General features: G+C 43.2%; 1 long non-coding RNA gene across 1 annotated transcript; it reads right to left on the reverse strand.

Annotated features, from left to right (window-relative positions):
• Positions 1-8111: 8111 nt before the first annotated feature.
• On the reverse strand, positions 8112-38369 carry LOC149870666 (uncharacterized). The gene is made up of 4 exons (XR_016440809.1): positions 38196-38369; positions 22405-22543; positions 20384-20653; positions 8112-19362 (listed from the first exon to the last, which is right to left on the reverse strand). It is a non-coding gene; the product is annotated as an uncharacterized LOC149870666 (long non-coding RNA).
• Positions 38370-72089: the final 33720 nt, after the last annotated feature.

Below are 72089 nucleotides of genomic sequence, written 5' to 3' on the forward strand. Positions count from 1 at the left end.
AGACATGAAGGGGAAGAGAAAGATGAGATGAGATTTGATTTGTCATGGCTTATGATACATTGGTAGAAGATGACTCCATAATGCGTGATTTAGAGGTACTATTGTTGGGCTGATATACAGGAAAAATGAACTGCTAAAGGTTTACAACTGCTGAATGATCTTGTAAACACCACTGTCACTAGCATGTCAAGGTGGAGAGGGCTATGAAATGTACAGTCTTCCCTATAGACAGAAATAGTCAACTGGATACCACACAGGATTCCATAAGAGTTGATTTCCACCTGAAACTCGGGTCAGGATCTATTGCACAAACATCCCTGAAGATTTCTTAAATGAACAAGAGTACCTCTCTAAACAGGAATATGGAGTATTAGCATATGAAGGATAATGTAGTTGTACATTTATAGTAACTATGGCTAAACTATGGCATCCTTTTTGTTGTGAATCAGTTGTGCTGAAGTACGTTCTGCTGAGAGATGCTGAGATTTGTTTCCCCCTCAAATTCTTTGATAACCTTTGGAAAAGTTAAAATGTTGACTTGATATTATCATGAATGTTAAGAGTTAACAGTTCTTTCAGAATGTAAGTGGGAAGGGGAGGTTGCAAAAGAAAACTTGCCAACTGAAAAAAAAAAATGACTCCATTTTTGCCCATTCTGGGTAAACAATTTTGGTGTTAAATCAGATATTCTACAGAGTCAGGAAGAGCTTTATCTGGTATTTTTATCAAAATACTTTTACAACTGGATACAGTCACACTATAAATTTTTTACAGTGTATTTATGCAAAGGTGTAGTGCAAGATGCAATGAAATCCTGAGACCAGAGATGAAGTCAAATGGAGTTATCTGAAAATTTGAATAATCTTGAACTATCAGATTACCCCTTGCACTGAGATTTGGTCAAAACAGGAAAAGTGAGTTTTGTCAGGGGGTAAGACTTGAGTTCATGAATTGAGAGTTGGCAGAGTATATTGATGCACAAGCAATGCCCCCTCCAAAGAACAGAAGGGACTTAGCATTGTAGCTTGGTTACTTGGAGCTTAATTGGCCATATAGATGGTATCCAGACCATTTTCAACACTGGAAGCAAAAAAGGAGAGATGGATTCTGGAAAATAAATAGGTAACATATTATTAATTGAACTGGGTACTTTTATTCTATTGCAATGGCATTATTCTATATTACGGTAACATCTATAGATCCCAAAAGATATTCAAAGCTTCATTGTCCTGTATCTTTTACCAGCATGTAAAAAAGACATGGACAATGCCTCAAGGAACTTCCAATAATCACACATTTTAATTGCATTACTTTTTAAATTTACCACTGAATCATAACTATGCTATAGTTTGCAAAATACCAGAAACTCTGGCTGCCCAAAATTCATGTTTAAGGCACTTATGTTTTTGGAAACTACATTAGTGGTTCAGAAAGGTTTACTGTAGATATAAATAATGCTGCAAGGATTATGGACTCCAAAGAAATGATGCATAGAATAATTCTGTGGGAGAACAATAATAGAACTAATTCCTTATATTTAAAAGGTAAGATTCTCGTTCTTATAAAATTCTGGTAGCCTGTGGATATGAGTATTGCTTTGATTGATAGTCCTATAAAATTATATTTAAGAATTAAAAGCCACTTATTTTATTATAACATTGCCTGTTAGTGCTGTTGTTATAATTTTTGTGTGTGGAGGTATTCAGGCAAGGTTAATCAGAATAATTAAAAATCATGAATGAGAATAATGGGGACTTTCTGTAAAATATGTAGATACAGCATGTATGAGTGATAGGGTGGGTTGGAAAGTAAGTACCCAATCAAATATGGGGGTACCTACCTGAATTACTAATAAGGAAGTTCCATGGTTATCCACTGATAAGACTTAGGAACCAGATCAGACCAAGTAGATCAGACTATCAATTACTGATCTAGTCTTGTATCCTCAGAAAAGGAATGCTCAGTACCAAATAGTTTAGAAAGACCTACTGAAAACTCTGTAATAAGCAGCTGAGAAATATCTTGTTTCTAAAGAAAGTTTCTTCCTAAACCCTATCCCCTAGGACCCTTCTACATGTTACACTTAAAACAAGATGCGATTAACTGGTTAATTATAAATTGAAACCTAGGCACACCTTAAAGCAAATAAGGTGTTATAAAACAACGAATAAGCCACAGAGTTATTCCACAAAAATGTGTAATAACTTTGGTTCCTATCATGCCATTAATTGAATGTGTGGCCAGATGTGCCCCATGGCTGGGAGTCCATCAGCTCTGAGCTCCCAGCCACAGGAGTGCATGGTGTACCCACAGAGCTGCTAACCCTGATCAGTTGACAGGATTCTCCAGCCACTGCAGCTTGCTATTTGCCAGTGCAGGATGAGTTCCCCTTGCAGTAAGGTATAATAGGATTTAATTCTTTTTCCTACAGTCACACCTCCTTGATATGCAAATGTTGGCATGGCAGGAACTGTGATTGTGTGGATTACACATCAGATCCCTTTGTGCCTTTACCTGCATGTCTGGCAGGGGCCTAGTGTTTTGAATCATGAAGGTCTGCCTTCCCTAATTAACTCATCATATTTTTGTATATGTTTTAAATGCACACATTTATGCAAACACACACACACACACACACACACACACACACACACACACACACACACACACACACACACACACACACACACACACACACACACTTAGATAATGTTCTGTTTCCCTACAAGATGTAACTCGAAATCTCAGCCCATGAAGACAGGATGGCTAAGTGGCTTTAAATTACACTTGCTGTGTCCTCTCTGCTCCCAGGAAAATAACCATTGGATGTCTACCTTAGTTCTTGCAATGCAATTCTTCCCAGTCAGAACTCTTCATTGCTCGTGTCCTTTTATCTAATCTTGAAGTGCTGTAACAAAAATTAGAATCTTATTCCTAGTCCCTTTTGGAATCTCATCCAGTTATTTGATATTGCAATGGTCTTGTAGCTAATCTGGTGATCTTGTAATGTGTTTTACAGGTTAATTATAAAATAAAAGATTATTTTATTATTTCTGTATCCCTTGATCTTCAGTTTTAGTGGATATCCCATGGCCCTTGTATCATTAGGGAAGTTAAAGACTACCAATGTATGTTTTTCATGGCATTCATATTTTATATGACAGTCATGTGCCATTTGTTTCACTTCCTCCTCCTATGAAGCACTGTCACCCCAATCCAAAGCCACTTAGGCCAGAGTAAAAGAACCCATTACCTTTGAATGTTGGATTATATTCCTTGGGCTGAGTCATTTCTAGAAGCAGTGTTCTCTGCAATAGTTAATCTATTACTAATAGTAACTCAGAAAATAGTAGATGTAATCAAATGAAAGATATTTAAGTGCTCATGCATTTTATACATTATCATTTCTATGACTTGCATTTCCACCTTTCACCAGAATTATCTGCCACATATTTGACAGCCAACTATAAATTCTTCTCCCTTCTTGGTTTTTTTTTTCTTTTCCTCATTAACTAGCTAGGCTTCCTCAACCTTATGTCATTTTTGCAGAGCAGTGTAAGCTTTAAGAAATCCATGTTTGCTTTCAGCTCTGTGACTTTGGTTTAAAATTTACCAAGTACTTTATATTTGCTGGAAAAGTACTTAGTGAGTAAATATGGACCTCAAAAATAAATAAAGCAGTGTGATCTTTAAACTATTCATTCTAAATATGAGCTCTCCACTGGCAAGGCACCTAATAAGTCTCTATAGATCTGAAACACCTCTCTCTAGAAGGATGGATGGTATTGGTCACCTCTAAATTAGTCTGGCTGTGAAGAATTTTAATGGAAAAAAAAATTCAAGTGCTCTAAAACAGTAACTTCAAAAAGATGATGTTTGGGGCAAAGAAAAACGTGGATCCAATTTACAGTCAGTGAAAACTGACCAAATATTTCCAATACAGATTGTGCTTTTTTCAAACTAAAATAGGTGCATTTAACTTCTTGTGACACTCATTTGTATTTTTCATAAGCTTCAACCTCCTTGTGGTATTCCCTGGGCTGAAGCAAATTTATGTTTAAATGAAAATATGAATTCCTATCTGTACATTCATTATGGATGCACATTAGATAGAGCATTGGGAATGAGGTGGTACATGAAAAGGGAATTTTAATTCAATCACAGTTCTTTCCCTCGTCCTTTGGGAAGATAGGCGGCAGAGAAACAGCATGCAGTCCTGAAAAAAAGCTGTATATTACTTCTACATCTCACACCCAGCTTAAACAATTTCGCACAGTTTTTGCTTTTCTTTTCTCACTTCCTTATGATGGAGGAGTCTGAGTCACAAAGTTACTTCCTGGCATGGCCCCCCAGTGCCCAGATACAAGAGTCAGAACAGTATGAAACAAAAAGAGAGTATTGACACAACTGTACAAAACCGTGACATATTCTGGCCCAAAGGAAACATGGTCTCCTGGAGTAATAGGGTCTGTAATACGGTGAAAAATAGATTACTTAATATGTGGAAGCAGAAAATAACTTGGATTGCTTAAAAGTAGCTCCTGTGGCTGCATAACAACTGATAATAGTCAGCTATGAGATGTTCTGTTTTAATGGAAAACTTTAAGAATATAGCATGAGGAATATAAACAAGGAAGAATCAAGAGATCCTCAAACTGTTACCCCAATAATTTCCTTATTACCACTAGAAAGCCCAGGAGAGAATTCTCAAATGAGAAAAGTCTCCATCAAGTAGGTTTGGGTTCTCTCTATGGAAAGAAAATGAATAGGGATAGGACTCAAATGCAACAGTTACTATCCTTGCCATTTGTGTTGAACTCTCAGCCATCTGCATGGAGGTTCTGTGCTTCCTCAAGGGATCTGGATCATTGTGACTTTCTTGACCATCTCCTAACTTACTGAGAAGTTTTAAGTATGGGTGGGTGGGTGAGTGGTGTTGATGTTGACTAGGCCAGTCGACTGTGAACCTCTTTGACCATAATATCCACACCCCCATAACACTTCCTTATTTACTCAGGGCATTCATACACATACTTTTTTTTTTCCACAATACACTGGAGATCCGCGTCTTCAGAGAGGACTTGATGAATCCAGTCTGCTTGATACATGAACTAAGCTGAATTGCACTGCGCTGTGGGCAGTTGTATAATGTGTGTCAGTGCACAAAAAAAGGTGGCAGTGCACTTCTGAACTAAAGCACCTCTGAGGTTTAGTTCAAAAGCGCTCTGCCTCTGTTTTCTCAGTACTGACGTGCATTTTGCGTATACAGCTGCAAGCATCACAGTATCTGACACTGAGGTGCTTGCACATGTAAACATGCCCTTAATCTTTCCCATTCTTCAGTAAAGGCCCTGGACCATGTGAAGAATTCCTAAGTGAAGCTGCACAGGCAGAGCTACTCAACAGCTGTTTTGCCTCTGTCTTCACAAATTTTTTTTTTTTTAAAAGCTGAAGCCAGACAGCTAATAAGGATTATCTAGATAAGGAAAGGGGTAAGCTAAGGGAGAAGGTAACAAAAGTGACAGTCAGAAAGCTCTTGTTGGGTCTGAATGAGTTGTTGGGTCTGAATGAATCCATCAGGGCTGGATGAACTTTGTTCTAGGGTACTGAAGGAAGTGGCAGAGGAGATCTGGGAGCCTTTGACAATGGTCTTCATGAAGTCATCAGAGATGGGCCAGGTACCAGAGACTGGAAAAGGTCAACATAGTGCCCCTTTTTAACAAAGGCATAAGGGAGAACATGGGTAGCTATAGAACAATTAGCCTCAGTAACTAGGAAATTACTGGAGCACATCCCAAGGAAGGCCAATTGCAAGCAACTGGAGGAGAGAGGGCTGATCACAAACAGCCAGCATGAATTTATGAAAAATGAATTGTCAAATAAATTTGATCTCCTTTTTTGGCAAAGTAACTGTTTGGATGGATAAAGGGAATGCTGTGCATATAGTATACCTGGCATTCAGCAAGGCTGTTGACAAGGTCTCACACGACCTGCTCAGAAAAAATTGGAAAAATGTGGGCTAGATCAATGGCACACTTGGGGAAAAAAAACATTTTATGAATTTGATTAAATTAGATTTAACAAAGACTCCAGGTTTAGGGATAAGTGCATCTTAACTAAAATGAAGAACAAGCTGTCCCCAAGAATGGCTAAGACCTATATTGGTTCTCAGGGAAAGAAGGCCCACAGATTGAGAAAGATGGTATGCTACAGCCAAAGATACATGCACACTATAGCTGAAGCTCATGGTTGTAAGGCAAACAGCTATGAACCTGAAGAATGACATGGTATACCATATTTTGTTGCAAATAATGTTGCATTTCCCCCCAAAATAGCTGGGGAAAATTGAGTTGTACATTACATGCAAAGACATGGGCTACCCATGAGCATGCAAATTTGGTAGTGGGGCGGGCTGGAGCAGTGGCAGCATTAACCGCTGAACCTCTGGGAACCACACCAATGCTGCTACCACTTTCTCTTTCCCCTCCTCTGTTGCCAAATGTTCAGATCTGAGCTGGGAAGATATGGAGGGGCCCAACCAGCAGGGGGCCTCCGTTTCCACTTCCTTTGCCAGAGTTCCTGGCAGTACAAAAAATGGTGTAAGGAACTCATGCTGGCTTCAGCTGGAGGAAAGGAATGCCCCTGCTGGTTGTACCCCCTCTGCTTCCCTGCTTGGGCCTTGTTGAGGACCAGGCCGCTGCCCCCATGGCAGGACTTTTCCTTCCCCTCAACTGCAGTCAGCAGCAGCAGTGTAAGTTCCTTGCTGTCACTTTGTGCTGCACTGGAAACTTTGGGATAGGGCATGGGAAAGGAGCCCCACTGCAGTGTGGACCCAGCCCTGTCCCCACCAAAACTCAATATGGGAAGCTAGTGGGGGGAAAAGTTGCCCAGCAGAGGGATTCCTTTTCTACCCCCTTCTACAGAGCTCCTGTGCCATGAAAAGTGGCTTGGGGCACTCCTGCTGCTACTGCCACTGTTGGCTGCAGCTGGGGAAGGGACTAGTTGCTGGCTAGGGTCTGGGGAGTGGGACAGGTCTGTCTGGCAAGGGGGGGTTCCCTTCCTCCATTCTTCCATTAGCCTCTAACTTATAGCACTTAAAATAAAATGCAATGGTTAGAGAGCTTTCTGCCAGGGGCTTCTTGAACATCTATACTTAGCCAATGAAACTAATGTTTGCATTGGAGTAATTTGTAAATAATGTAAAATGATTTTTAAAATGATATATTACACAGTGGCTAATTGCCATGCACTGTTATTGTGAGCAGCAGCCAAGAACATATTCTTAAATACCTAGATACACTGAACTCGTGTTTGATAGTTTAATAAGCTTTATAGATGTTGGCTCTGCAGTGGAGTAACCCCTATAGAAAAATCCATATTGAACACTTAAGAGAGAAAACATATAGGAGAAATGGTGAGACTGGAACACTTCTAAGTTTGTATTAAGAATATCCTTGACTTCAAAAGAACCTGGTAATTATAAGCAAAGTAAATTCACTTTTTACTTTTACTTTATTTTATGTGAAGCAAATTCAATTATAAGGACTATGTTTTAAAACAGATGCCTCTCAAATTTTAAAAAGTAATAGTTTGGCCATTTCAATATTAAAATTTTTTATTTGGTACTATAGCAGAAGCTAAATGGTTTGGAGGCCTAACCCAGGTATGAATACTTTGGGGATTCTTTGTCAATAAGTTATAGTAATGAAAAGAATTATGAGATTTATATTTAGTTAGTGAATAAATATCAAAGGATTTGAAGCTTCCGTTGTTTTTTCTGCTTATTTTAGGTGTCTAGCTGAACCTTTAAAGACTTCAGGGCTGGCAAAGGCAACTCTGCTTTACTATCATGACCATTCTCTTCCAAGCAAGGGAGATTTTTGTGGAGCTTTCTTTTGTAATCAGGAATTTTAAGGAGTTATATGCACATTCTGACCAATTATAAGAATGTTTATATTTTGTTGTAACCTGAGTATACCCAAGGGTGTGCCCTATTCTCAATCAGATGCAATGGTTAAGCAGAAGGTGGTGGTGTGAGAGGAATGCCAGAATTTCGAGTAGATCCCTCTTCCCTCTATAGAGTTAGTCCAAGCCCAAAGTTCTTAACTATGTACACTTTATTGAATTATAGTATACATAAACATAAAATTAATATCATATACATGTATTTACACAGTGAACATTAACCAATAAACAAGGTCAAACCCTAAATAACACTATTTACAAGATCACAATACAACATCTCATTACAAAATATAAAGCACAAACATAAATAATTTTAATAACATCTATTCCTTAATATAGTCCCTGAGCCATGGCAAGAGATAATCCTCCTTCCTATAGGGTTCCTTGTGTGTGTGTGTGGGGTGGTGTCCAGGAAGCACCAGGGGCCCCTCCCCTTCAGGCCTTGACTAGGTGTGGGGGGGTGCTCACCCTTCTCTGGGTTTCTCTGCCCCAAACAACTTTTCCCCTGTGAGACCCAATGACTCACGCTCCCACGCAGTGCCATGGAGTGAAAGGGGGAGGGAGGGGGCACATCTTACACATCTTTATACAAAATATGGCATGTGAAACTTTGGCACATGAAACTGGTTTTATCTGGTTTTAAAAATAATCATGCATTAATAATTTTTAGCTTGCATATGATATTAGATCAGTGCAACCATCTAGTCACACCAGATGACAAAGCTAACATGTTTAATGACTTCTTTGCCTCCGTCTTCCTAAGTAGGGACCAGAACAGTTACCTCCCTGCTGGGCCCCCCTTGGGCCCCGGGGGAGGCACACCTGGGCCAAGGGTTAGTGAGGAACTAGTTAGGGAACTTCTGGAGGGACTGGACGTATTCAAGTCAGCTGGTCCAGATGATCTCCACCCTAGAGTTCTAAAAGAATTGGCTGAGGTCATTGCAGGACTCCTGGCATGGCTTTACGAGCACTCGTGGTGCTTTGGTGTGGTGCCAGAGGACTGGAAGAGGGCCAACATGGTTCCCATCTTCAAAAAGGGGAACAAGGAGGACCTGGGAAACTATAGGCCAGTTAGTCTTAACTCAATCCTAGGCAAGTTGTTTGAGAAAATTATTCTGGCACACATCCATGAGGGGCCAGCAGGGGACTGCATGCTTAGGGGCAACCAACATGGGTTCATCAGTGGCAGGTCCTGTCAGACCAACCTGGTGGCCTTTTACAATCAGATCACCAGATCATTAGATGCAAGGCTAGCAGTGGATATAGTCTTCCTGGACTTCCGGAAGGCTTTTCACACTGTCTCTCACCCCGTTCTCATTAAGAAACTGGGGGGCTGTGGTGTAGACACCCGCACAGTCAAATGGGTCACCAACTGGCTGGAGGGCCACACCAAGAGGGTGGTAGTGGATGGGTCCTTCTCAGCTTGGAAGGACGTGGGCAGTGGGGTTCTGCAGGGCTCGGTCCTCGGGCCTGCACTGTTCAACATCTTCATCAGTGACTTGGATGAGGGGGTAAAAAGCACCTTGTTCAAATTTGCTGATGACACTAAGATGTGGGGGGGCGTGGGCACATTAGAAGGAAGCAACAGGCTACAGTTGGACCTAGACAGGTTACAAGGGTAGGCAGATGAGAATAGGATGGGATTGAACACAGACAAGTGCAAAGTGATGTACCTGGGGAGGAACAGCTGGCACCACACCTACAGGTTGGGGAACTCCCCTCTTGTCAGCACAGAGGCAGAAAAGGATTCTTGGAGTCATCATTGACTCCAAGATGAACATGGGCTGGCAGTGTGGGGATGCAGTTAGGAAGGCCAACCGCACCTTGTCACGCATCCACAGATGCATCTCGAGCAGGTCCAAGGAGGTGATCCTCTCCCTCTATGCAGCACTGGACAGGCTGCGGTTGGAGTACTGCATCCAGTTCTGGGCACCACACTTCAAGAGGGATATGGACAGCATGGAGAGGGTCCAGAGGAGGGCCACTCGCATGATCAGAGGACAGCAGGGCAGGCCCTATGAGGAGAGGCTATGGGACCAAAAGAGTAGGCTGAGGGGGGATCTAGTGGCCTGTTATAAACTAGTCAGGGGGGATCAGTAGGCACTGGGGAAGTCCCTGTTCCCCTAAGCACTTCAGGAGTAAGCAGGAATAATGCTCACAAGCTGGCAGAGGGTAGATTTAGGCTAGATATCAGGAGGCGCTACTTCATGGTCAGGGCAGCTAGGATCTGGAACTAACTTCCAAGAGAAGTGGTGCAGGCTCCTACCCTGGGGGTGTTTAAGAGGAGGTTAGATGAACACCTTGCTGGGGTCGTTTGACCCCCAGTAGTCTTTCCTGCCATGGCAGGGGGTTGGACTACATGATCTACTTAGGTCCCTTCCGACCCTAGAAACTATGAAACTATGAAACAATGTGGTGGGTTCTCTGCTTTTGCCTGGCAAGTCCGGCTTGGAGAAGGACACTTAGGATTGGTGGAACATTTCCACCTATCAGGTAACAGCAAGGAGGGGCTTGCCCCAAGCCTGCTTAGAAGTAGGGGGATTCAAGGAGCCCCTGGACCTGATTGAAGATTGCACTTTGCAGGTCTGGCAGACTTCAGGGGCAGGGCCTCCAGGTAAATAAAAGCCTACCATGCTCAGCACACTGAGCCTGCAAAGGACTCAAGAAGAACAGAGCCAAGAAAAGCTGGGGAGCTCTCTTCCAGTGGGCAATAGACCCTGAAGCCGACACTGGAGGAGTAGTCTTGGGAATAGTGCAAAACCAGTCAAGCTGTTGACAGTGCACGGGGATGGTGTGGGGAGACCCAGCCCTGGGAGTACTGCGAGACTGCTTGGGCCCATCATGGTGTACAGGGCAGTGCATGGAGCCCAGGCTTTGGGAGCCGAAAGCAGTGGCTCAAGCCTGCAACCCCAGCAGGGCCAGCAGGCCACATGGTGTGCAGGGTAGCACATGGAACAAAGGCCTTGGGGCTGCAGTGAGGCAGCTCAGGCCCCATCTCCCAGCAAGTAGCCAGGTCCCACGGTGTGCAGAGCAGCATGTGGGCCTAAGCCTTGGGAGCCAGGGAGCAGCGAGGGCTACTTGGGATAGCCACCTGGCATAAGGACAGCTGGCTGGAACCTGAAGGGCCTGGCCTGTGGTGAAAGAGCCCTCAGTGCCAAGCCACGGCACAGGGAAATAAATAGTAGTACTGCAGCATGAGGCCCAGCACCCAGAAGCCAGCAGCAGTGGTGCAACAGCTAAAAGGAGCTGAGCCCTTGGTGCCCAGAGCAGGGCACAGGGTGGGGAGGAGCCCAGTAGCACGGGAGAGTCCTGGAGAAGCGAGTCACAGCTGGGCTCAGCCTCTTCTCCCTGCATCCATGCTTTGCTTCTGCTGAGTTACTTAAAAATATGAGTTGTGTAGCAAAATATACTCTTACTTGGCAAGCTTTGGATACCATGTTGTTGTGAAAGAAGAAGAAATCTGTGTCTTTATATTCTGACATTAAGTGTTCTGCAGGTGGAAGAATATTGCTTTCCTATCATTTTATCGAACTGTTCTTTTATCAGGTGTGATTTCATAGATTTCATAGACATTAGGGCTGGAAGGGACCTCGGGAGATCGAGTCCAGCCCCCTGCCCAAAGGGCAGGAAGTCAGCTGGGGTCATAGGATCCCAGCAAGATAAGCATCCAATTTACTCTTAAAGGTATTCAGTGTAGGTGCTTGAACCACCTCTGCTGGCAGACTGTTCTAGACCTTGGGGGCTTGGACAGTAAAGAAATTCTTCCTTATGTCCAGCCTGAAATGGTCTTGCAGGAGTTTGTGACTGTTCGACCTCGTCATCCCTTGGGGCGCTCCGGTGAACAAATGTTCCCCCAGATCCTGGTGGTCACCCTTGATAAATTTATAGGTGGCCATCAGATCACCCCTGAGCCTACGCTTTTCAAGGCTAAAGAGTCCCATGGCTCTCAGTCTGTCATCGTAAGATCTGTTTTCCTGACCTATAATCATGTGCGTGGCTCTCCTCTGGACTCTCTCAAGCTTCTCCACATCCTTTTTGAATTGTGGAGCCCAAAACTGGACGCAGTACTCCAGCTGCAGCCTCACCAAGGCCGAGTACAAGGGGAGAATGACATCCCGGGATTTGCTCGAGAAGCATCTATGGATGCAAGCCAGCGTTTTGGTCGCTTTACTAGCCGCAGCATTGCATTGCAGGCTCATGTTCATCTTGTGGTCAATGATGACCCCCAAGTCTCTTTCTTCTGTAGTGCTAACCAACATAGCATTGCCGAGCCTATAAGGGTGCTGCAGGTTTTTCCTCCCAAGGTGGAGAACCTTGCATTTTTCGGTGTTAAACACCATGAGGTTCTCGTCTGCCCATTTGCTGAGCTTGTCTAGGTCAGCCTGGATCACCCGCCTGTCCTCTGGCGTGGATGTTTTGCCCCAAAGTTTGGTGTCATCGGCGAACTTGGCCAGTCCACTCCTGACTGCAATTTCCACATCGTTAATGAAGATGTTGAACAGAATGGGTCTCAGGACAGAGCCTTGAGGGACCCCACTGGTCACAGGGCACCACAATGAGTGACTGCCATCAATCACAACCCTCTAGGTCCGACCACGGAGCCAATTTCCCAGCCAGCGGATCGTGGTGGAGCCAAGGCCACAACTGGGCAGTTTGGCCAAGAGGTGATCATGGGATACCAGATCAAAAGCTTTTTTGAAGTCAAGATATATGACATCAACCTCTTCTCCCTTGTCCAGGTGATAGGTCACCCGATCATAGAAGGAAATGAGGTTGGTCAAACAAGACCTACCCGCAACAAACCCGTGCTGGCTATCCCTTAGAATGTTAGCCTGGGCCAGTCCCTCAAGGATGGCCTCCTTAATAAACTTTTCTAGGATCTTCCCCAGGATAGAAGTCAGTCTAAAGGGCCTGTAGTTAGCCGGATCCACTGTCCTCCCTTTTTTGAAGATCAGCACCACATTGGCCTTCTTCCAGTCTTCAGGCACTACACCAGATCACCAGGAGTTTTCAAAGATCCGTGCCAGGGGCTGGGCTATGACGCTCGCCAGCTCCTTGAGTACCCTGGGGTGCAGATTGTCAGGGCCGGCTGACTTGAAGGTATCCAGCTTCTCAAGGTGTTCCTTCACGAGGTCAGGATTTATTGTGTGTGCTCAACTGAGCTTCTCCTACATTTGCCTATTAATGGTAAAAATAATAAATCCAATCAACTCGTTTATCAATAGAAGATGATGTACAGCCAACTGAAGCTGGAATCTTTAGGTGCTATTTCCATAAAATCAGTGCATTATTTTTGGAAGTCAGTCTATCTTGGAGCTGTCAGTTAGAACTGGAGTGATAGGGACTCAGCACTTGTTGGAATGATAAGGATTAATTGCAGCATATCATTCACTTAAAGTTTCTGTTGGCATCATGATGAAGGAGGGTTTTGAAGTAATTTAATGTGGTAAATTTTTGTTTTTTTTTCAGGGAGCTCCTCTAGTATGTATGCAACAGAGACAAAAGTACAAAGACATGTGCTTGAAAACCTAAGTGGAAGATAAAGACAAGACTTATCCTCTCTCCTCAATGAAAAAGATTATAGCCACGTTTGGAACACTATGAAGAGTTTTGAAAGTGAAGACTGGAAGCTGATGCTTGAGCAGGAGGTGAGATATGGGCTGGGAAAATGATCTTTTCAGAGGCATCCTTAGTCTATGGGTATCAGCAAAGCATGATAACTTTTGTCAGAGAAAAGGATGTTGCAAAAATGAGTAATTAACATGAATTCCTGGGTTTTAGATGCATAGATGGAAAGTATCTCAGAGATGGTAAGGTATCTTATGAATAAACTGCATCTTCTGCTGGATGTGAAGATCTAGAGAGAGGTCTAAGTTGAAAATGATGCCTACATTATTGACTTGAATGGGCATATCTACCCGTGAATATTCTTGTACCTTGGCACAGTGTTTACATGTGTGCCTGGGACTGTAGCATGCTGAGTCAGCATGTTGGTCAGCAGCAACAAGGGTTGGGTTCAAATTTCATAGTACCCATTAAGTTTTCACTGTGGCTTGAGTCCCCAACCAGAAATCTAGGATTGCTGAATTTGGCTGGGGTGTCCCACATATATAATACCCCCTCGTCACAAGCAGTGTAGACAAATTTATTACCAGAAAACAAAGGAAAACACCAAATCTAATTTAAAACACTACCAAGTACAAGGCATAGTCTATAGGTTGCACCCTCTTGGGGAGGCTTCACCCATGCCCAGGAAGTCTTACACTTGAGGCTCACGTAAAAGGTAGTTCCAAGGCCTGCAGCCTTATACCTGCCCTTCAGCAATGGGTTGGAGAAGGGGGCCCACATCAGAGAGTCCTGTGAGATCCTCCTTGGGTTTGTTGCACTGCAAGGAGTTGCTAGAGAGTGTAGGTCCTTCTGCATTGCAAAGGGCCCCTCGTTGCTCTCGGTGATGCTCTGGAGCACCAATCTCCACTTCCAAATGTGGGCATTGAGGGATTAGCTGAGGCTTTCCTCAGTATATCACACCCTAAAATTTCTAATCCCAATCCAAGCAGAAAACAGCAAATGGCAAAAGAGCCTGAACTGCAGCTAGTGTCCAATCATACTGTTTGGCTGGGACAAAGAGCTACAAAAATAACAACATGTGCCAGGCCCCAAAATATGCCAGGCCCCAAGCCAGGCCCAAATGTCCAGCAAACTATAGCACGGCTCAATTACATCGTTATGCTGAGGCACAACAGCTGTAAAACAATAAAAGGGGGACTCAGGCCTTTTCTGCACCAGGGCTTGAGTATACAACAAAAGAACACCAGGACTATTTGGCTGTGGTCATCTAGACATTTAGTCTCAGCTAAAGAGTTATGCTGAGACATAGCAGCCATAACACAACAAAAAACGTGGACCAGGCCTATGCTGGCCAATAACTGCCAGGACTCCATTCCTGTTCACTTTGCTTTGAGGATTAAATGCCATGGCATTATTCCACTCAAGACCTTAAGCTGGGCTTAAATCTGCCAGGCCTTTAATTCTGGCCGAAAACTGCCAGTAAGATATACAGCTGGGGTTCAGCCACACAGCTAGGCTGAAACCAAAAGAAATTACAACAGCACCAAAACATGCCAAGCTCTGAGCCTTGGCCCAAAGCACATGAGGCTTTTAATCCTGAGCCAGCTCTGCCAACAAAACAGAGATGTGGTTCAGCTACACAGGTTGGCTGAAACCAAAAGAAGTTGCAACAGCAACTAAAATTGCCAGGCTCTCAGCCCTGGCCCAGAGTGCACCAGCCAAACTGCCATGGTCCAACTCTGGCTAGTCTGCTCCAAGGATTAATACCCACCATGGTATCCCACTCAAAACCAGGAAAACAAAAGAAGAAAAAAGGAGAGAACAAGGGTCTCAAGCCCTGATATCTGTACCTGAGGGTTTCCCTTCACATGGCTTCAGTTCACTTCTCCAGTGAAGAAAGGGGGAGACCCCCCCCATCATCCCCAAGGAGAGCAGTTTCTCTGGCTCCCAGTTAAGCTTTTCAGGTCTCACCAGTCCCAGGAGAAAAAAAGAGACCTGAATACTAGTTGAGAAGTTTCTATATACCTGTCATTACATCACACAAGCTTTCCCAAACCAGGCTTGCCATTCTTACAGTTTTTCCTCTTAACCAATTCATTAAAAAAAAAAAATTAAAAAAGTAGAAGAACACTGCTCAGTTAACCAGTTAGGTTTGGGGTCAGATCCTCTGCCTAGGTGACTAGAAGCCAAGTCTTCTTGTTTATAGTAAACACAGGAGGGCTTCTAAAACAAAAGACCTGAACTAAAGGGCTTTTTTTGCCTTTATCTGCTTGGTGCAGAACTTGGCTCCTCAGATTACTCAAACAAGAGAGGAGACAAGACACTTAAATAAAGAAAGCATGAGTACTTACAGACCAGTAGAAAAACTTATATAATCAGAGGTGTTGTGTAGATGGGTGCACAGGGTGGCACATGCCCCCTCTACAATTGGCCCTCGCTGGCTGGGGAATGGGGAGCACCAGCTAATGCTCCCCCGGAGAAGCACCACTGGCATTTCTGGCTTGCCGCCAGCACTTTCGCCAGTCATGATGACTGGCTGTTGAGGGACACCCCCCCCCCATCGGCAATCGGCAGCTGATACCTCTGCCTCACCCCCCCAAGTCAGGAGGCACCAGTCATCCATGAATATAAACATATTTAACTAAAATCATATACAACAACATACTTTATAATACAAAATGGCTTGTACATTTGGTGTGGCTTACTCATGTATTAGACGAGTAAATAACTCCACTATAGGATAGTACTTGTATCTGGCAGTACTAACCTATGGCAGAGTTAATAAGTTTACTCTGGCCTAATAGCCCTACATGTATAAACTGGTGATGCTTTACTGAGTAGCTAATTAGTTAATTGCAGTAAGTGTCTTGTGTAGATGCACCCAGTAACAGGCAGAATGATAGTCTTGATTATAAATATCCAAGAAAGTAAGTAGTGATGATGGCATGGAATGGAAGATTAAGAGCTATAATTTAGCCAAGTTAAGCTCCCAGTGATGGCTAGTCATGCCTGTGGAGATGTCAAGATACAAGATGAGAGAAGGAAACAGGTCTGGGTAGATGTAGCTATAAATCATCCCTGTAGAAATGGTATTTAAATTTGTTTTTGCTGATAAGATTACCCAGAGACAAAATCTGAGAGAAAAGTTGAGAACAAAGAACAGCTCCGTGGACCCCTAACAGAATGTGTAAGGGTGGAGGGGGAAGAGGAGGAAGAGAAGGATGGTCCAACAGATATTCTGAAGGAATTATTACAGAGGTAAGAAGTGAACCAAAAATGAATGGAGAGATTCACAGAAATCAGGAAAGGACCCGCTGTCAAGAAGGGCATGCCTGAGATAGTAGAAGTGTATATGTGGTTGAAGGATCTGACAAGTCAAGGAAGATATAAATGGAGTATGCATTCAGCCACTTGGCTTGAGGAAATCATTCGAGACACTAGCAAGAGAATAATTGTTTCATCGTTGTCAAGAGAAGGAATCTGGTTTGGAGAAGGTCTTGGGAAAAAAGTCAAGGAGAGGCTCCAATTGTAAATAGTGCACGTAATAGGCTTGAAAAGAAGAGATGGCAGCTGAAGAGACAAGTAGGTCAAGAGCTAGCTAACCTGTATATTTATTGATGGGGATAAGATTTCTACATAGACCCTTACTCTGGCAAGCTGAGTCAATCTTTAAATTGCAAATCAATCTAATAAAAACCTAGGAAGGATGATAGTGTTACAGCACTGGTCTGGTAATCTAGAGATCTGGGCTATATTCCCAGATCTGCCATAATGTTCCTATGACTGTAGTAAATTATCATCAGTGCTTCAGTGCCTTCACCTATAAAGGGTGGCATAACTTCCCTTTCTTTCAGGAGTAGTTTCATATTAAATTCACTGATGTCTGCAAAGTATTTTGAGATCCTTGAGTGCTGTGAATTACCATTAAGCAAATCTGGCAATTTAAATGAAAGTTTGCTTAATGCAGAGAGAGGACAGCATACAAATATTTCTATCTGAAACATATTTGAGGGATTTTTTTCCCCTCAAAAAATGAATTTGCTAGGTACCCAATGTATTCTTTGTTATGTTGAGGTTTTTCTAGGGTCAGTCTCACATTTTACTAGTATCTTTTGTTTGGTTAACTTCTGCTAAAAAGAATAATAGCCTTTATGAATGATTCCTTGATTATATATTCATTTAACATGGATGATTTTTCTGACTAAATATTAGAAGAAGAGACTGAAAAGTAAAGGTTTCTTAAGTAACATATTATGTCTCTCTCGGGGCATGTGTACATGTGCATTAATGCACAGTGATTACTGTGCATTTAGTTTACTACCTGTAATAACAGGTACTAACTAAATGCACAGTAACCAGTACCACTATTCAGTAGGCTTGGCCCATGCATTTTAGGTGATGATAATACGCAGTAGACTAATTCTACTGAGCATTAGCTCATTAGCGTTTTGCCTGCTGCGCTAACGCACAGTAGAATTAGTCTACTGCATATGTCACATCTCATGTAGATGCACCCTCTGTTGCTTGTATACTTACTAAGGCCATATAGTAATATCTAATTTGATTAGGTAACACTTCTTCATGATACATAAAATACTGTGAGATGCTTTAAATTTAATGGTGAGGTGACTGCTGTGCTTAATGAAGTTTAAAGACTTTTGAATGTATTCTGTCTGTATTTGGGGATCCCCAAGTTACAGACAAAAATTACTTCTTCCTTGAATATTTTTTTTCAGTACCCATACAGGAAACCTATGATCAGCTTTATTCTTTTTCTTTTTAATGATGGTGATAATTAAGAGAGCACTTCTTTGTTTGGCCCCCTTCCTTTCTACTTTATAACATTAATCAGTTAACTGCCACCTATAATATTTTGTCATGGATCTGGGGTAAGAGGCCAGAACTAATTTTGTCTTTGTCAAAATATTAGATATTAAAATGAAAACTGGCCTATTAAATGAATTCCAATAATGCAAGCTGGGCATGAATTCAAAAACACCATTACACTTTGAACATAAATACGTTAGACTGAAATAGCAAAATTACAGTGGACAATAAATAAAGCTGCAGGAGGGCAGTTTTATTGCCATAACAAAATGAATTCTTTATAATCATGGAAATTATCACAATATTTCTAATGGAGAAATCTTTCTGGGAAGCAGACCAGAACTATCTACCTCATTCCAGCAAACACAAGTTATTCATCACAGTTCAATCAATGTCATTATTTTATCTGCTGCAAATTGCCATATGTGGATGGTGGAATTTATGTACAAGATAACAATAACAAAATCCAATAAAACAATCCTAGGCCAAATCCTGCTGTTTACTCAAGCCATTGAACAATTAAACTACTCTCTTAACTAGATGAGGAGGATTTAGTGCTAACGAAACACAAAAAATCATAATGAATTAATTAAATTAAATTATGAGAAACGTCACTTGCTATTTATAACATTGCATTTCTGCTTATTTCAATTTCCGTGAAGCAAGTTTGATTTTTGTCTTCCCCTTTACACAGTGTTTATCACTAAGGGCAGCACCTGTGATTGTAAGACAAGCAAAAGAGACAGGAGCTCAAGAAAGAATCTCATGTAAATAGAGCTGCAGGTGAGGTTTTCCAATTAAGCAAACCCATTTGTTTGAAAGATTGTAATGTATCACCATTTTTCCATATAATCAAACTTCTATTTGTAAGTCTGTTGTTTTAGACACTGTAAGTAAGAAGGAGAGCATCCTGTTGTATATTTGTTTAAGATTCCAGTTCTGCAGAGGGATCTGCAGAAAGTGATCCTTATTTCCACGTGTTCAACTTCAATCATGGGAACTCTATGGAAACATAAACATCACATCATAAACGTATGGATACTAATTCAAAACATAACCTGTTACTTCAAAAAGATGATCATTTTACCATGTTTGTTTTAAAGGTTTTGGTAAGTCTATTTGAGAAATTGTTAGGAATTTGGGATACGTGTGTGTCCAGATAAGTGAGACAGGGAGCAGGCTGTCTTATAACAGGATGCCACTTGCGTTTTCTCTGAGAAACAAAATAAATGTACTCTTTGTGAAATTAAATTTCAGAACTTAACAAATCATTATCTTTGCATTAAGGAAGGGGCAGGATGTACAATGCAAATCATTTATTTTTGTACTTTCCTATAAATATCATCTCTACTAGAAGTATAGTTATATCTATCTGAAATTCAATCATCAGATCAGGAAGTTTTTAATTTGTATTCACTTTCTTTCCCCTCCCTCAGCAATCATTGGTAACATTCTATCTGTATTGGAAATAATCACTCAATTGATATATTTTAATAAATGAACTTTGGTATATTTTAATAAATGAAGTTCTCCAGTGGCACCTTTGAATATGATATCAGAATAGTACATATTAATCGGCTAACTCTGATGTAGTTCTTAGGAGTACCATCTATCTGTTTTGTTTTATTTAGAAATTTCTATTGCCAAGTCATATGAAAAACAAAAATCCTATAGCAATATGCAGCCCAACCTAAAATAACAACCAACAGAAGAAATGTAGGAGAGTATCTTGTGAATGGTTAAAGTAATAGAAGAATCTTTGCATTCCCCACAAAAGTCCTAAATACAGCTATTAAAAAGTACTAAAAGCTATGAAGCTTGGATGTAGGGCTGTGTGAAGCTTTGGTCACTGATTCAGTTCACAGGAGATTTGGCCTGATTGGCAGCTGAATCGCCAAATCTGAATCAGGAGACCCATTAATCTCTCCGAATCGAATTGGAAGCCTCCGATTCAGTTCAGAGAGATTCAAAGACATTTGGTGATTCAGCCATAGACACAGCTTTATATGATTTTTCTACATACCTCTAGGTACCAGGCGTGTCTCATGGACACTGAGATAGTGGGGCGGATGGAGCATCCCTCAGCTCAGCAACTGGTGCCTCCTGGGTCTGGTAGATGCTGTGATGGGTCTGCAGGAAGCAGAGCCCAAGACAGGTAAATTTTACCTTTTATCCAAGATCTGCAAATGTGGGAACCAAGGATATCCTGTTGTCTGTTGAGCTGGCACCATCACAGAGGAGTTTCTGCCTATGTTGACTCAATTTTATTTCCATATGCCACAGGAGCTGCCAGCTATTTGAAAGGCAACACAGATTTGCTGAAGAAATGAGCTTACAATGTCAAACTTACAGTTATTTCCTTATTAGCACATCTCTGTACACTAACATCCCTCCATGAGGATGGATTGGCCATGAGGAACATTATCCCTAATGAGGACAGTGCTGCTTCTGTTTCTATTACACTCTCCTGCTTTGTCCTCACGTACAACTATTTCAGATTTGGTAGTGGCTCCTTACATCTCCAAAAGAATGGCACTGCCCTGGCCACATGTATGTCTCCCTAGTATGCCAGTATATTTTTGACAGATCTTGAAATCTGCTTCCTCTGCAGCTGCCTTCTCTTTCCTCTAATATACCTAAGGTACCTTAATGACACCTTTATCATATGGACACATGGGTAGGAATCTATAGTCACATTTCACTAGGACTTTAACATCTTCCACCTTTCCATCAAACTGACTCTTGAATATTCCACTCCACAGATTCACTTCTTGGAGACCACTGTGAAAGGTTTATAATGTCCATATTATCCCCACATTTCATCTGAAACCAACTGACCACTACAGCTAGCTCTATGCCAGCAGGTCTCATTCTAAGCATACTGCTAGATCCATTATCTACAGCCAAGTTCTCTATTGCAGTAGTATCTTTTCTGATCACACTGACTGGGATGCACAGCTTTGGGATCTGGAGCAGGGATCCTACACTTACACTACAAACCTAAAACCATAGCCAGATTAACTCAGCCAGACTCAGGCCATCATGTGACAATGCAAACCCTGGGACCACGACAACAGAATCCTTTTGGTTGTCACCTCCAGCTCCCAGATTGAACTCCTTAGACACACAATTAAGGACCTCCAACCCCTGCCTGAAAATGGTAACCACTTCAAGGCAGCCATGGGGGACAAATTTGTCCCAGCTTACAGACAGATCCACAACCTCACATGGCATCTCTCCAGCAACCTATTACCTAACTCCTATTCTCACCAAGGCATCAGACCTTGCTCCAGACAAAGATGAAGGCTGTGTTCTCTCATCAACACAGACCCACATCTTCACTGGACCAAATGGCATGAATTATAATAACTAAGGTTCATTCTTCTGTTCTTCTACCAACATAATATATGCCATCACCTGCTTACAGTGCCTCTCTGTTGTCTACATTGGACAGATGGAATAATCCCTATCTGTAGGAAAAAATGAGCACTAATCTGATATCAGTTCCAGAAAGACACACAAGTCTATGGCAGAACACTTTACAATACCTGGACATTTCATCAGTGTGGCTGTTCTTAGATAATAAAACTTTAAATACAACCTTGAATAAGCACTTGAGGAGCAACAAATCATCCCAAGGCTAAACCAAGACTATAGAGTCTTATCCCATTACCTGCACTGGTTTCATAATTTCTGTGTATCTCAATGAATTAACTGTTTTGTCTTTCTGTCTCCTACCCACCTTGCCTCCCCCTAAGCAGTAACGCCTTTTTACACCCCTTTCCCTATGCTTGTATCCTAATCACTTATTTCTAATTAGAAGCTATATATTCTTCAATCCCTTCACAGCATCTAATGAAACAAGCCACTCTTACAAAGCTTTGTGTCTGATTCAGTTAGTCTGTATGGCACCAATCTACCCTGCCTTCTATAATGGAAGAAGCCATACTGAACCATTAATAGCTGATTATGGCAGAAGATCTCACGGCATATAACCCAGAAAACTATATTAATTTGATTAGGCAAAAGTAAAATGTTTCCTACCTGAGTTATACTTCAAATGTTTTGTTTTTGCTGATTGATCTTCTTTTTTCTTCTAACTTCTTCATCGGTAAAAAAGCAGGTTCTGCAGCATGACTTGCTTTCATAGGTGATGAGTTGTTGTTTAGTTTTTGTTTGTTTTCTGTTTTAAATATTAATGTTATGAGTTTATGGAAGAGAAGGCAAGGTGAAAGAAAAGTGTCTTGCATTCAGTGTGAGATGATGAGGTGTCTGTGTGCTTAGTTCATAGGGAAGTTCATTCCATAGTCTCCTACTGGCTTCTCAGAAAGTTTTCTTCTATATTAACACACTTTTTATGATAATGTTTCTTTGTACCAAAGGAATATAGTTGTTGACCCAGCCCATCTTTTTTGTGCATCAAACAGTCTTTTAGACACCCTGGGCAATTGTACATGACATCATTACCATATGCATATGACAAAAATGTCACTTTGTGTGGCTTAATGGCATCACCCTGTACACGAGCAAGAGTTCATAGACTCATAGATGTTTGGCTCATAAGGGACCATAGCAGATCATTGAGTCCAACCCCCTGCTCTGGGCATGAAAGTGTGCCGGGGTCAGATGACCCCAGCCAGGTGTATGTCTAACCTTCTCTTAAAGACCCCCAAGGTACAGGAGAGCACCACCTCTCTTGGAAGTCCATTTCAGATTTTGGCAACCTTTATTGTAAAGAAGTTCTTCCTGATATCTAAGCTAAATCTGCTCTCCATCAGTTTGTGGCCATTGTTCCTAGTTACCCCAAGGGGTGCCCTGGTGAACATCTCCTGTTCCCTGCTGTCCCCCACTGATGAATTTGTAAGCGGCCGCAAGATCACCTCTTAGCCTTCTCTTGTGAAGACTAAAGAGATCCAGGGCCTTCAATCTCTCCTCATAGGGCTTTGCCTGCAGACCCCTAACCATACAAATCGCCCTCCTCTGGACCCTATCAAGGTTGTCCACATCCATCTTGAAGTGTGGCACCCAAACTGGATGTAGTATTCCAACCATGGCCTGACCAATGCCACATAAAGGGAAGTATCACCTCCCTGGACCTGTTTGTCATGCATCTGATAATGCATGATAAAGTGTGGTTAGCTTTACTGATCACTTCTTCACATTGACAACTCATGTTTATCTTGGAGTTAACAGTGACTTCAAGATCCCTTTCCACTGCTGTGCTGCTGAATAGCATGCTGCTTATTATTATCCTCAGCTTATAAGCATGCTGGTAATTCCTTCTCCCTAGGTGCAGCACCTTGCATTTGTCCTTATTGAACTGCATCCTATTCCATTCTGCCCACTTTTCCAAGCGGTCCAGATCTGCCTGGATTTGTTCTCTACTCTCTAGTGTGTTAACTTTACTGCATAATTTGGTATCAACAGTGATTTTCATGCCCTCGTCCAAGTCACTGATGAAGACATTGAACAGCACTGGTCCAAGAAATGAGCCTTGTGGGATCCCACTGCCCACATCTTCCCAGGTTGATTTTCAGGGTTTTAAATGAGTTTACAATGATTGTTGCAGCATTAGTCAGCTCGCCTCCTGGACACAGGAGAGGTGGGCAAGCTCCATTGAAAAAAAACATAGGACCCCTCACCACTTCTGCTTTCAGCAGGCATCTGCTGAAGGTAGAAGCAGTATGGGGCCCAATCCTTTTATTTCTTTATTTTTGGTGGAGACTGTCTGCCTCTCCCATGACCAGGGGTCGAGCTGCTGCCAGCCCAAGTGATCCCTGAGCTGGGGGCAGCCCTGGTCCTTCTCTCACACTGGCAGGGCCCCTTGGGACTACTCGGTGGGCTTCTAGTGGGTAGGTGCTGCCCCAGCTCAGAGCCAGAGGAAAGGATCAGGACTCCCTGCAGCTCAGGGATCACTTGGCCTGCCAGCAGCTTGCCCTCTGGCCATGAACAGGCACTGCTGGAAAAAAAAAAGGATCAGGATCCCTGTTGTAACAACAGTGACAGAAAAATAAACCCCCTAAATCAAAATGGTGGGTTTCAATTAAAAACCCATCATTTCAATTTAGGGGGTATAGAATGAAATCCTAAGGACTAAACCCCTGTCACATGTCTCTCCTGCCCCTTGTCCCTCCATGCCTGCCCCTGTCCCCTTGCCACGTGCCCACCGTACCACCTTCTCCTTCATGCACCTTCTCCATGGGCCTGCTGCCCCTGTACCTACCCCTTGACTCTCACCACCCCTTCCCCTCCTTCCCCCTGACATTTTGCTGCAACAGTGCTTCTCTGGGGCAGTCAGTAACAGTGCAGTCTCAGCCTGGGCAGGGAGAAGCTGAGAGCTCCCAGCTGGGTCAGGTTGGGGCCCAGAACAGAAGGTAAGAGTGGGGAGGGGAGCTTGGGGCAGGGAGCAGCTCAGTTTTTCTGCCAGAAGGAATTTTAATTCACCTCCTAAATGACAGCTTGAATAAATAAACTGTGGGGGGCATGTCCAGATGATTGTGCATGTGCAGTTTGCAGCACCTCAAAGCTGTTTGAGGTGCCAGAAACTGCACACGGTATATATGCACCCATTCACCATGCTACTAATTAGCAGTGCAGCCCCAAAATTTGACACCAAGAGATTCCAGTGTAAAAAAAAAAATAATAAAGCCACTAAAAACATGTAGCACAGTGCATGTGGCAGTAGCATGAGCCACCAGAAACTGAGCCTGACCAGCCAGAGTGATGCTTTGGTTGCTGGCCATACTCTGAGCAGCCAAATCAGCACCACTGCTGCCCCAGGAGACCTCCAGGACCCAAAGTCAGGTTGCTGGGGCCAGCATGGTTGCTGGGGCCAGCCTCCCCTACTGCACCTGGGGTAATTTGCCAGGCATGTCTACACATACAACTAATGCTGTTTGGTTTTACTGTAAATTTACTGCACAGATAAGCACATGCATGTGTAGACAGTTACACTTTATTGTACAGGAGAAGCATCTCCTGTAGATATGGTCATTAGTATTTCCTAAGAGTCAGCACCTAGGTCATTGGAATCACCTTTTGAAGGTTCCTAAGTTTCTCTAGGGGGTCTAGGAAATGGTGCTGGATATTTTGAAAAATCTTCTGGGGCTAGGCACCTAATTTTTAACGACTGTAAAACTCAGTTTGTCACGCCTAAATGTGTTTCTAGATCTCACCCCAAACATCAAGAACAGTTATTCCTTAGTATTAATTAAAATATCATACCTTCTTTCTAAATCAAAGTGTCTTGTGTTTGTTTTGCATTGAATGGTTAGACAGTTTGAAGCAGCATAGATTATGCACTACTATTACTGAAATATCAGGAAATAATGTAAAAATACAAATTGAAAAATAAACAAGATCTATAAAATATAATTCTAAGTGAAACTTCAGAATTTCTCCAAAAATATATATTCCTAAATAAATTATTTTTATTTAAATTATTCTTTCATGAAAATATTCATAGAAATTATTATGACTATTTTGTATAATTCAGTTTGTGGGACTAGCCTTTTCCATGAAAAGCTGTTTTAAAGATAATTTTCTGACTATGCTATGAGCCCCTGCTGGCTAGAAAATACACAGTAATGCACTATATTTTATTCAGAAATATGATGAACTTGCTTTCCAGTGAGGTAGATTAATTCATACACTACACTATAAATTATCATAACACAGTTTTGAAGTGTTTGGCTTTTTTTTCTTGTCTTATAAACATCAGATAAAATAGAATTAATTGTGTTATGTTAAATGAATATTATTAAACTGGACAAGCATCTGAAATTCCACCTCAAATATCTGCTGGGTTTGTGGTTGTATCCACGTTGGTCTTAGGACATAAGTCGGCAAAGTTCTTTGAGTCGATGTGATGTCTTCTACTCAAAGAAACTTGTCTACCTCAAATATCTCATACTCACACCCACTACAAACCATCTTGTTGGTTATAAACACATCATATTCAGAACAGTTTTTGTGTCATAAATCCATATGCACATAAACTATTGCAGAGATAAACAGGCAAAGAATTTAGCATTTAGACTTAATAATGGGGGATGCGTCTTAGCTTCTCTTTAAGCTAAATTCCAAACTGAATAGTGCAGCTGGAACACATGGGAAATAGATATAATAGATACAATGCTGTGTACTCCAGTTATTCTGTTTTATTTTTAACCACTAGACTTGTTTGAACTGAAAAGACAATATGCAGGAAAGGGAAAGACAGATGACCTTTCTAAGCTATGACTCTCTGTTTTATCCTTGCAAACATGAAAAATGGCATAAAATCTGGCTTGTGTAGCAAGTTTATTTTTTTTCTATTTTCTAACAAGTTGCCCTACAATATTTGGTTCTAAACAGAAAAAAGAACCTTACATTAATATTTGGTTTTTGTGCCCTCAGTGGTTACAATTTCAAGAGGAATGAGAGGGGAAAATGTTTTTACAAAGAAGCTTTGAATAAGTCATGAACTTCAGATAGTATGAAAAATGACAAACGCTAGTTATATGAATTCTGTAGGTGGCTGTTTTCCCCTAAGTCATGGGTCTGCATACATAAAAAAAAGTCAAAATGTATCAGAGAAATTGCAGATGGTCCTCTGGACTCATTGTACAGCTTCCGCTGAAATTAAGAAGGGCAATTTAAATAGAAATGCATGCATATTGAAAAAATATATTGTCACAAATCTGCCAAATAACCTAGCTTTTGATGTAATTTGTGCTCCTTTTTCTCTGGTTGAGTTTTTTAGACTTTCAGAGGTTGATTTTATTTCTGTACAGGTACTCCGGTAGGACAACAGAAGGTACTGAAATAATTCAGTGACCTGCTAGCAATAGAGTGATGTCACTAAGGGTTTCTGGGTGGGTGAATGCATGGACATATTGAGGAACATTATATACCTGCACAGGTCACCGGGACCTAAAGATGCTTGTGACCAGAAATAAGGAACCTGAAATTCCTTTTATTTGTTAATCAAAGGAGGTAAACCATTATAGTGTTGTTTATTGGATTAAAGACAGAGGCTCTCTTTTACTTGTGCTGCTGCTGAAGACAACTATTTAAAGCTCTCTAAAAAGAAAATTATGAGAGATGAACAACCAGGGTACTCCTAAACAGCTGTATGCAATCCACTATTATTTTAAATGAATAAATGTTTTTGAAGCTCCAAGATACTATAGTGATAAATGCCATGAAAAAGCCAGGAGTAAATGAATAATTCTGTATACAAATGTAGGGTAGCATGCAGTAAATAAGCCCATGGGCCATGCATTGAATAGTAGGCATAAAACAACATATTGAATAGCTGCTTATTTATTGAGCACAATATATTGTGTACATTAAATGAGGTAAGGACCCTGTGTTATAAATAGGTAAATAAAACTGTGCAAGGGAGATAAATCATGGTTGTACAGCCATCCCTATCCTGGCACTTTCTAACTTTGAGTCTTTGCCTTGCAACCTAAACATCCCTTAGTTCTGTGTGTGCAGCATTCCATTATTTCTATTGCAATAGTATGTATTTAAGGACTGATTATTATTGGCATAGTAATACAGGGATACAGAGGAAGGCAGCACAAAGGTTTTACCTCCCCCATCGCAACTATGCAAAATTTAGCCAATTTGCATAGGAGCACAGTTGACCCACTAGCCATTCAAAAGGAAGGTGAAGACCACATTGATGCAAGAGAGGAGTAGATATTGCCCCTTGTGCAGTCTTACTAGGAGGGAAAGCTTTCTTCATCTAGTCCTTTACAAAGACTGTCCAGTATTTAACACTTTTCTCCATGGCATTTTCTTTTCCTCATGATACTTCTATTGCCTATTTTGTATTTTCATGTTCTATTTAAAGATAAATAATACAAAACATTTAAATAATTTTAAGACAAAAACACGATTAAAATTATGATGAGTGTTTCCTACAAACCAAATGATTGAATCACATTCATCTATACATGCTGATGTCTTGCTTCCTTCAGGGAACTGGTTTAAAGAATGTGAGTTTCTCAGACATAATAAAAATGTGTAAAAAAAACCCCAGTCTTATAATTTTATCTGCTATTTCTATTATGGGTTTTGTATCCCAGTGTTTCCTCATGCTTTACTGATGGTGGTTCTCTTAGTGCAGTAAGTGGAGTTGCAGACTTAGCCCCTTCCATTTGATTACAAGAACACTTTAAAATCTGAAGGCCATGCAGGATTACAAAGCATTTCCCCACAGTTAGAATCTGATAGATTCTCCACTGAATAGTAGATTCTGTAAGGATATATGTCTGTCCTAGAGTTTCTTGTTCAGAGGACTTTTGGCTCAGGATATCTCCTGGTTCCCAATAGTTCTCCTCATGGTCTTTGTCATTTTGGGGAAATCAGATTATACCAGACACTCAGCACTGCCATATAATTATTTAAAATGCAATGAATCAAGATAACCTCTTCTTTAATATGTGAAATACCCATAAATGTCAACATCTAATCACAACTGTAGTCATGTGGAAATGACTGATTTATTTTATAATACTACCCAGGATTTATGATGTTTGTATTATTTTTCACCTCTATTCCCATGTGGCACAGCTTGATTTATCAGAATTGGTAGGTCTGCTATATCCCATGATGTATAATAACAATTCATATAACAAAGAGGAGGAGGGTTCATCTTTTAAATATTCTGTGGCAGGCTCTGTGACCCTTTTCCCCATGTATTCCAAAGGCTATATCTGTAGATGGAGGTAGAGGCAAAATTTCCGGAAAAACCAAATATGAAATATTTTTAAATGATCCATAAACTTTTAAAATTCTTTATTCTTCTCACAAGCATTATAACCAGAACAGATAGTGACACCAAATAAATTTATTGTAATGAAAGTGACTCTAACAAGGGGGTAAATGTATAAATCTCAGTCATTATTTTCACAATGCCAAGGCCATGATTTTTGCCTGCCTTCAGATGATGCAGAATGAAAATCTAGAATACTACACTAAAGTTGTCATATAAATAAGTTAATTTCATGCTATTTTTTCCAGTAAGACTACAAATCTGGTTACTGGAATTGTGTTTGGTTTTTGCTTTTTCTCCTTTCATTTCAGTTTTTAGACTGTCATGCAAATGGTTTACATCTGAAGAATGAGAATGGATTTTCATTCTTCCTTATTTCCCTTTTCATGTATATGACAAAAACCACAACCAAAATAGAAAACAGGACAGATGTAATCCATTCTTATGTCACAAATCATAAAAAGACAAGAATAAGGTAGCAATTTATGTCTGAGACATGCCTAAATTACTTAGGAGAATAACTATATTTTGTTCTATTTCAGATTCCTATTTGAATCTCAAAATGGTCCTAAAGTAATTCACATATAGTATATTTGCAATAGGAATACAAAACAGTATCTCCTTATTCCAATCAGATTACAGTTAAGGCTGCAAAATTTAGAACTTCCTCAGTTTCCATGTCATGGTTCCGGGGTGTTTTTCAGATAATTTAATAAACAAGATTTCTTATGCACAAAATCATTGCAAATGAGCAGGAAAATTCTGCTAATATCCCTCTGAGCACACATTCTCATCCATTACATTGGATCACTTTTGACGTGTGCTAGTTTAATCACAATAAACACAGTAAATATACCCCATCACTGTAGTCTTCACTCAACAGAAAATAAAAATCATGTATTTGTTTTTCACAAAAAGCTTTTGTTCTTAATGTTTATGGCACACGTGTAAGCATAACTAAGTTAAGGAATATCAAAGTTAAGATGACCTATTCCCTGAGATGAGTATACATAATAATCATCTTTAATGACATAATCACATATAGTTTTGCAAATATAGTGGCTCTATACATTTCTCCTCTGTAATATTTCTATTACTGCAATATGGAAATGGCACTTCTATTGGAAATGGTTTATGTTAGCATCAACAGATTTGTCTCTACAGCAGAATAGAGGTTGATTCTGACATAGCCTGCTGTAGCTGTGCTGACCTAATCTAACATGGATAGCAGCAGCAACAAAAATATGTCAGTGATTACTGGGGAGCTTGTACTGTGATTGCTGGCATATGCCTAAGACTGTGCTGCCACATCTTTCCTGCTGTTGTTACCTATCCTGGTTAGATTAAGCTAGTACAGATATTCTAGCAAGCTGCACCTTCATTTTACTGTACAAACAATACCAGAAATCACAGAGGTTTCATGTGACAATGGGAGGGGTGTAATTTGTAGTTGTGTTGGTCTAAGGCAAGGCAGCCAATTATTTTGGGCAGAGGGCCGCTTACTGAATTTTGTCAAGCCATTGAGGTCTGCATGCCAGGCAGCCAAGGGCAGATAAATATTAATTTTCTAAATTTTTAGGGGCCCTGCAGGGCAGATAAAATGGCCTGGTGGGCCACAGCTGGCCCGCGGGCTACCTTTTGTCCTGCCCTATGTCTAAAGACATAGGCAGACAAGGTTCTTTGGGTAAATCCAGTATCTTTTATTAGACCTGGACCAAGTCTAATAAAAGTCTGGTAAGTCTAGAGCAGTCTAATAAAAGATAATGGATTTACCCAAATAAACTTGTCTGTCTGTGACAATGGGAGGTACTTTTACAAACAGTTCATTCAGAAACTCACAAAGTTTCTGTGGGGCCTGGTTCAGAAGATAATACTGTGTAGGTGACCTTTTCATCACCTGCTATGCCAGCATAGGCACACACATTTATATGAATAGACATACATATACACACAAGTTCTGCCAGTTCTAGTGACAGAAGTTGTAATTTAAACATACTCCCTTGACTAAGGAGCCTGAGGAAGTTAGTAATGGGAGCTGGCCATTTTTTAAAGTAGCTATAAGGGTGAAGTTGACATGTGATATTTAGTCCATATGAACAACACTTAAAGGGAAGTGTTTACATGTTAAAGCTCATTAATTTGTGACAGGTGCCCTTGGAGCAGCTTAAAGTTGGATCACTTCTGGTAAGGGTGAATTCTGGGCCATGCTACCTAGCTTGTGTTAAGGTAACTTCAGTCTGCTCTACAAAGAGAAAACAATCAATTTACAGTCCTTCAGTATCCCACGTGGGTTGGGGGGACAGACAAGGTTGGAGGTGGGGAATGGGGGAGTAGCGGGGGGCAAACAGGTCTGGAGGCAGGGGGTGGGGGAATATGGAGCGTAGGGAGTGCATGGGGCCAGATGCAGGGGGTGGGAGGGAGGCACAAGGGGCCAGAGGTGGAGCGGCATCACCACGGGGTGCTGGGTGGTGGTGCTCCATCTCTGTCCAACCCCCCCACATCATTCATGATGAGTAATTTGTTAGTATAACATATATAATATTAAGGGTCAATGTTCTAGTGTTCTCTAGCTTATGACTGATACCTGAAATCTGCTTTTTTTCTCTTAGACTGATAACAATTCCTTGTTTTGTTGTCTCAAATGAGTAATGAATGTCCATTTATCAAATATAAGTGAAACCAATTTACAGGAAATTTGAAACTAGTTATTCATTAAAAGAATGTTGTATCCTGTAAATTTTTTCACACTAGAAAATAGGATGAAATTGAGGGTGCCCATACATGAGCAGCAAGGCTGGTCCGATGCACTGTATCAGCTCAATTAATTGAATCTGCTGGAACATGATAATTATAACAGACTACAGCAGTTCATATATCAGCATTTCTGCACTGAAAAATGGTGGCAGGGGTCCTTTAACTAAAGCTCATTTGAGCTTTAGTTAAAATGCCCCCACGCCATTCTTTAGCACAGATGCTGATACATAAGATGCTCTGGGTGCTTTAATTAGAGCAGCTCTCAGAGCCACTCTGATTAAAGTACCCTCCCACCCCCACTCCTCGACTATGTGTATAAATGCCCTCAGAGCCTAATATGAAGGTGGAAGTTACATCCCCAAAGTCTAGGCAAATTTCATTGTTATATATACATACCCACACAGGAAGAGAAACAGTTGAAGCAGTCTTAAAAATTATCCTGGGCCTAACACTCAATAGGACTAGCACACAAGTTTCCATAACTGACTGCATACAAAAAAGTGATGTTGTCAGCATCACTTTTATCTGAGTTTGGCTCCTCAGCTTAAATGATGACATACCCATTTATAGCTGGGTTAACTGGAGTAGCCTTTGACACAAATCTGGAGCAGGGCTTGAATTCATGCCACTCAAGGTTTGATGAAAGACCTTAACCTCCCAGTCACTGTGTCCCCACTGATCAAAGAATACAAGTGAAATTCCAGCCCCCTTAAATTCAACAGCAGGTCTGATGTTGACTTTTTTTGAGTAAGCATTTAATCTTTCCACCTTTTGTCCTGTTTTAAGTGGCATGAGAGCAGTGAGCTTCTGGGCTTACTCTAGGGCTGTGTTACCCTGTAAGCCCTAGCAAGGATAGTGGTGTCATGAAACCAGGTCTTGTTTAATTCATAACACGAGGAATGTCATCTGTGATCAGCTAGTAGATGATACTAATAAAATGCATAGAGTATGAAATGTGGCTATATCAATATAGTGAAAGTGATCTTACTATCTAGACTTTCTTGCCTCTTTTACACTTTATTGCTTCAACGTAAATTGTGATTCTACCTTTGTACTCTTCAGAAATGGCATTGCAGGTTTTCATGTTTATTGTTCTCTATGACCTCAGATGAAATATGCTCAATTTGTTATTAAAAAAAAAAAAAGATGATATCTAACCCCTGAAATTCAATCTGCTGTATGAAAATTCAAGGTATACTTTTTCCTGGCTTATGCATCATTGATCATGAAGATTTTGTGATGAGAACTCAGTAACAATCCTGTTAAGCCACAGTGGAATGCATCTCACTTTCTCTGGACTGTATCAACTCTGCAATGCTAACAAGAATTAAAAAGTAATAGCCATTTGTTTTACTTACCAAAGAAATCAGCTATGACCATGAATGCACACGGGTAGGAGATCAACTGAATTAGAATGCAAAATCTTCTAGAATACAAGTGTGTTCTAGTATTGAATGAATGTGAGGGTGTGCATTTTTATATTTCTTTTAACCACTCTTTACCTGTCTGTTTGGCAGTGTCTGCAATAGACCTACAAAGTGCCATTACCAAAGTGACCATTGGCAACATAAAAACATGGTGATTGTATTCATGAGTAAGGGATATTGAAAACATCTGCTTTTGTAACCATTTGAAATTTGAGATGAATGAATAATTTTGATTTCATCAGAAAGTCCCTTGAAATAATATTATTTTCCCAGTACATAGAGCTGTGTGTGACAGGGAACTTAGCATGCCCATCACTTCAGGAGGGAAAGAGGCTGCATGAGAAGCAGCCTGCAGACTTCAATTAGATAGTCACCTGACCAGAAAGGGGCCAGGCTTGAAGCATATAAGCCCAGGGCTGGAGCTGATGAGGCAGTTTAACCCTGAGAGCCACAGAGAGAGGAGCTTCTGGGTAATATCTGAAGCTGGGCTAAAGCATCTGGTGGTGAATAAAAAGGACTAAGAGGAGGTAAGGGGATCCCAGTTGGCCCAGAAAGGAGAGAGGGACCAGAGAGCCTGGAGGTTTATAGCCCAGGAGGGGGTGAGTATCAGCAAGGCCCAGGGGTCACTAGTCCAGGAGTGGTAAGTATCCACAGGGTCACAGAGCCTGAAGGTCTCACCGGACTTAGGAGAGGGGCCAGGTCCTGGAGATGGGACAAAGGCCAAGGAGGGCCACAGTCAGATACTGGTAGGGCCAGGGGAGGTCAGGAGTCTTGACTGCCCTAATAGAGGTTCCTGGGCCCAGAGAGAATGGCCAAGGATTGGGGTCACAGCTAGAGACTGAAGGGGCAAAGGAACCCATAGTCCAAGAGGGACAAGGACTGAGACTGGGAGCACATAGCCCAGGAGGGTCATCAGGAATAAGTGTTATCTGCGAGACATGGGCATGGTATAAAGTACAGTTGGAGCCATGTAATTAGTCCTTAAGGCAATGATCATGGAAATGCGTGTTCATGAGAGGAGATCTAAATTGGGAAGTCCTGGGACAATCTCCCTTTTCTGAAAGTAGCATTTCATCAAGGTGTGGCAGGTAAAGAGAAGGGGGGAATGCCCAAAGAGAGACAAATTAGAGAAGGGCTGAGAGGGCTTCAGGGGTATCATGGCCACCCTGGATTTGGACTCTGTTGCACTCTGTTGTTCATAATAAAACAAACATTTGGAGAATCCTCAAGTTATAATATTCAATATGTAGTCAAGGATAAGCAGGAAGTTACACTTTGAAATCTTTTTGTATATAGGAGCCTGACTTAGAACTATGGAATAGTACTCAGTCAGCACCATAAAAGATAAGTACTATAATTCTCAGTGAAGCAATGCCTAAGTACTTTATACATCTATATTTCCATCCGACCATATCTTTAAGGAAGGCACAGTATTTCCTCAAACTTCCTAGAGGATTTTGGTTTGTACAGGAATCGCCACAAGCAAATCTCTAGCTGCCTCCTGTTTTCCACTGCTGTAATTTCAGGAGCAACACATAAAGAGCAAAGGTTATACTTATTCACTTTCAGATGACTTCTGCAAGAAACAAATTAGTGCTGGAACTCTGACAATTACCTTTCTTTAAAGAAACTCAAACAATTTCATCAACTTTCTTTGTTTCAAAAAAGTTCTGCTTAAATAAATTTATAGTAATTTTTCACTAGAGGGCAAATAACAATATGGGGGTAGGCGTACATAGCTTATTTAGATTTACTGTGTCAGCAGGTGCTCTAGATGAAACTACTACCTTGTTTTGTATGCCTGAATAGGCCTTATTGCTGATATTGTATTTGCTTCTATAAAACTAGCATTCAAATTTACTGTGGTATTACAAAAACATAAAAGAGATGGTGAACTGACATTAATATTACTGTAATATAGCTGTTACATTTATTTACATTTACTGTCGTCAGTGTACACTGTGATCATTTACATTCATACTACTGTTATACAAGTAAGATATTACTATCATAATGAAGTTGAATAGCCATCAGAATACGTTTAAAAATAGAAAACAAAAAAGCCTGCTTCTTTACAAATTTAAAATAACAAAAGAAAACACTATAGGAATTCACATTCGATATTGATGGGCAACCATATATGTATATATCTGCATGGACGATATTACATGCAGACATACATACAATGAAAGTTATAGATGCAGTTTTAAAATGGAGAAGAGTCATAACATGCATCCCATGAGCAATATAACAGGTGTGTATCTCAAGGCCGGCCATCACAATGACCTGTTTACCTGTCTGGGCAGTCTACCCACCCATCTCACTTGCCATGTCTTTGATGTAATGAATGAGTTATTTCTAGGCAAGAGGCTGCCCCTTTAATATCCTGATGTTTAGGGTTTATACATGACTCCAACCTCCCCTTATCATGCCCCAAGCCTCATAGGTGTTACTACAGTCTATCACTTCTATGCCTCTCTGATGCTCTATGTGCCTGTATCTATGCCTTGTTGTTGCTAGACTTTCTGCACCATCATATGTACATGCCTCTGGCTCTGAGGCTCTCTGCACCCTCATTTCTGCTTTCGCATGCAGGATCTCCTTCTCTGGTAGTTCCACAGAGAGAGTGCCTTGCTATCTCCAGCCCTGAGCTTATATGTTCCAAAACCCTGTCACCAGTCGTGACTCCTGCAGGTGTGTTACCCAATTACCTCCTTACACTGTTACTGCAGCAACCCACAGCTGGGGAGCTCTGCTGGATAGGCTTCTTCAGCCTTAAAGGAGCAGTCACAACTTAGTGCTCTGCTACAATCAATATAATTATATTGCTATGTTTGACATTATGTATTGCCAAATATAGTCAATGGGCAAATAATTTTCTCACTTAGAATTTTTTTTTCTTAAAAAAGGTACTCAGGGAGCTGGCAAGGCATCATGGCTCAGCCCCTGGCATGGATCTTTGAGAACTCCTGGAGCTCTGGTGAAGTACCTGATGATAAGAAGAGGGCCAATGTCATGCCTATCTTCAAGAAAGGGAGGAAAGTAGATCCAGCAAACTACAGGCCCATCAGCCTGACCTCCATCCTGGGGAAGGTCTTCGAAAACATTATCAAGGAGGCCATCCTTAACAGATTAGTTAAAGGCAATATCCTGAGGGATACCCAATGTGGGTTTGTTGCGAGTAGGTCTTGCTTGACCAATCTCATTTCCTATTATGACCAGGTGACTTATCACCTGGACAAGGGGGAAGAGATCGATGTCGTATACCTTGAATTTAAAAAAGTCTTTGATCTGGTATCCCACAATCACCTCTTGGCTAAACTGGCTAATTGCAGCCTTGACCTCACCATGATCCACTGGCTGGGGAACTGGCTCCATGGTAGGACCCAGAGGGTGGTGGCCTATACTGTTTAACATCTACATCAATGATGTGGACATTGGTGTCAGAAGCGGACTGGCCAAGTTCTCCAATGACACCAAACTCTGGGGTAAAGCATCCACACGTGAGGACAGGAGTGATCTGGCAGATCTGGACAGACTCATGAAATGAGTGGACGAGAACCTGGTAGTGTTCAACACCGAAAAATGCAAGGTTCTCCACCTTGGGAGGAAAAATATTCACCATGCTTATAGGCTCGGTAGTGCTACGCTGGTTAGCACTACAGATGAAAGGGACTTGGGGGTCATGGTTGATCACAAGATGAGCATGAGCCTGCAATGCGATGCTGCGGCTAGTAAAGTGAGCAAAACACTGGCTTGCATCCATAGATGCTTCTCAAGCAGATCCCTGGATTTCATTCTCCCACTGTACTCGGCCTTGGTGTACTGCATCCAGTTTTGGGCTCCGCAATTCAAAAAGGATGTGGAGAAGCTTGAGAGGGTGCAGAGGAGAGCCACGCACATGATTAGAGGTCAGGAAAACAGACCTTATGATGAGAGGCTGAGAGCAATGGGGCTATTCAGCCTGGAAAAGCTAAGGCTCAGGGGTGATCTTATGGCCACTTATAAGATTAAGATTATCAGGGTTGCTCATCAGGATCTGGGGGAACGACTGTTCACCAGAGCTCCCCAAGGGATGACAAGGTCAAACGGTCACAAACTCCACTGTGACCGGTTCAGGCTGCACATAAGAAAGAACTTCTTGACTGTCCAGGCCCCCAAGGTTTGGAACAGAGTGCTACCTGAGGCGGTTCAAGCACCCACTTTGAACGCATTCAAAACACATTTGGATGCTTATCTTGCTGGGATCCTATGATCCCTGGTGACTTCCTGCCCCTGGGGCAGGGGGCTGGACTTGATGATCCTCCAGGGTCCCTTCCAGCCCAAATGTCTATGAAGTTTATGAAATGCAAACACAGTTATACACATATATACCTTTTTGCATATACCTTTTTGCTAAAATGTGTATTCCTGTATGTTTCCTTTATAAATAAGATTCTTTCTGAATTTCTTTCCCAGGTGTAAGCTCTATGAAGGTTTAAAGTTAATAGATGTATTTGATCATATATTTGACCTAAAACATCACATTATGATCAAGCTCATTTCATTTCATCAGCTGAAGCTCACAACTTCTGCTCTTCTTCCTTCCACCGTGCTGAACTTTTCCTTTTAATAGTTGGCTCTTCCTTGATTTTTTTTTCTGTTGATCTTCAGACAAATTCTATGTGAAATGTGTATAAAGTTTGTGATAGAAACCTTGAAATCTTCACTAAAGTGGAATGTATTAGTTCTGTCTAAAAATATGACCCAGTATATAGCAGATTTTTTACTCTTCCTAGCCTTATCATACAATTGATTGGGAAATTTAAAGTTATTTGCTTTAAAATATTGTCACAAAATCCTAAAATAAAACTGAGATTAAAAATGTAACAAAATAGTTCACTTACCTTTAGAAATCACTTGTTGACCTCAGAGTAGCTTGAGGAAACTGTTCAAATCCATCATTTAAGCAAACACAAGCAGGTTCAATCATTTTATGAGTCACAAAGTAGAGAAAAACAGCATGGAGTCTAGAGGAAGCATACTGTAATATACAAACTTCATTTGAGGATTTCATAGAATACCATTTTTTTGTGTGTAAATCCCTTCCACATTTGGTAATATTCCTTGATCATTTGTCTGTAAAACTTGCATTTTCAGATAGTGAAATCATTTCACTCTTGACACTGCAACATGTAGCTGGCAGTGTCCAAATGCAGGCTATGGTAGGTAGACACATACTCTATCAAGTGTTTTACCTTGGCTTCTGTTGATAGTCATTGCAAAAGCTACTTCAATAGGAAATTGCCTAGAGCTCTGTTTGATGGGCATAATGTGATTCTTGGTAAATGAATATGTTTTCCAGTAGGCTCTCCTATTATTACTTCCAAGTTTACAGTACTGTCATGAAGTATTTTATGTCTTGTGCTACTGATTAAGCTAAATTTCAGATTCCTATTTCACAACAGAATCACAGTAATTTCCACCTTAAGCATGACTTTGTTGGGAGGCAAATTGTTTAGTGACAATCTGTTGAGAAGCTCATCATAGTTTCATAGTTAGTAGGGTCAGAAGGGACCTGAGCAGATCATGAAGTCTGACCCCTTGCCATGGTAGCAAAGGTGATTGTCAAGCCTTGTCTTAAAGACCCCAGGATAGGAGCCAGCACCACTTCACTTGGAAGTTGGTCCCAGATCCTAGCTGCCCTGACAGTGAAGTAGCGCCTCCTGATATCTAGCCTGAATCTACCCTCTGCCAGCTTGTGACTGTTATTTCTAGTCACTCCTGGTAGTGCTTGGGGAAACAGGAACTCCCCCAACTCCTGCTGGTCCCCTCTAACTAGTTTCTAACAGGCCACTAGATCCCCCCTCAGCCTTCTCTTGTGGAGACTGAACAGGTTCAGGTCCCGTAGTCTGTCCTCATAGGGCCTGCCCTGCTGCCCCCTGATCATATGAGTGGCCCTCCTCTGGATCCTCTCCATGTTGTGCACATCTCTCCTGAAATGGATGCAGTACTCCAGCCGCGGCCTGACCAGTGCCACATAGAGGGGGAGTATCACCTCCTTGGACCTGCTTGAGATGCACCTGTGGGTGCATGACAAAGTATGGTTGTCCTTTCTGACTGCATCCCCACACTGCTGGCCCATATTCATCTTGGCATCAATGATGACTCCAAGTTCCTTTTCTGCCTCTGCACTGACAAGAAAGGAGTTCCCCAGCCTGTAGGTATGCTGCTGGTTCTTCCTTCCCAGGTGCATCACCTTGCACTTGTTGGTGTTGAATCCCATCCTATTCTCATCCGCCCAACCCTGTAACCTGTCTAGGTCCAATTGTAGCCTATTCCTTCCTTCCATTATGCCCACATCCCCGAAATCTTAGTTCTAACATGCCCACATCCTCCCACATCTTAGTATGCTTAAGTAATGTTCTTTCTTTTTTAAGTAATGGTTTTTTTTTTTCCTTTTTAATAATATTTGACAACAGCTTTCCTGTTTTCCTGGCTTTTGTGGTTATCTGTTAGTTTACATCATCTGCATGATCTGGATGTCCTGCTGTCAGATTTTCTGTTTCTGATTTCCTGTTTCAATATTTTATGTGTACACGGGAGAAATAAAGAGATTATTTATTCAAAAACATTAATATATAGTAACTTAAGCAATTACTTATCGATCACTGCAGACTGAAGCCCAGCACTGACTGCCAGCTTGCTTAAAGGTTCATAGGTTGCATGTGCACATAAGGTGTATCCAGACAAGCCCTCACATGCTTTTTGTCACATCTCAAAGCCATTTGAGATGCAGCAAGAGGCATGTTGTTGTAACCCATGCCAGCCCCCTTAGGCAGGTCTGCTGACTGAGGTCTCCCATGGAGAAGTGTGTCCCTCACCCTCACCACCCAAGAATTTGGTCCACATCCAATAAAGAAATTGGGTTGTTTATTATATACAACTATATACATAAAGGAAATGGGTCATGAAAAGAAGAGATATATATCAACAATTTAAATAAAGTTTACAACTGCAATATTAGGTTAATAATTCCAACACACTGGTGGTCCCTCTTGCATCAAACAACCTCAATAATTACATTTCCCTGGTGATAACTCTTTAAAACAGTTTCCCCCCATATAACCCAGGTTAATTTCCCTCTGGTCACAATCCCCTTCCCACAGCAATAAATAGAAATAAAGCTTTAACTATGATCCACCACTAGATTGTGCAGGTGAGGCTTCTGCTGCTCTGGGGAAAGTGGACTCTTTGGTCTTTCTTGGTAATTCAGCAAAGAACAAGTCTCCAGTCAGCCACTGCAGGTAATAGGCTTCTTTTCTTTAGTTTCTTTTTGAAAAATGCACTTCCTGCAAACACTAGGGGTTAAATGTCCCCTCACACACTCATGCAGGGTTTGGGATTCTCACAGCCTGCTCCCTCTCTGGGCTGTCTCTCTCCCTCAGCACCTCCACGTGAAGACAGTGGATTCCCACTGCAGGTCTCTGTTTCTTCAGTACATGCTTTTCCAGCTCAAACAAAGAACTTCCCTCCTCAGGTCTCAAAACAGGCAGCTTCTACAGGCTCCCAGTCAGATTATAACCCCCATCCTCCCCCCCACTTCCTTCCTTGGGTACCTGTGTCCCTGATTGCACAGCTCCTACCCGGGATGACTCAGGCTCTCCTCCATTCTGATGCTGATGGTCCCAGATTCTAGCTCCCCCTGGCTGCAGATCCAGGAGAAGCTGGGCAAGGTTATTTTGCCCCAAGTGGCACAACTTGCCCCACACCAAAGTGTCCAGGCCCATGCGCTCAAAAATCCCTAGCTCAAATTTGTGCTGCTTCTATTTCAGCTGCTGCAAGTGCATGTGCCTGCATTTGTGGACACTCCCATACAGTTTATCACATAATGCTTTTTTTTGTGGCCCTTGTAAAAATAAATGTCTTGTGGTTTTTTTTTCAAATTTTTGCATGATTTTTTAATTTTGTGCCAATATACACACTATAAGCTTTAAAATGATATATCATGTATAAGCATAAATACCTTAAACATTTCTTAGACCAGCTAATCCTTAGTGTATCAGTATATAGATTAATGAATTAATTTAAAGAAGTGGAAAGAAAACACAACTTTTTTCTGAAAAAAATAGAACAGAAGGCAGCAGAGAAGTTGAAACTCTTAAAACAGATCAGAGAAAACAGCCTTTGCCACTGAACAATAGCACCTTTAAGTACAGACTGTAGGAGTAAATAGTGTTCTAAAATTTGCAATGTTCTAAATATAGAAGGTTAGGTAGTATTCACTGAAATTGAAACTTGTCTCTGCAAAAAAAATCATTAAGCATTCTCATAATTTGTAAATCAATTCAACATTAAGATTTTTCATTAAAATGGGGAAAAAACAGAGTCTAGTGATTATATCCAAAGCATCTATTCAAACTTCCTAGTTAGCATTATAATACATCAATGAATACGAGGCAGTAAAGGGGAAAGAGACTTAATGGTGGGGTCTACTACAGATCACTCAACCAAGGGGAAGAGCTAAACCAGGAATTCTTAAGTCAGCTCACAGAGGTAGTTAAGTCAAAGCATGCTGTCATCATGGGTGACCTTAACTTTCCAGACATTTGCTGGGAAAAGCAGTCAGCCAGGTCTGACCACTCACATAGGTTCCTAGCCAGAATGCAGGACCTCCATCTAACACAGGAGGTGCACAGCCCCACCAGGGGAGATGCCTTGTTGAACCTGGTGAGGGGAATGCAGGTGCTCGACCACCTGAGCGACAGCGATCATTGCCTGCTGGAATTCACCATCCAGCGCAAGGTGGCAAAGGCCTGCAGCAAGGCAGCAGGCCTAGATTTCAGGAGGGTGGACTTCAATGAGCTAAGGAGAATAGTCGGGGAATCACTGAGATTCCTGAGGAGAGGGGAGCCAGGTGTCCAAGAAGAGTGGTTGCTCCTTAAGGAGACGATCCTCCAAGCCCAAAGGGAGGTAATCCCAACATAGATCAAAGGTAGTGGAGGGCACAAAGGCCCCCATGGCTCATCAAAAGCATCCGGGAATGTCTTCTAGCTAAAAGGGAGGTACATCCAATGGAAGAGAAGGGCCATCACCAGGGAGGATTAAACTGTGGTTGCTCGGGGATGCAGGGGGGTAGTCAGGAAGGCCAAGGTGGAGATGGAACTGGGACTAGCTTCCCAAATCAAGGACAACAAGAAGTCCTTTTTTAAATACATAGAGGGCAAAAAGAAGGTACCGGGTAGCATGGGGCCCCTGCAAGACACGCTAGGAAATTTGGTCATCACACCAGATGACAAAGCTAACCCTAATGACTTCTTTGCCTCCATTTTCCTGAGAAGGGACCAGATCAGCCCCCCCACTGGACCCCTCTCAGGCCCCAGGGGCAGCGCACCTAGGTCATGGGTCAGGTAGGAGCTAGCCAGGGAACTTCTGGAGGGACTGGATGTATTTAAATCAGCTGATCTTGACAATCTCCACCCCAGAGTGCTGAGGGAATTAGCTGATGTCATTGTGGGACCCCTGGCATGGCTTTACGAGCACTCGTGGTGCTCTGGTATGATGCCAGAGGACTGGAAAAAGGCCAATGTTGTTCCCATCTTCAAAAAAGGGAGGAAGGAGGACCCAGGGAACTATAGGCCAGTTAGTCTTACCTCGATCCTGGGTAAGCTTTTGGAGAGAATTATTCTGGCACATGTCCACAAGGGGCCAGTAGGGGAGATTATGCTTAGGGGCAACCAACATGGGTTCATTAGAGGCAGGTCCTGTCAGACCAACCTGGTGGCCTTCTACAACCAGATCACAAAATCCTTAGATGCAGGGGTAGCAGTGGACATAGCCTTTCTGGACTTCCAGAAGGACTTCAACACTGTCTCTCACCCTGTTCTCATTAAGAAACTGGGGGACTGTGGTGTTGACACCCACACAGTTAAATGGGTCACCAACTGGCTGGAGGGCCGCACCCAGAGAGTGGTAGTGGATGGGTTATTTTCAACCTGGAGGGATGTGGGCAGTGAGGTTCCACAGGGCTCAGTCCTTGGGCCCACATGGTTCAAAATCTTCATCAGTGACTTGGACAAGGGGGTAAAAAGTACTCTGTTCAAATTTGCTGATGACACTAAGATGTGGGGGGATGTGGGCACTTTAGAAGGAAGGAATAGGCTACAATCAGACCTAGACAGGTTACAGGGGTGGGTGGATGAGAATAGGATGGGATTCAACACTGACAAGTGCAAGGTGATGCACCTGGGGAGGAAGAACCAGCACCATACTTACAGGCTGGGGAACTCCCTTCTCATCAGCGTAGTCAGGAAGGACAACCATACCTTGTCATGCATCCATAGATGCATCTCAAGCAGGTCCAAGGAGGTGATACTCCCTGTCTATGCAACACTGGTAAGGCCGCAGCTGGAGTACTACATCCAGTTCTGGGTGCCGCACTTCAGGAGGGATGTGGACAACATAGAGAAGGGCCAGAGGAGGGCCACTCGCATGATCGGGGCAGCAGGGCAGGCCCTCCAAGGACAGGCTACAGGACCTGAACTTGTTCAGCCTCCACAAGAGAAGGCTGAGGGGGGATCTAGTGGCCTGTTAAAAACTAGTCAGAGGGGACCAGCAGGAGTTGGGGGAGTCCCTGTTTCACCAAGCACTACGAGGAGTGACTAGAAATAACGGTCACAAGCTGTCAGAGTGTAAATTCAGATTAGACATCAAGGAGGCGTTACTTCACTGTCAGGGTGGCTAGGATCTGGGACCAACTTCCAAGTGAAGTGGTGCTGGCTTCCACCCTGGGGGTCTTTAAGACAAGGCTTGACAATCACCTTGCTGGTGTCATTTGACCCCAGTACCCTTTCCTGCCATGGCAGGGGATCAGACTTGATGATCTGCTCAGGTCCCTTCTGACCCTACTAACTATGAAACTATGATTTCAAACAGTATATTGATTTGAATACACAAGAGCAACAACACATCTTTAACATAAAATGTGTTTTTTGACTGAATCATAGACAATTTCTTAAATGTTGTAATTTTTGGAAATGTTATAATTACAGTTCTATCCTGATACGGGTCTGTGCAGAAATGGCACTGCAGGATTCTATGCTCAATACCACACATTTCTTTCCACATCAAACTTTCTCAGCTTGCAAGCACAAAGATGGGTTTCTTCCAGATTCCTAAAAGCCTGGCCAGTAGACTCATCCCTGGCTTTGACCATCAATGGTCTCTTTCCATTTCAGCTGTCATCACCAATAACAGAGACTCTGAAGGCCAAATTATGCCCACATTTACATCTGTACATTGTCTTCAGTTTATGCCTTTCCTGACACCTGTGCAACCCCATTAGCCTTTAGTGTAGTTGTGAAAGTGTTGCTGAAGGAATAATCAGAGGCAGTAGTGTTGTACAGGTGTCACTAAGAGCATCATTGGGCCTGCAGAGCCTTTGTTACTGGTGCTGATGCACAAGATGGAAAGAACCCAATTTGGCTTTCAGATTTCAGGGTCAGTTTGCAGGGCAGGCAATTAGAAAGAGCAATTTGTTCTTCCAAATTAGACACATTTTATACAGAAATCTTGAGAGAGGAATATGTGCCTGATAATATCTATTATTTATCTGTAGTTTCTGAAATTCTAGAAGTGGTAAATGACTGCATATGCATAAAGTACTTTGTTTAAATGAAAAGTTTTGTAATGACTGCATATTATCATTAATGTCCCAATTTTTTGATCTATTCTGGCTGCTTGGATGTGCTAGGATTGTAAAAGTGCCCTCAGAAGCACTTTCACACTTGTCAGGTTCTGTGGAATATCCCTTGCTTATATGGAGGAGTTACCTGTGTAGTCCAAACCACCATTTCATTTTCCATACTTTGTCTTCCTTGTCAGAACAGGATATTCCTACAAGATCCAGAACATTCCTTTGGCTCTGCAGACTGCTGAATACAATTCAAAGCAGCCCCGAGAGTGCTCTGAATTGTATCAGGCTCATTCTAACCCTGCCAAACAAATGCGGAAGAGAGATGCAGCCAATTTTGTTCCCATCTATCCCATCTGATGCAAGTGGATCTGGATACTTAGGGTGTATATAGATAAAACAGGGACCCTAAATTAAAGCAGTGGGTTTTAAAAAACACCACCTCAGTTCTGATTAAACCCCTGTGTCATGCACACACCCTGCTGATTTATCTGTCTCTCTGGTGGGGAGGGGAGGGTGAGCTGCCAGCAGACAGAGCAATCCCTGGGCTGCAGGGGGATGCTGATGCTTCCCTCTGCAGCAGCTGCACCCCCATGCCCAGCCAGCACCCACCCACAGGCACCTGGCTCAGGCAGTCTGGGGAGGCAATACATCTGTGGAGGAAAGCACTGGGCCCCTGTGCAGCTCAGGCAGGCAGGCTCCAGGGCAGGAAAAAAAAGAACAGGCTCACTGCTTTTCTTGGGTGGAGCTGCTTTCCTGGACTACTGTCAGGCTTTCTGCAGGCTTTCCTGAAGAGCTGTGGAGCTGCACAGAGCCCAGTGCTTTGCTCCATGGCTGTAGGATCAGCAAACTAAATTCCTCAAAGGAATTTTAGTTTGCTGTGCCCCCCAAGTCATTTAAGGCACAATACGTCACTGAATTTCCTATAGTGGCTGGAATTAATGTGCAATATACCACTGAGGCATGAAAACACCAACACCATTGAAGTGGTGCAAAAGCATTTAGCCCACTTTAAAGTGTTGTGCAAATATGCCTCTCGTTTTGTCTACACACAGCCTTAAATTATTAATGCAGCCTCATAGCCTCAACCTTACCAATACCATCTGTAGAAAAGGATTTGGGAAAGACTAAAGGGGCATGTCCAGACCAGCACAAATGTGTGGTTGTTAGTACTGCACACCCCTCTGCAAGGCCGCAAGCCATATGCACCACACATGCAGGCATTTGGCACACTGCTCATTTGCAGCGTGGTGAGTTTTTTTGACACTGGGAAATCCCAGTGTCAAACAAACCCATGACAGAAAAAGGTGGGGTACTGCACATGAAAGCAGCATGCGGTGCCCAAAATTAGAACCTGGACAGCTGAAACCACACTCTGGCTGCTGGCCAGGCTCCATGAACCAAGATCACTGCCATTGGGGCCCTGGGGAGTCCCCAGAGCTCCAAGTAAGGCTGCTGGGGCTATCCCAGGTGCTTTCCCTAGCCTCCCCACCCAGGGCAACTTGCCCCAAGCCAGAGTGCTTTGTGCCAGACTGCTATTTGTCTCCAGGGAAATACATGTGCATTCTTGTCTGGATGCTCCAAAAACCTCAGTAATCGAGTACTAAACCTTTTGGGTTGAGGAAAGGGGAAACTATTCATTTTCAGAATGAATAGTTGGCAAATGGAAGTGAAAGCATCTGATCAAGGAACAAGGATATTACTATGTAACTCTGCCTGAAAATGTCAGTACAGTGTCAGTTTCAATGTGTTTGCACTGAACAATGTCTATCCAAATGGAAAAGTATGCTCAGAGTGGGGGGGGGCGGGGGGAAGCAAAACCCCTCTGTTCCCATTCCCCTCAAGCAAGCCTTGAGTCTGTCTTCAACTGCATTCTTCATTTGCAGCTCAAGGTCTGCTAGCACAAACAAGCTGACTGTATCCAAGAATAAATGACATAATCAGGAGATGGCTCATGAGCTTCAAAGTTAGATTCTTACCATAAGCAAAAGCACTCAGGACACTTAAAGCACTAGCCCCGCACCATTTCTCAAAAAGCACCTAGAGCAAAAACTATTTTTTCTCTTTAAATGCTTTATTTGGAATCCAGGGCAGAATTATCTCTGATCTTCTCTACACAGCTCCTTTTCCATTGAGGTGTGTCCACTACACACAGACATCTGCTCAAGTTGAAGTGCTTTATAGATTCATAGATGGTAAGGCTGGAAGGGACCTTGGAAGATCATCAGTTCCATCCCCCTGCACCAAGCAGGAAAGACAACTGGGGTCAGGTGACCCCAGCAATGTGACTGTCCAGTCTCCTTTTGAAGATTTCCAGGGCAGGCAATTGCACCGCCCCTGGAGGGAACTTATTCCACAGTCTGGACATCCTAGTTATGAAGTAGCTTTTCCTAAGGTTCTGTCTGAAACAATCTTCCAGGAGGTTGTGACTGTTACTTCTGGTTTTCCCCAAGGATGCCCTGGTGAACAGTCGTTCACTGAGCCCTTGTTGTATGCCTCTGATGTAGTCGTAAGCTTCTACCAAGTCCCCTCTCAGCCTTCTTTTTTTCAGGCTGAAGAGCCCCAGATCCCTCAGTCTTTCCTCACATGGCTTGCCACTCAAGTCTCTGATCATAAGGATGGCCCTTCTCTGGACTCTCTCAAGCTTTACCATGTCCTTGTTGAAGTGTGGTGCCCAGAGCTGGCTGCAGTACTCCAACTGTGGTCTCACCAATGCTGAGTAGTGCCGGAGAATCAGTTCTTTGGTCTTCTTGGAGATGCATCGATTGATGCGTGCCAGGTTATTGTTAGCCCTGATGGCTACAGACAGGAGCCTGTTCTGGCTCACCAGCCCCCTAGGCTAGGAACAGACATTACACATAAACCAGTTTAAGTCATCATAAACTGATTTAAACCTGTTAGAGAACAAAAATTCAGTGCAAATAAACCAGTTTCAAAATGGCTGAAACCAGTTTGAGATAAACCTGGTGGAATGCACTACAAGACTTAATTGCTTTGTCTCATATTGGTTTATGCAATGTCTGTCCCAGACCCCTTACTGGTTTAAATTAAACCAGCCTCCTACAGCATCCTGGCATGCTATCTGGGCTGGGCAGAGCTCTGCTTTCTGCTCCAGTGAGCTGGGCTGGTAACAAGAAGCCTGCTCTTGCCAGCACCCCCCCCATTTTGTGCCTTTCTTTTTTCTTCTGAGTATTGGCAAACACCTAGCACACTCATTCTATGGATGTGGCAAGGTTCAGAGCAAGCCAGAAAACTGAAGTAGTTCTCTGTAGGAGAAACCTGCAAACTATATCTACATATCAGTTAAGCTCAGTGTCACTAAAGAAAACAAGAGAACTAAAATATCCACTTCAAAGATTGTAAATATATCCTGTGCTCACCTAAATCACTCACTATCCCCAGTAGCCTTCGATCCTCACTACCTCAAACTGTATTTTTATATATTTCTCACAGTGCATTTTTATATTTCATCTGTCTCATCTTTACCATGGCATTTTGTGTTTTATATTTTATACTTTTAAACCTTTAAGGAATTTACTCCCCGTAGAATGAAGTTACACTCTGGGCCATTGTTAAAAACTGCATTGAAACTGTAATTGTAAAATGATAAAATCTACTATACTTGGCTGGTCTTTTGAGTGAATGCACGTGTATGATGATGATCAGTAGGTAATTAAATGACAAAACAAGAACATCTGGCTGTTAATTGACAATAGCCTAGCCAGAGTAATTTACCATTACAAACCTATACACTACAAGCCATTTTAAGATAATCAAGCCAAGGAACTGATCCCTGGAGTGAGCACCTATCCTATTGACTATTCCTGTAACCCATGACAATACAGCCATTAAGTCAATCAAGTCAAGGGTGAACTCCCAAAACTATACCATGGGGTGGAATCACTGGTGACTGTGGCTGACAGCTGTCATGCACTACTCAAGACCCATGTGGGACAGCCACCTCCAGATTGGGCAGCCAAGATGATGTTCAGGGGTTCACACAAGTCTGCCAGAAAGGGATAAAAGGCAGTGAAGCATGGCCCTCAGTGATATCCTTTCATCCAGCACCTGACCTACTGAGACAGAAGGACAAGCAGACTACCCCTTTCTGGAGAGGACATAGCCTTGAAGGAAACTAACCATTGACATCAGACTCCAGGCCCTTGGATGGGTAGATATACTAGCAGCCATGCTCTCACAGTCACTAGAGCAGCTACTATACACTATACTGCATGAGTTTAAATGACGTGGATTTGAATGAGTGAGTGAGTGTGTGTGTGTGTGTGTGTGTGTGTGTGTGTGTGTAAGGTGACCAGTACCCATCATAACTTGAAGTTTGCATTTCTGATGTTATTGGTAACTTCACATCCCATACAATAAATCAGAATTTATTATGATTCTGTGAGTTCCTCCTTTGTAGCCAACAAGCTGGCCCCTCCCCTCTTCTGTCTAGCCAGATCAGGGGCAGGGTGTGCCCAGACACTGGATTGCCATGACACCTGAGGTAAATTCTTCCCCCCGTCCCCTCTCCCCCACCTCCGCCGCTTCCACTGACAAACCCTGAGGACCTCAGCTGAGGTTTTCCAGCCCCAGCTGCACCTTCACAGCTTGCCTGAAGCCAGGCAGGGATGAAATTAAAGCACAATCTCTGTAGCTTGTCTGCAGTCAGGCAGGGAGGAGATTAATTCAACAGCATGTCCCTCCCAGAGTGAGGGGTGGGGTGTGAGGGGGTAGGCAAGATAATCCCCTGTGTGCAAATCTAAGCCCTGCACCTCTGAGCCCAGAGCTGAGACCTGTAGGACCAGACTGAGAGGTGGGAAGTGTTGGGAAAGACCTGACAATCATCATACATGCTGTAGATGTAGTTAAGGGAAGTTGCAGACAGTTTCACCAAAGAATTCAGAGAGCTACACTTACAGTATAAAGCAGAACATGTAAAAGGTGGGAATAACTAAACAAAGCCTTTCTGAATGCCTGTCTGTAAGGAGACACTCTGCCTTCAGGATTAGTAAAACTAATTCTTGTCTTCCTCATTTACATTTTAAGTTACACTAAGTTGTGTATGCTGTGTTTTACCAGGCTGTATCTTAGCTTAGGTGAAGATTTTTGGTAGTTCCCTGTTGTGTGCTTTGCAAACTGCTGTGTTCAATACATGTTTACTTTAGAGAAAGGACTTTTCCCCCATCCCCACTTCTCAGTCTGGCAGCAGCTGCTCCCCTCCCCCCCCTCCCCCGCCGGCTAGTGGCTGGTATCCTGTTTGTTGTGCTAGCCTTGGTTGGTGCCTGGCCATGCCCCCTCCATTCCATTAGGGTGGGGTGAGAACCTTGGAGAGTGTCTCTCTTCTCTCCCCTTCAGCATTGGCTGGCAGACATGCTGTAGTACCCTGCAGCTTCTGGCTTGAATAACTGCAGGCACGTGGCTGCATTTCCTGATTTCAGAGAATGTCTGTCCAGTCATTAATCAGTTTAAGCTATGCAGCTTAGACTCATCTGCAAAGAGTGAATCAATTCAGGCTTAGACTTTCTGCATGTCTGTCCCTAGCCCTAGTGGCAACTCACATCTGCAGCTCCTAGTCCTGGCCCTGCTCACTAGGCCTCTAGTGGCAAGTCACAGCTGTGCAAGTGGTAGACAGTCAAATAAAGTTTCTAGACTAAGGCTGTGACTGCTTCAAACTCCAAGCTACTACAAACACCAATCAACATTTGTGCAGCTCAGGCAAGGTGTAGCAAGGCTCTGGAGCACATACTTACATTGTCCTATGACTACTCATGATATGTAAAGTTAAGAACATGAACAAATGTTTGTAGTACTATAAGGGCCTATATGGTGGTAAAGTGATCTTTAGGGGTACCTGTTTTGTAGACAGCACCTACCAACTTCATGAATTGCTTGTTTTCTTCTTTCCTTTTTACTGTGAGGAGACTTCATATTTTCCTCCATTAAAAAGTCAAGGGCACCTTCCGTCATTTCTTTTATATATTCTCTTTGGGGACCCAGTGGGATACTTTACAGGAATAATTCTGTAAAACTGGAATGGAAGTGAGAGCCTGAAAGAAGACCTTATACCTTCCTGAGCACATCACATGAACTGTCAGGTATTTTTCTTATCATATGTGAGGGAGAATCTGGTGTGTGTTGAGGTTATCAGCACTCAGAAAACATAAGTACAGATGAGTCACATTCAAATTGTATTATGTAAAGACAGCAGAAGATGTATATAATAAGAGCTTAAAAGCTCAAAATAGTATCCCTGTTCCTGGGACATTCTTGCAAATTAGGGGGAAAAATCCTTATATAAAGCTAATTTAATAAAACAGATAATTTTGGTTCTCTGACCAACCACATTATATCTAATTATCAATATATATTATCAATACATGTACAGTTAGCACAGACAGGTGTGGATGTTCTTGAATTAGCATTCTCTAATCAAGAAAGTTTTAGAAGCCAATATTGTCATGTTCCAAATACCAGAAAATTCTAGGAAAAAAAGAGGCAGAAGAACTTGAGTATAGCATGTAGGTACTTCAGGATATTAGGTTTGAGAGAAAGTACTAAGGGCAAAGAAGAAATTCCACTCTATAGAAAATTGTGTTTGCCAGGTGCTAAAGCTTCAATGTAACAGGCATTCATCCATAGAAAGAGTTCAGAGATCTACTGTCATTTCATAACAATGACTTTTATACCTCTTATTTTGTGGGGATATAAGGAGCTTCAAATACTGAAAGCAACAAGTATTCTTCAGTTGCTGTGACTGGGAAGTTTAGAATATCATTATCATTATCAGAACTGATGAAGGTATGTTTCAAACAATGAACTTCCTTGTAACGGGGTTCTTCATCCAGAAAAGTTCTGATTTACTCTTTTAGTAAAACTGCAAATCCAGAATCAGTGCAGCAATTTAATTCATCTAATAATATTTATCCAGGGCAGCAATTGAGAAAAGAAAGACTGCTGGCACCACAGCCAATTCCATCAAGGGACTTGCATCAGTGTACTCCCTATGAGGGAGCTGTCTTCGGTAGTGGAGTTCACAAACCCTATAGGTGCTACAAATGGGATTTTTAACAGCCAGCAACCTAAGTAAGCAAATATTTAAGGGCCTTGTCACATGGGACATTTAGTATGTGTTAAATATGTATACAGTTTTAAAATTAGAATGTGTTCTGAGTAGTTGTACTGTAACATTACTACAATTTGGGGCCCTCTGGTGCTGTTGGCTCCTATCTTTCAACTTGATACTAGAGAAGCCTGACAAGGGGCAGGTCTAGGATTCTTCCTCCTAATATGTGGCTTTCCTTGTCCCACCCAACAGAGGGATCCTTGGCTGATGGAACAGCTGGGTGAGGAGCACAGATTACTTGTATTATTTCCATGGAGCAGTTGGATGACAGCTGAACATGTAATACTTAATATGATCTGAAGCATGGGCAACTAGTGCCCCTGATACTGGTGGGGCACCAGCCACTGGCACTTGCCACCACCAGCAAAAGTGCCAGTGGCAAACTGGAAGTGCCAGCAGCAAGCCTGGAAGTGCTGCCAGTGCTTCCCTCAGTGCCCCCACAATCTCAGGGGTGGGACACTGGCCTACTGGTCAGCGACTGCCCACAGGCAGCATCCATGGTGGAAGGAGGGGTGGTAAGCAGCAACCACCTGCAGACTGGAGGCGGCCAATCTCAGGGGGTACACATGCACCCATGTGCACCCCCCAAACATCACCACTGATTTGTGCAAAGCCACAAATTTGCTATGATACAAGTGTGCTTAACATGTTTTACTGTTTGAACATAGGGTTTTTCACATTTTAATGGCATTTATACAAGTATGCTGTATAACATGTGACCTGATCAGTAGAAAACTGTGAAGAAAGGGGTATGTCTGAAATTACAGTAAAATCTGGTTAATCGATCACCCAAGATATTGGAATGAAGAATCATGATGTAAGGGCATTTTTACATGTGGAAGCACTGCAGCACCAGATGCTTTCCAAAGCGCTCATCACTGCGACACATACAATTGTATAAGCAGCGAAATGTGCATCAGTGCTGAGAAAATGGCAGCAGTGCACTTTTGAACTAAAACATCTCAGAGTTGCTTTAGTTCAGAAGGTCACCACCACCATTTTTGTGGGCTGATGCACATTATGCTGCTTATACAAATGCACGCAGCACAGCACAGTTCGCCTTAGCTCACATGTGGGGCAGACTTGATTGATCGAGTCTGCTCTGAAGCCGCAGATCTCCAGCATGTTGTGGGAAAAAAGTATGTGTATAAATGGCCTGAGTGACTAATTATCATTATCAACTTTGTGCAATGTCTCAGTATGGCATGCATGCAAAACACACACTAGATATTTTTTTGAGATTAATCAGTTTTCTCAAACTCTCTTGTTGAGCTATTCTCTTGTGTAGCCAATAATGAAAGATTGAGAAGTCAGAGAAAGAAAAAATAAGAATGAATGTGACTCTGAAACACTCCGCAGTGATGAAGCCATTCCCAGGGAAAGCAGAGCCCTGTGTTCTGTTCCTGATGTCTAACACTATCAAATGACACTAATGAAAAACCCATGCCATAAGGCAAAGCTTTGAATGAAGGTAGCTTGTGGGTAATGTATTTTGTGTTAAACACAGGACTATCAGTCAGTCCAGTGCCAGGCATGGTCTGAGCATAATAGCTCAATTGAGGATACCTAGTCTGCCTGAATTAGTCCATCTGGGATTCATAATGTCACATGATATGGAACTAAGGGTGCCTACAGATGTTTAGGGGCCCCATTATACCTCACTGTGCTTTACTGCTTTAAATACTTTACTGCCTAACTGCCTCTCTCCACCAACCCTTCCCCCCCACCGTCCCAGCTCCAGGGCTGTCAGTGAGGGAGTTGAGGGAGGGAGAAGGAGCAGCATGGACCTGCCAGCTCCTTTGCCAATCCAGAGCTGGAGTGATGGGGCCGGGATGGAACAGAAGCCTCTTGCCTCATAGGCCTGGTCTGGCTTCCCCCAGTACACCCCCAGTAGCTAGTGAGGGACCATGAAGCAAGGGGGCTCTGTTCCACCCTGTCCCCACTCCAGCTGTGGCCAAGCAAAGCAGTCAACAGCTCCAGTAACTCCCTTCTCCTCTCCCGCCCTTCTCCTCCCACACTGACAACTTCGGGGGTGGGGCTAGACTGGTGCTCACTAATGTAGGCACCAGCATGAGCACCAGCCCAGCCCCACAAAAATTAACCCTGGGAACAACACAAGTGCCCTCAGGTGCTATGCTTTAGATCACCTATACCTCATTTGACTAGGATTAATTTTTCTTGCAATTGGCCATTGTAAAATCTCTCTGCAGCTGTGCTCATAAGTTACCTCATGGCTGTAGAGTGCTTTCAGGATACTGATCATGTGAAAACGTCACTTGTGTAAGCATCCCAAGAGGTTCAGTTCAGCCACAATGTTTGTATACAGTATGACAACTTTCAGCACTGATAGAGCATAACTGGGAAAAAAATATTAAATACGTGGCTATGGATTTCTTGGGTGTTTACATGGTAAGATGGGTTTTTTTTGGTTTTTTGGGTTTGTTTTGTTTTTTTACAGATTTCACCCTTAAATGTAGATGTCTAAATTCTTCCTAAATTGTACTTAACACATTTAAGTAATTGTTTTTCTCTAAACCTGGCCCTTGCTCTCTGTTTGTTCAAGTTCCTCTGACTCTGAATTTTAGTAAATATTTTGCTTGTAGGTTTTTTTGCTCTGAGGAGGAAACATGTAAAGCTGAAATTAGGGTCATAATTCTAATGGTACCTTGTTATTTATGTCAAGTTTACCATGTGTTAGTTGCTGAAGTGGTACATGGTTATCCTTCTTTCAACCTAGTGTGTGTTTTATAACAGTTAAACACTGAAAGATAGTTGGAGTCTTTCCAAAAGCATTGATGAGAGCTGAAAGATCAGGCTTCATAGAGGAGCAAGACTGTACAAAAGAGACAGCCAGAACATCAGTGATTTGAATGTGTCCCTCCAAAGCAGAATAAACATTAGTGTGGGCCATCTTACACATTAACTTGAGGTGGCTTCTGGAGCTCTTCACCCCTGGATTGTTCACACATTAACACCTGAAACTCATTTTAAGTACACTTTAGATGGATTAAAGTTATGCCCCTTCAAGGTACGTCTATTTCTGATCAATGTTACCTAGCTCCTCTTCCATTAATGTGTGATCAATTTCCACAGATGAGCTATCCATGTTGCAGTCCTCCAGCATCCCCAGATGCAGTGTCCTCTCCTCCAACCTTCTGTTCTGTGTAGACAAATTTTCCACCCTGAGAACTCTGCTGCCCAGGGGGCAGTTCTGGCACCAAGCCATCTCCCCCTCCTGTCTTCAGGAGTGTGACTTTCTCACCCCAAGAGGTGCAACCCTGTGCAAAAGCCTGCGAAGCATGTGACAGCTACCCAGGTTACAGAGCATGGACAAGTCCAGGAGTCTAAGGGAGATTAGGGAAAATAAAAGGTAGAGTATCAGATTGGGTGCCCAGGAGCTGGGGCTTCCTCCCAAGGACAGGGGCAATAGCTCCTCAAAAAGCACCTTCTCTCACCACTCCCAACTCCCAGCCACCCCAGGAAGCATCATAAGCACCCCACACACCCCACTCCCAATTTATTAAAACATAAGACATTCATTAATTTACTTTATTTCTTTTTAAATACTTTGTTTTTATGTCATTTTATTTAATACTTTGGTAGGTAATTTCCTGAATTTCAACACCCTTCCCCAACTCCCATTTCCTGTTTACCTCCCATTTCATTACTCACCCACATCCCATTAACTTTTCACTTCCCAGCTTCATTTTCCTAAAGCTCCCCCAACCTATCACTCATACCCCACATCTAGACCAGGAAGAGAAGCCTATTCTGGCTCACCAGTCCTGCAGTGGCAGCTCACAGCTGTACTCCAAGTCAAGCCTCTGCTTGCTAGCCCTCTAGTAGCAAAGTAACAGTTGTGCTAGTGGGGGGCAGTCAGAGAAGGTTTTTAGCTTTAAGATGAGACTGTTCTAAACTTGAGCTAGTATGAACACTGATCAAAATGTGAATAGCTCAATGTGCAACACATAACAAGGCCCTTACAAATGGAGTTTAAAAGTCCTGGGCACCTGGACATTAATATGACACTTGTTTGCTTTGTTTTTTTCCCCCACTCCTGAGTTTGTGGACTGAAATCTAGGACCAATAGCTATTTTTAAAATATAGGATCTTAGTGTGGACGTTATTTACTGCCATAGACTCTACCATGATATATAATCATTCAGGCTTGCATATAAATATGGAATTAATAGAAATTAGAGCTGAGAGCTTGGGAGATTTATTTCTGTTATAATATGTTAAAAGATTCCCTGAGAAGACAGAAAAATGTCTTTGTGATTAATTCTTTCTTAACTTAAGGGGTGAAAACCTGTTCCACAAAGGCCTGAATGACTTTAAGAATACATGGTAGGATCTACCATCACTATTAAAGACCACTTGATGTCTTAAAAAACCCCACCAAAACATATCTATTACTATTTAAAGAAGAATAATATTATCATAATCTATAGTAATTTTCAGATGCCATTACAATAACATTTCAACATTTATAATCGCCACAAACCTAAGAAACAGGAAGCTGAGGGTAGGGAGATTTGAAACAGAGACAAAAAGGCTGTAAGAGCTAGATCCAAAAAAGGAATGGAATGTCTAAGGTAGAATTCAGATGGTCTCTAAGGGCACTTATGCATGTGATAGACCTCTGCTCCAATGTGTGCTAATTATCAGACTCATTTAAGCAAGTCTGCTGGAGTGTGCTAATTAGTGCACTCCAGAAGCCTCCACATCATGTGTATTCAGCAAACATGTGTTTCAAAATGGTCGTGGGGCACTTTAAATATAGCGCATTGTATGAGGTTTAGTTAAAATACCCCTGCTGCCATTTTGAAGTGCAGGGTGCTGAATACACATGATGTTGTAGGCACTTTAATTAGAGACACACTCAGAGAGTTGCTCTAATTAATGCCCCCAACTCCTCCCAGAGCATGTGTATAGATACCCATAAGGGCCTAAGTTCAACTTTTCAATGCCTGTACCAGTTTGTTAATTTGCAGATTAACACCATGAATACTTAAAGTGATGGATGCCTACAATTTACCAGTAAATTTCCTGCTGCACTAAAGCTTTGCCTCTGCACATGCCCAGATACTGGTCACGTGTAACATTTAGTTTCAAATCTACACATATTTTCTGTGTCAGGAAAAGAAAAAAGCCTTGTTAATAGAAGAAATGGTGAAACATCTTAATGCATATGTAGAAAGTGGGAGGGTGAATTTAGGGGGCTACCATTTGGACTGGTCATAAAATGTTTACATTGCAAAACCGGATAAGCATTTCTTTCTTTCTGGGCCAGGCCAAGATGGCCACCCTGAAAAGCCGGTGAAACCAACTCACCAGGACTGGGATGCACAATGCCCTGCAGCTTTTCTGCCTGCTGGTGCAGACCCACCTCTTGAATTTGAGCATGCGGTCCTCCAGCGGACAGTGTCCACCTTTGAGAAACGCTGGGCTGTCAAGGGGGTACTGTACCAAGTCAAGGTAGGACACCTGCTCCTTGCCCTGTGACACCACCAGCTCCTCAAGGTGCAGAAGCACACCCAGTGAGCTGAGACCTTAAGCTTTGTCCAGGCGGGCTGACCCCTGATGTCCTGAAGCCCCCCTGAGTGTTCCAATGGAAGGAAACTGTATATATGTATAGATTTCATAGATTTCATAGACATTAGGGCTGGAAGGGACCTCGGGAGATCATCGAGTCCAGCCCCCTGCCCAAAGGGCAGGAAGTCACCTGGGGTCATAGGATCCCAGCAAGGTAAGCATCCAATTTACTCTTGAAGGTGGTCAATGTAGGTGCTTGAACCACCTCCGCTGGCAGACTGTTCCAGACCTTGGGGGCTTGGACAGTAAAGAAATTCTTCCTTGTGTCCAGCCTGAAACGGTCTTGCAGGAGTTTGTGACTGTTCGACCTCGTCATCCCTTGGAGCGCTCTGGTGAACAAACGTTCCCCCAGATCCTGGTGGTCACCCTTGATAAATTTATAGGTGGCCATCAGATCACCCCTGAGCCTGCGCTTTTCCAGGCTAAGGAGTCCCATGGCTCTCAGTCTGTCATCGTAAGATCTGTTTTCCTGACCTCTGATCATGCACGTGGCTCTCCTCTGGACTCTCTCAAGCTTCTCCATATCCTTTTTGAATTGTGGAGCCCAAAACTGGACGCAGTACTCCAGCTGCGGCCTCACCAAGGCCGAGTACAAGGGGAGAATGACGTCCCGGGATTTGCTCGAGAAGCATCTATGGATGCAAGCCAGCGTTTTGGTTGCTTTACTAGCCGCAGCATCGCATTGCAGGCTCATGTTCATCTTGTGGTCAATGATGACCCCCAAGTCTCTTTCTTCTGTAGTGCTAACCAACGTAGCACTGCCGAGCCTATAAGGGTGCTGCAGGTTTTTCCTCCCAAGGTGGAGAACCTTGCATTTATGGGTGTTAAACACCAAGAGGTTCTCGTCTGCCCATTTGCTGAGCTTGTCCAGGTCAGCCTGGATCACCCGCCTGTCCTTTGGTGTGGATGTTTTGCCCCAAAGTTTGGTGTCATCGGTGAACTTGGCCAGTCCACTCCTGACTCCAATGTCCACATCGTTAATGAAGATGTTGAACAGTATGGGTCCCAGGACAGAGCCTTGAGGGACCCCACTGGTCACAGGGCACCACAATGAGTGACTGCCATCAATAACAACCCTCTAGGTCCGACCACGGAGCCAATTTCCCAGCCAGCGGATCGTGGTGGAGCCAAGGCCACAACTGGGCAGTTTGGCCAAGATGTGATCATGGGATACCAGATCAAAAGCTTTTTTGAAGTCAAGATATATGACATCAACCTCTTCTCCCTTGTCCAGGTGATAGGTCACCTGGTCATAGAAGGAAATGTGGACTGTGTTTAAAGACAAATATAATGTCCATTCTATTGTGGTTTTAAGTGAAGAATCTGAAAAGCAACGGATTCTCTAAGTATATGTAAATACTTTGATTCTTTGTGTTTTTTTGTTTGTTTGTCTAAAGTGTGCGGGCAGGCTTTGCAGGCCATGAGCCCAGGCCTTGTCCTCAAGGCCCAGATCCTCGGACCAAAATGTATATAAATTCTACTGCCCACCATTTGTCACCCTTCCCAGAATAAACTTCTCTTAAAAGTCCAGAAAAAGGGAGTGGGGGGAAGGAGGTAAGGGTCTTGGACTGTCCAACTGAAATACTTTGTTTAACTACATTTTAAATTTTTATTTTTTTATTTTTCCACCTTTGAAAATATTTTTACTATAATTAAAATATATTTCTAAATGAAAAATAGTACCACTATTGTGGTGTCTTTAATTAAAAAGACATTGAAATGGGACAATGAATGCGTTTTCAAACTTTTCTTTAAAATATTTTTTTACTTGATACATTTAATGAAAATGTATCTTGTCTATTTTGGCTTCCAACATATTCCAACACAACCACCAAATAAAGCCTGTTTTTAAAAATCTTGTATTGGCACTAGTCACAGGCAGATGTCTTTCCTGGAAAATATGTAGATGGGAAAAATCAGAGAATCCGTTGTTTTTCAGATTCTTCACTTAAAACCACAATAGAATGGACATTATATTTGTCTTTAAACACAATCCATATAATTTACTCCATACTCAAGAGCTATGGCTATCTCTAAACTCACTCAAAATGTCAATGATCATTTGATCAATAAAACATTAAAAGTTTTCTACATATAATACAAAATCAAGGAAATTGGAAAGAATGTTGCATAATCCTTTGTGTAAGAGAATCATACCTAATGGATTCAGTATTGAATAGAAATTATGGGGGATTGATTATATGATTATGATGGCTGTCCAACATCTTGACAAATGAAAAGAGATGAGACAAGGTCAGTCAGTCAGTGATGTTTGGCAGTAGCATCAAGCCTTCCCACAGTGGCTACAGATCCACTCATCAGAAGGAGGTTGAAGCACACTCTGCTTCCTGCCTCACCTGCAGGCCTCAGCCTGGGCTCTCTGGTGGCTCTCTGTGGTGACTGCACCAGCCTTGGCCCAGGTTCTCTTGGCTGAGTGGTTGTGGGCAGGGTTCTCCCAGTTTTCAGTAGGAATTCTGAATTTCTTGAGACCTTCCTTGACCAGTGCCCTGAGTAGGGGTGCTTCCATGTGACCTCTGTTGGGACCCAAAAACTTCTGGGCCCAGATCAACAGTACAGGTGCTTGGCAAGAGGCCAACATTTGTATTTAATGCATGCTTATTCTTAGCTGCAACCAGCTGCAACCCAGCAGAAATTTGACAGACAGGTAGCCCTGACCATGACCCATCCCTGGCAAAAGAAAAGAAGAAGTCTGGGAAGACCCTGGTCAGATGACCAAAGTCAAAACCGAAATTGGGCCAACTGAAATGTCCCAGGGAATGGGGTGACACTGGGGGCTCACCTGTGGCGGGGAACGATCCTTCCGGGAAACTCACGCGGCTTGTGAGCCGGGTTTATGTACAGTTGCAGCTGGCCAGTGTTGTCAGCACCAGACACCGGCCGGTGAAGATAAAAATGGCAGCGGCTGTGCCGATAGGGGTGGATGGCTCCAGAGAGGGGAATCTGTCGGCTGTGGGGAAGGAACGCTGTCCCTGACGGTGTTTTAAGGGGACCAGAGAGCCAGAACCAGGAGCTCCAGGGAGAGATAGCCACCAACAGTCTCCGGTAACCGGCGAAGGGCGAGAGGGTCCTGAACAGGATGTCAGTAAGTGGGAGCAGCTGCAGAGGATGCGCAGGACTCAGGTGAACAACCGGCTCAGAAAGGTGCCGAGGATCCAGATGGAGGCTTGTGATTGGGGTGGGATCATTGCCTGGACTGTGGGCACGAGGTTAGACTGGGCTAAGAGCCCTAGGGATAGGGGTTGGGAGCCGACTCTGTATTCAGAGGGGCTCGACCCTAGACATGTAAGGGAAAGGGGTCAGGGAAGAAGCTGGATGGGTGTGACGGGCCACAAGACTCCACTGAGTTGGCTCAGGAAGGTGGCATGAGGCTGGGGTGCAGGGGTGGTGGAGCCCCATGTACATCCAGCGGGTTGGACCTGGGCAGTGACGGACCCACTAGGCGACTCCCCCATTGACGGTACATCAAGACGTGGCAGGAGAGAATGGGGTTGGCAATGCAGGGAAAAAAAAATCTCATTGCCTTCAGCGGCCCTAAGGCTCGGCTGCAACAACAGGGCCATACCCTCGGGGTAAATAAAGCCCTGCGGGCACACGAAAATATGGAATTTGGCTGGAAAAAAGGGAATTTATCAATAACAAAACTAACCCCTACCTTAGAATAAATTTGCTTTTAGATAGTGGAAAATTCCAGTTACAGATATTCATATTGTCGCACCCTTAATGCCGGTGCACCCTTGACCTGCGAGCCTGGGTTGGCATGACTGGCTTGGTGCGAGAAGGGATTTATAACCGGACAGGTGGGTGTTAACAGCAAGCAGAAGTCAGATGATTTGAAGCGTATTGGTTACGCAGAAAGTTTATTTTACTTACGCTACTGATGTAGTGAAGCGTAGGCAAAGCAGTTGATTTATTCAGTTACAGCATGCAGATGTTCTGTCACCCAGAGATTACAGTGGTTTGCGGACTTGCTGAATACAGGTTTTAAGCAGTTCTCACAAATTACTATGGTCTACAGATTACCGAGAGCTCATGACAAGAAAGACGGACGACGAAGATAAAGACGGGCTGGCAGAAATGGGGTTACGCCAAAAGAAAATAAACTGGGGTGGGGAGATGTCTGTAACTGATCAGGTTACAGATTGTGTCTCCTCAGAATGCTCCTGGGAATGCACTCTGCCCGACAAATTCAACTGCCCAAACTTGCCACCCAACTCACGCGGGCATGAACTGCTGACGCAGCTCCGCAAAGCCCTAGAATCAGAGAGCCTTACGGTGACAAAATGGACTAAGCCCAAATGGGACAAGGGAAAAATGATTAATATTTTGTTCCATACTGTGTCAATTTTGCTGCACGAGGTCGCGAATTTGGACTCACAGCTAAGTACGGCTAGCAAGACTGCTGAGGATCAGGTGGTAAAGTGCAGCGCTCCACCAGCGCCCCAAGATGGCATTGAACAAAAACAGGAGTTACAACAAAAAGATTCCGGTACAGAAACAGAGAAGCCACCACCTGCAAATGGCACTGACGACAACAAGCCACGCCCGGAAATTGGAACTGAGCCAAAGGTGAGACTATACCCAAGCCTAGAGGGACCGACGGCAAACAACGAGACGTCACCGAGCAAGACCACACGCACCTCGTGGCTGGGCTATCCTTCCGCCACCACCACGCTAACGAAGGACAATCTGATGTCACCAGACATAGTCATGCCCACTCCATGGCTGGACCATGCCCCGCCTCCAACCGCTCCGCCGCCAACCGCTCCGCCTCCAACAGCTCCGCTCCCTACCGCTCTGCCTCCACCGTACCCAGAGGGACTCGATGATGTGCTGCTAATGAAAACCAAAAGTAAAGCTGGCAAAAAAGAGCTGATGACTTCAGCCTTGCCCATCACCGTATGCAAGCGTACTCAGGCAGGTGGCGTCACACAAACTACTACCACCACTCATCCCAGGACTCAGATGGAAATGAGTGAGCTCCGCAAAGAGACGGAAATCCAACCTGATGAAACTCCTATAGTCTGGCTAGGCTGCCTCGTGGTAGTGGCAGGACATGAAACTCTTGATTCAGACGAAGCCATGCAACTCGTTCAGAACACAGCCTGGAGCCGAGGGCTTGTTACTGATCCAGTCCCCGTGACAAGAAATAGTCATTGGCCAATACCATTACTGGCCTTGGTAGTAGAAGTTTTCATGCGGAAATCATACATCTAGCATGAGGGCAGCCCCAGCCAACCTAATGCCATTCAGTTGCTCCATGCCATAACGGAGTTTCTTACGCCATGTGGAACCCAAATCTACACCCTCTGAATCTGACACAAGTGCAGCAGGGTGCAGCATGGCTGCAATGTTATCTACATAACCAAGGTCGAGTTCCCTGCCTCCATGAAGCCATTGAAGCTGCAACTGACATATAGGGAGGTCCACAAGGACTTACTGCAAAATTAGTCCTTAACCCGAGTGTGAATGGAGTGTTGGCAAACGTCTTGGTCCTAATATCACTCCTGCAATCGGCAATGGCAAGCAACCCTCCTAAAACCCACGCTGCAGCCTACCCAATTCAAGCACCACCCGGAGGGACCAGTTGCCGGGGCCCATCCAGAACAGCACCGCCTCAAAGATCGGCAGAAGAGAGGGCCATGTTCAGATTTTTGTTAAACCACACAAAACTCAACAAAGCTCAACTATGGGCACTAGGAGATGAAGGACAGAAAGCACTCACAGAACAACTGGGTTACAAATACAACGAGCAGGCAAAAAATGAGTAGTCGCCATTGGCAGGTCCGATGGCGCAATCCAAGAAGCTACTACAGATGATCCTCACCCTTATGCTGATTTCACCTTCATCGATCCAACGAACCCTCTCAGACAAGTATGTGTCTCATTCCTACTTGACACAGGAGCCCAAGTCAGCATGATTACCACTGATGTACCCCATCAGGTGACGAAGAAAGTCATCATGGTACAAGGCCTGAATGCCATAAAGCCCACACCTGTAATTGGATTTTTGGTAAAGGGTCATCAAAAAGTGCTAACAGGTGTTCTAGGGGGCAACAATCTCCTAGGCGTCCCCACAATTCGCGCATTAAAGCTCAAAGATCAAGTACTGCAAGCTCTTCCACTCGCCTTATCACCAGACAACCGTCATCATCTGCCTTTACGTAATGAAACTGCTTGGTGATACTGACTCATCCTGACTAAAGTATCGTTGCAAGCCTCTCTTCAAACCCTGCTATTCTGCTTGGAGCAAGAAGGTCTCACCATGCCTGTTTCTGAAAGTATCTACTTATCAGCCGGATGGGGCCTAGCCAAGCCTGGACACCAAGATGAAGCCCGGCTCGTTGTTGACTATCACACGGCGAACAAACATTGTGCATCCATCATCCAGCCAAATATTTCAGACCTTCATCAGCAACTGTGCAGCATAGCTGAGTATCAAAGTCAGCCTTGGGTAGGAGTAACTATTGACATGAAGGATATGTTTTTTTCCATCCCCATCGACAATCACTTGGGAGTACTTAATATGTGCGTCGAGGGAAAAATGTACAGATGGAATATCTGTCCACAGGGCTACTGTAACTCTCCTGCCCTCGCCCCAGAAGCCATGAATAAATGTCTAAGTGAATTCAAGCAAAATCAACAGTTTCCAAGTGACGTCCTTCTGTACAGCTATGTAGATGACATCGCTATTCTCGGCCGGGACCACTCAACAGTTGCATCTTTGGCATGATGACTGATTCAACACCTTACGGATGCAGGCTGGACAATAAACTGACAAAAGTCATGCCTCGATCCCTCAGATGACATCACCTTTCTTGGGACCAAGTTTAAAAGCCCGTGGAGACAAAGCCACAAACCACCGAGCAAACTGATCTTGCCACTTCTTAGTCGTCACAACAGCGACCCGTCATGAAAAGAACTCCAACAAATGCTAGGACGCATCAATTGGCTTCGACATTATGTCTAACCCAAGGGACTCGCAGTACTCTGCAAGCTTCAAAAGCACCTCTGCCAGTTCAGTTATCGTTTTCCTTCAGACCCATGGACTTCCAAAGACAAGCTTCAAAAGCACCTCTGCCAATTCAGGTATTGTTTTCCTTCAGATCCATGGACTTCCAAAGATGACCAAGCCATCCAGGTTCTAATCACGCAATGCGAAAACACCAAGCTTCACGCGATCAACCTAAACAATGACTTAACTGTTCTAGTTGGTTACACGGATATGCATATTTGGGCAACAGTGCATGACCAAGATCATCTTGTTTTAGCTGCCCACCGCATTCTACAAGATGCCCAACACTGATACAGAACTGTCGGAAAAGTTTTACTTGCATCACAGTTGGCAAAGCCAGTATCAAAAGGCCATGGAACCATTCTAGGCCCTGGAATGACACTGTTGACACAAATAGACAGTGACCGTGTTAACCCAGAATTTGGTGGTGAACCTAAAACTTGGGCTGCTTTAGTCCTTGATCACCAGTATCATTGGTCTGCCTCGTGGAAACATCGTGACACACCAGCACCGTGTAAAGTTAGAGATCGCCCAATCTTATATGGTACCACAACACCAGCTTGGATGGCCTCCGACGGAACTACACGACACGGAGGTCTATGCGGATTCTACTGCCATGCATGTCGAGAACATGACATGTTACCAAGCTACTCTTTGGCCCAATTCAATGAACTTATTGCGTTCGACATGGTTATCGAGCACTGCCGTGACCGATATAATGGCTGTCAACCAGTTCCAGTTACCACTGTGGACTCTCAATTCATTTACAAAATCACCACAGAAAATGGTGACCCAGAACTCTGTGTCTGAACTTGGGAAAGAATCTTTGATATGATCACAACTCTCGATCCACCGCCACTCATTAAGCATACCAGGTCGCACCACCGTGATACAGATCCAGTACAGGCTGAAATTGACCGACTACTCCAAGAAGGAAAAAAGCCCAGAGTCTCTGTCAATCAAGTAGCTGAATCTTCAGAGAAAGATCCTTTCCTTCATTGGCTACATGAACACTGGGGACATCCCGGAGTGAGTGCTTCCCACAGTCGCTGGTGCAAAGTTACAACCCAACCTCGATCAGAAGGAGCTCACAAAGATTGGACTCGCATAGTCCAAGCCTGCAAACAGTGTGCCAAAGAAAAGAAACACCCGACCGCAGTAGAGCAAGAAACCTTTGCCAAAGAACACTTTAAATCTTGAAAAGAGTGGCAAGTTGACTTGCTAGGTCCCTTGCCTGGGACAAGACGACACCCAAAAGGACTTGTTGCTGTTGATCTTGGTACACGACAAGTGCAAGTTATACCACTGCAAAAAAGTACCAGCCCATCAGTCGTTACCACATTAAGACTTTTGATCGCTCGCTGGCAAGCCCCGAAGATCATCCACTCAGACGGAGGACTGCCCTTCACCTCCAAACTTATTGGTGATTTTGCAGCCACCTTCAACATCCAATGGCACCATCATATCCCGTACCACCTGCAATCCAACAGTGTAGTCGAGCGCACCATTGGTCTTGTCAAAGAAAAAATTCGACTACTAAACAAAGGTTTCTACACTGGATGAAACACAGTTCTTCCCGATGTCCTCATCAGTTTGAATGCCAACAAATCCTTATGGGAACATCGAACGACCACCCCGGTCAAGCCGTGGACACCCAAATTTCTCTCAGGCAAATTAGTTTGAGTTAAAACTCCGAACCCAGAAGACAAACACCCAACACTGACCAAAGACCAAGTTGTTCGCCCTGGACAGTATCCGAACACGTATTGGGTCATCAAAGATGCCAACGGCTTTTCGGAACCTCTGCACCTTTTAGCGCACCACAATTGGTTATCTAGGTGTGCCGAGCAAAAAGTTACATGAAATGTATAATATCTCTGGATACTGCTCTTTCTTGTTTTCTTTTGTAGGTAAAGACCATGAGGTTTCTCATGACTATCATCCTTCACTGTGTCATATGCCTTGCTTCAGACACAATTCAACAGAACATGTTCCTTGCTCTACTAGCTGTCTCTACTACCAAATGTCATGATTTCGAGGAGACCGGAGAATCCAGATACCGACTGTGTTTCCCAAAGCTTTTAGCAATGATGGACATTGACATCATTACCCATCTTAGATGACCATCTTCTAGTCTTAACGTATTTCACTATCTTAAGTGTTTTTATTATTATCTTAATAGCGTTATACATCTTTTTTTGCCTGTTTTATGTAATCAAGAAATGATTAACCACACTTCCTGCTTTTGTATATACATGCTTGCCAATTGTTTATGAGCTCGATGAGAAAGATAACCAATTATAAACAATGTTACCAAAAGTTGCCATCGGCAAGGGGGCATGTCAAAGATCAAAGTCTTTGATTTCAGATGCCGATGGCAAAAGGTCAGAGACAAAAGGTCAGAGGCTAACACAACTAACTCTTCAATTGTAATTTATCCCTCTGTATTAACAGTGTTGCATATACACACCCCTGTCTGTGCCTCATTTCAAATCACTCAAATCACACAAGAGAAACTAACCTTAAATACATCAAAAGAGATACCATAACCTGGTAACGAGACTCCAAATTAACTAACTTTAGTGAAGTTGTAAAATTAAATAATGTGCTATGTTTGCCCTCCTGTGACCAAACAGGACCAGTACCACCCAAGTAAAAAAATGACCCCCCTTTTCCTGAAACTTGAGCAAACAAAGAGAGCATGAGTGCCAATCATTAATTATTCATACCCGGAGTGTAATAATTGGTTACCTTACTTAGTATAACTTTGAAAGAACTTCCGCCCAAGGTGGAGATCTCGGAGCATTCCCCGGAGACACAATCTGTAACCTGATCAGTTACAGACATCTCCCTGCCCCGGTTTATTTTCTTTTGGCATAACCCCATTTCTGCCAGCCCATCTTATCTTCATCATCTGTCTTCCTTGTCAAGAGCTCTTGGTAATCTGTAGACCGTAGTAATTTGTCTGAACTGCTTAAAACCTGTATTCAGCAAGTCTGCAACCCACTGTAATTGCTGGGTGACAGAGTATCTGCATGCTGTAACTGAATAGGAGCTAGGAGCAGTGGGGAGAGGAAGGACACGGGCACATGTGTGACTTACATACACGTGTGCCCCCTTACCGGACCCAGAGCAGAGGCGAGAGCAGCAGAGGTGAATGGACCAGCAGCGGGGGCAGCAGCAGCTGATCCCCCTAAGGTAAGTGGGGCAGAGGGTCTGACGCAGCTGAGCTGGATGTGGAGGGGAAGCCCCCCAGATCCCTCTTAGCTGAGCCGGTAGGGAGCTGCACTCCCGAGCTGCGTGAACAGAGCGTGCAAACAGGTGTGGTCTGTAAGAGCATGCCGGCGTTTGCGCCGGCATTCGCATTGGAGGGTGAACAGGAGGGGCCCAGAGGCTGACTCCTGCTAGCACAGGGGAGAGGATCCAAACTCAGTTAGAAACTCAGCAACTCCTACAATGGTGTTGACACGGAGTGCTGCCAGGGCCCCTGCCCGGGGGGTGTGACCTTCCCGGGGCTTGTCTGAGGCCTCCACCCAGACGGAGCCCATGGGGGGGCTGGCGTCCCCCAATCCCCTGGCCTGCGGGAGCTGCCCAGCAAGGCCTGGGGGGGGCAGGAACTGGGGACCCCCACACCTGTCCTGCAGGTGCCTGCCTTACGGCCCTGGAGGCACAGGTGAAGGAGCTCCAGGAGGAGGTTAGCAGGCTGAGGGGAATCCGAGAGGCAGAGGAGGAAATTGACAGGTATTTTCTTTGCCTGCAGGATTGTGCGACCAAGGAGGATGCACCTCAAGAAGAGCCCTCCACTACTAAGTGGCAGATGGTCACCTCCCATACCAGGGCTGCTCGAAACACAGCAGCACCAGTTCCTCCAGTCCGGCTGGAGAACAGGTATGAAACCTGGCAGCCCAGGAGGAGGAGGAAGTAGAGGACAAAACCGGGGAGGAGGCAACTCCACGCTCACTGCATCCCATGCAAGCTGAAGGAGGCAAGAAGGCCAGGCGTCGCGTGATTGTCATTGGTGACTCCATCCTGAGAGGTACAAAGGGCCCCATCTGTCGCCGGGACCCCTCAGCACACGAGGTCTACTGCCTACCTGGAGTGAGGATTCAGGACTTGACAGGGATGCTCCAAACCGTAATCTGGCCCACCAATTATTACCCCATGGTCCTAGTCCATGTGGGCACTAATGATGCAGCCAGGAGGAGCCCTGATTGCCTGATGAAGGACTACCACGCTCTGGGGTGCGTGCTGAAGGAGATGGGCGCACAGGTGGTTTTCTCTTCTATCCTGCCAGTGAGTGGACGAGGCAGACGGCATGAAACGTGCATCGCGGAGACCAACTGGCGGCTACAGGAATGGTGCTTCAAGGCAGGCTTTGGCTTCCTCAGCCATGACCAGCACATCACAACGAGAGATGTGCTGGAATGGGACAGGCTCCACCTTTCCCCTAAAGGTAAGCGTGTGTTCTCTTCTAGGTTGGTGGACCTACTCCGGTGGGCTTTAAACTAGGCTCATCGGGGAAGAGGTAGACGAGGGTGGAGGAAACTTCAGACTGCCAGACCAAACAGCACCCACAACTACAGCCCAGCCCAGAGCACTGAGTGAAGCAAATAAACAGTTAAGAGATAGGGGCCAGGGTAACCCTGGGACTAGCAGGTCAGTACACATATCTACAGGAGGCCTCAAATGCCTCTACACAAATGCTCGTAGTATGGGTAACAAGTAGGAGGAACTCACCCTCCTGCTGGCTGACACCAGCCCGGACATAGTGGGGATTACAGAAATGTGGTGGAACTCAATGCATGATTGGACAGTGAATGTCAAGGGCTATAGGCTGTACAGGAGGGACAGGATAGGAAAGAGAGGTGGAGGCATGGCTGTCTATATTAAGGAGGAATACACATCCTCGTCAATTACTAAGGAGTCAGGGGAGGGGCACCTGAAGTGCTTTGGGTTAGGGTACCAGGCAGTCGAGGGGAAAGAGACTTAAAGGTGGGAATGTACTACAGACCTCCCAACAAGGGAGAAGAGCTTGACCAGGATTTCTTGGGTCAGCTTACAGAGGTAGTGAAGGCTAAGGATGTGGTAGTCATGGGGGACCTGAACTTCCCGGACATCTGCTGGGAAGAGCAGTCAGCCAGGTCAGATCATTCACGTAGGTTCTTAGACAGAGTGCAGGACCTCCATCTAACCCAGGAGGTGCACAGTCCCACCAGGGGAGACGCCTTGTTGGACCTGGTGCTGGCCACGGGTGATGGCCTGGTGAGGGGGCTGCGGGTGATGGGCCACCTGGGAGACAGTGATCATCGCTTGCTGGAATTCACCATCCAGCGTAAGGTGGCAAAGGGCTGCAGCAAGGCAACAGCCCTAGACTTTAGGAGGGCTGACTTCAACAAGCTAAGGAGGATCGTTGGGGAAGCGCTGAGGACCCAGAGGGGAAGGGAATCAGATGTCGAAGGTGAGTGGTTGCTCCTTAAGTCAGTGCAAAGAACTAACAGTCATATTCATGAAAGTCCCATATACTCTGAAGTTTCGTTGCTGTAGAATTTCCTGAAACATTTATAACTTTCTCAGATCAGTTCTCCAGGATGTTTTCCTGGGGGAAGGGGGACTTCTCTCCTCTTTTTTGTTGCAAAGCAAACCTTCTACAAATGAACTATACAGTGATAACTTCATGAAGCTAGAATACCTCTAAAAGGTCTGAAATGTCCCCTTTATGTGGATATGAGACTGAAAGTTAAAAAGGCAGCTCTCACCATATTGGAAGTCCTTTCATGATGATTATTTTATTCAATTAAGAGTGTTATTCCATAAATATAAGCAAATTTCATACCTTCCTCAGATATTAACATTTGTAGGTGTTCCATATTTAGCTACAAAATGTTCCAGGTTTCTCATGGCCACTTATATTATGCACTTATGTCAAAAAATATCTGCAGCACACTGAACATTAAAAATATATAAATGATTACATTTGAAATTAAATAGCACAACGAGCACTATACTGATTCTATTATTTATTTTCATAATGACAACTTTATTTTAAAATGCTTCAAAGCTAGTGCACAATTTTCCATCTAGGTGCAAAACTTAGGTCAGGTTTTCTGCAGAGCCCTGATTCTGGTCCATATCCAGAAGAAATCACTCACTAAAGAAACAATTTGACTTATGGATCAATGGAGTAAAATGCGAAGTCTAAAGTTGCCTTGAACAAAAATATATAAAGTTGCTAGCACCTACTAGCTGCTCTTCTGCCTTCTATTCTAATTTGTTTTCCATTGGACTTGTTTCTACATTCATTAATGCACAGTGGTTAGTAGTAGTTACTACACATTTAATTTAGTACTTGCTTAGTGAAGTAGTAACTAAATGTGCAGTAACTTGCGCTACTGAGCAGTAGCGCTGGTGCATGGTTTTTTTTTTATGACACTTACTGTGCAGTAGTGTATTAGCATAGTTTTTGGCCATCATGCTGCTGCTCTGTGTTATTAGGCTACTGTGCAGTGTCTTGTGTAGACTCACCCATTGGGTCCCTTAAGTCTATATTGGCATAACTGCCTTCCCTTTTTAAGTCTCTTGAAATATCTATAATTTATATTAACCTCACCCATGTGATGATCTCCCAAAAGTGTTTACCTCAAAAAAATTTTATAATAAAAATAAAATCATACAACTGAAGTACAGCATTGGTTCAAACAATGGACAATTATATTAGACAGATCCTGCAGAAATAAAATAGCTAGTGATGAAATCAGTGCATATTTTAGACATTCTGCTTAAATCTGGAACAGTGCCAGCTACATTGTCAATAAATAACCAGTAAGATATCTGTGCTGCAGCTCACTGCCAAAATTCAGTGATGCATTTGTCATCTTTCTTCCAGACATATGTTCCATTTGGTTAGTGATGTTTTTATTTTTATTATAAAGAAAGAAAATAACATGTAATTTTAAAGTTCACATATTCTTGAAGAGAGCAAAAACAAAGGGGTTCATGAGTTGGTGAAGCACCTGATTAACGTGCAGGCCCTATATCACTTAGCTAAGCACTATAATCTTGAATTTTTGCTTTGCTCTTTCAGACCACAGAAAGCTATTATTCAGGGGACATCTTTAGTTATCTTTGTTGGTAGCAGAACATGACATTTATAGATCTCTTCTCAGAAGCTGCCTAAATCTGAAAGCAAACTGTGCAAAAGCACCATCACAGATCCAGAAGGTCCTTAATCTTCACACCCAAATAATCTAATCAATTGTTTGGGTGTGAGAGGAATATAGTCGATTTCTGAATTCCCTCCCAACAACATTATTTTTAGTGTGTGTGTGCATGCTTGCGTGTGTAAAACTTACATCTTTGTC

This window comes from Crocodylus siamensis, chromosome 2 (assembly GCF_052110815.1).
Source record: "Crocodylus siamensis isolate JL-2025a chromosome 2, ASM5211081v1, whole genome shotgun sequence".
Classification (NCBI taxonomy): Eukaryota; Metazoa; Chordata; order Crocodylia; family Crocodylidae; genus Crocodylus; species Crocodylus siamensis.